The 67,099-nt window shown below is 36.3% G+C and overlaps 5 protein-coding genes across 10 annotated transcripts in view; 4 read left to right on the forward strand and 1 right to left on the reverse strand.

Moving 5' to 3' along the window:
• Nucleotides 1–10,389: 10,389 nt before the first annotated feature.
• Nucleotides 10,390–31,009, reverse strand: LOC120332857 (DNA (cytosine-5)-methyltransferase 3A-like). Of its 4 annotated transcripts, XM_039400179.2 has the most exons (17): nt 30,913–31,009; nt 30,737–30,833; nt 30,405–30,542; nt 29,513–29,639; nt 29,207–29,305; nt 26,298–26,425; nt 25,352–25,459; nt 23,093–23,205; nt 21,030–21,084; nt 19,586–19,720; nt 19,081–19,159; nt 18,227–18,369; nt 17,732–17,825; nt 17,480–17,634; nt 16,462–16,547; nt 11,040–11,237; nt 10,390–10,982 (listed from the first exon to the last, which is right to left on the reverse strand). In XM_039400179.2, exons 1-17 carry the CDS (start codon nt 30,963–30,965, stop codon nt 10,838–10,840), a joined length of 1,953 nt encoding a protein of 650 aa, XP_039256113.2. In that variant the 5' UTR covers nt 30,966–31,009; the 3' UTR covers nt 10,390–10,837. The 4 variants fall into 4 exon arrangements, 3 of the variants coding, with proteins under 3 accessions (XP_039256113.2, XP_039256114.1, XP_039256115.2); XR_013479935.1 differs by lacking the exon at nt 10,390–10,982 and having other exon boundaries at nt 11,108–11,237; nt 15,944–16,547; XM_039400180.2 differs by lacking the exons at nt 21,030–21,084; nt 23,093–23,205.
• Nucleotides 31,010–35,418: 4,409 nt separating this feature from the next.
• On the forward strand, nt 35,419–41,524 carry LOC120332626 (solute carrier family 2, facilitated glucose transporter member 5-like). The gene is made up of 10 exons (XM_039399920.2): nt 35,419–35,540; nt 35,973–36,101; nt 38,103–38,370; nt 38,659–38,780; nt 39,314–39,484; nt 39,688–39,794; nt 39,878–40,049; nt 40,422–40,585; nt 40,831–40,972; nt 41,215–41,524. The coding sequence occupies exons 1-10, from the start codon at nt 35,523–35,525 to the stop codon at nt 41,398–41,400; spliced, it is 1,479 nt and encodes a 492-aa protein (XP_039255854.2). The 5' UTR covers nt 35,419–35,522; the 3' UTR covers nt 41,401–41,524.
• Nucleotides 41,525–48,457: 6,933 nt separating this feature from the next.
• Nucleotides 48,458–59,631, forward strand: LOC120332969 (uncharacterized). Its single transcript, XM_078119636.1, has 7 exons — nt 48,458–48,587; nt 49,381–49,522; nt 53,630–53,726; nt 54,431–54,721; nt 55,524–55,665; nt 58,624–58,757; nt 59,218–59,631. The coding sequence occupies exons 4-7, from the start codon at nt 54,464–54,466 to the stop codon at nt 59,455–59,457; spliced, it is 774 nt and encodes a 257-aa protein (XP_077975762.1). The 5' UTR covers nt 48,458–48,587; nt 49,381–49,522; nt 53,630–53,726; nt 54,431–54,463; the 3' UTR covers nt 59,458–59,631.
• A 2,757-nt stretch (nt 59,632–62,388) lies between these two features.
• On the forward strand, nt 62,389–63,915 carry LOC120332871 (uncharacterized). Its single transcript, XM_039400200.2, has 4 exons — nt 62,389–62,643; nt 62,964–63,073; nt 63,429–63,629; nt 63,796–63,915. The coding sequence occupies exons 1-4, from the start codon at nt 62,466–62,468 to the stop codon at nt 63,817–63,819; spliced, it is 513 nt and encodes a 170-aa protein (XP_039256134.1). The 5' UTR covers nt 62,389–62,465; the 3' UTR covers nt 63,820–63,915.
• A 2,253-nt stretch (nt 63,916–66,168) lies between these two features.
• The window catches only part of LOC120332473 (corticotropin-releasing factor receptor 2-like), a 15,691-nt gene continuing 14,760 nt past the window's right edge, over nt 66,169–67,099 (forward strand). For 2 of the 3 annotated variants that reach the window (XM_039399725.2, XM_039399724.2), the window contains exon 1: nt 66,169–66,426. Coding sequence is in view for 2 of the 3 variants with exons in the window: in XM_039399724.2 (XP_039255658.2) it covers nt 66,340–66,426 (87 nt within the window). In the remaining variant the exon portion in view is untranslated. The remainder of the gene's footprint in view (nt 66,427–67,099) is intronic. The other variant, XM_039399723.2, reaches the window with a different exon arrangement.

The following is a 67,099-nucleotide window of genomic DNA, read 5'->3' on the forward strand; positions in this document are numbered from 1 at the left end:
TGGGTCATGAAATGTCAGTGATGCCGGGCAAAATTTGTTGAATAATTGCGAACCCGCCATTCCCCTCTCATTAATGGCCGTGAAACTACACATCAAAATAATCACATCACATAAAAACAATTCAGATAACACGGGCGATTGCACGAAGCATTGGTGATAATATCTCAGCTTAAAAGCTTTCCTTCGTTTATTGGACACGGAGTGGGCCGTAGTTATCGTGTAGGGATAGCCGCCCGATACTGCTACTAGGAAGTTACAGCATACGATTTTCCCAAAATTGATAAATAAAAAAAAATTGTTTCGCCTTCAATGTCTGCATATTTGAGAATAGCTCTCTTGTTTTCAAACATAATCAAGTCGCTTGTTTTGAAATTGCTTCTGATCGATGCGAATTGATGTTCATCCAAACGCTTCAAAATTCTGGAAGTTACATTTCTATTTCAGCCAATCCCGTCCCTCGCCATTGGTCTCGCACTTCGCGAACAAAAGTGAAATTGAAGTAAATGAATAAATAAGTTGTGAACAAAAGTGAAATTGAAGTGAATGAATAAATAAGTTGTGTTCATGCGTTTATGTTACGATTCCTAAAAAATTGTCGCAAGTTGGATAAACAAGTTGATTTATTCAGAAGGTTAGAAAAAAAATAAGTTATACCTTAACCCGTACCTTTTCCCGCTTTTTGAAAAATAATTGTTATAATAGTAGGTAAAACAATAGTCTTTTCAGAGAATGCTTTTCTATTGCGCAGAGTAATCAATCCATGACTGATGTCAGAATGTAAAATATTTTACTAGATTAATTTAATTGTGTTTGGAAAGCCGCGGTTTTGTCGACTTACCATTACTGTTTCGTTGCTTAATTGCTGTCTGCTCAAAATAGAAACTCGTATATATACAACTGATCTTCGTTTATTGAGAACAGCGGCACAATTTGAACAATACAACTCAAACATCATAAACAAACGTCAACAAGTTAACACAACTATATATCGACTGGTGAGCCAGACGAATAGATGAGATGCATGGCGCCGCAACAATTAAGAGTTGTCGCGCTACTCATCATTGAGTAATCACATACGTCACATCTTCCCGTCAAATAAGAAATAGCATATTAATTAATACAAATAGCATTAATAAATAAGCAATTAAATAAAACATTATCAATCAATACCCAATCTATCAGGTTTTTTAACAGTGCGTGTAGATCTGCGAAGTGAGGGGTTAATCTACGTTCTATTTGATCAGATACACTATAGGATTAACTGAAACACTGCTATCGGGACGAATATTATCATTAATAATTGGGTCATGGTGTGTTTTCATATCACCAATTCCCTATTGTTATAGAAAGATTTGTATGGTTCATAAATATCACAATCGTAATCATAATACTTTGTGGAGGGTTGAACTCATCAAGTTCACTTGTATGCCTCAAATGCCTTCGATAAAGACCAATCACCATCTTCAGTTGATCTGATATCAACTTGTCGTTCAATTCTTTCTTTGCGCCATCTTTCCCCACGGCCCGGCTTCATTCTGACCAACTGACCAGGGTACAATTTCATCAGCTCCCTCGTTCCTCTGTTGTAATAGATTTTGATGTTGGAAGCAGAGTTCTTGCGCATTTTCCAAATAACCTTTGTGCTGGTGAACCTGGTATTCCTTCACTCTGCGTATTACGCAAATCGAGCAATGCAAGAAATACATCACTCTTACTCTCAAATAGCGCTTATCATTAAACTCTTCATTTGTTTAACGGCGGACTCTGCTTTGTCGTTGCTTTGGCTATATGTAGGAGAGCTTGTAACATGCCGATATTCATGATCTTCAGCAAATTTTCTAAATTCATCGCTACTATATTGAGGAGCGTTGTTAGAAATCAATTTGCTAAGCCGTGTTTAGCCATGTGTTGTTTCAGTGCTTTGATAACTTCTGCAGATGTAGTCGCATGAAGTCAACTTCGCAAAAATTGGAGTAAAAATCAACCGTTACAAGATAGTTTCTGCCCTGCAGTTCAAATAAATCGGACGCAATAATTTGTCATGGTCGGGAAGGAATCTCATGGTGAATTATCGGCTCTCTTTGTTGATTGGGTTGAAACACTCGGACAAGTAGTGCACGACGAGAAATAATCATGTAGGTCAATGGCCATTTTTGGCCAGAACAGAACCTTTCTTGCTCTACGAATGCAAGCCTGTATCCCTATGTGACTTGCGTGTATGCGCTGCAGAACATATTGTTCGGCAGATTCTGGTACCACAATGCGACATTTTTTCAAAATTAGCCCATTTTGAACAGTGAGATCTTCTCTAAAAATGAAATATTCTCGCATGGACCGTGGAGGCTGTTTCTTGGTAATCGGCCATTCATCTTCAATGATGGCTCTGAGAGTTTGCATTGTCGGATCTTTCTCTGTAGATTTTTTGCAAAACATGCATTGTTTTGTCCAACACTGGAATATCTTTCAACATATCAATTTCATTAGCCAGTGACAGATAAAATATATCACCTTTGCCAATCGTGTTGGTACTTTTGTCGATATATGCTCGGCTCAAAGTATCGGCAATGAACATATTTGCACTTTTTTTGTAATTTACCACTAAGTCATATTTTGTAATTGAAGAAGCATTCCTTGTAGACGTTTTGGTGCATCTACTAATGGCTTTTTAGTGATAGTTTTGTGATCAGAGTCAACTCGTACAGCCCTTCCATGCACATAGTAAATTTTTCCATGCCAAACAAAATTGCCAAAAGTTCTTTTTCTATTTGAGCATAATTGCACTCAGTAGATGTCAGAGCACGTGAAGAATAAGCAACAGGGTGGTCATTTTCAATCAAGTAAGCTCCCAAGCCATTCGAGAAAGCATCACATTGCAGGACAATAAGACTTTCTCATAATATTGCAAAATAGGCGATTTCATCGAAAGCATCACATTGCAGGACAATAAGACTTTCTCATCATAATATTGCAAAATAGGCGATTTCACCAGTCTCTTTCATTGTATTGAAACATGTACCGTGTACTTTGCCCCATTTGAACTCATTATCTTTTCCAAGAAGTTTTCTAATAGGTGCACTAATTTGAGATAATTTCGCAGCAAATCGCTGTAGAAAATTTGTAGTAGCCAAAATTCTTTGCACCCCTTGTTTTTCAGTCGGGTGAGGCATATCTCTGAAACCTTCCAATTTTGCCAAGTCTGATTTTAACCAGTCTTTGCTGATAACGTGACCCAAGTGAGCACCTTCTGTTTTCACATATATATTGTAATTTATCTTTATTCAATTTAATACCCTTCTCTCACATCTTTGTGAAAGATCATAAAATATTTTCTTGTTATCGAGCGTTGCCTCTTCTATAGTATCACCCACACCATATATCAAGATATCATCGGTAACTGGCATAACCCCACTTAAACCACTAAGAGCAAAATTCAGACTGCGCAACATTCTTCAGGGGACGGCTTACTTCCGAATGCCATTCTTTGCCACCTATACCGCCCCCATGGAGTACCAAATGTTGTTAGATAACTACATTTAACATCGAGTTCAATATGCCAAAACCCATTTTTAACATCGGCAGTGGTGAATACTTTTGCCTTGTGCAAGTGAGGCAATACAGCATCAATAGTAGGCATTGGATGATTGTTTCGTTTAAGTGCCTTATCCAAAGGCTTTGGGTCAAGACATAAACGAATATTTTCAGATGTCTTTGATACTACAATTAAATTTGAAATAAATTGCGTATGACAATCATACAGGGGATATAATACCCTCATTTACTAATCTGACCAGTTCATTCATAACCTTGCTTTGAATTGATAATGGTACTTTTCGCACTGGCATTTAAACTGGAGTACCAGTATTATCAATTCTCAGTTTTAATTTTTTTTCAAGTTTGCCCGTGCCAGTACATCAGCAAACTCGGCAAAAATTTGGCTGAGCGACACCTTGGAAATTTTTTCAAAATTACATGAAATGGAAATGGCATAAAAGATATATTGACAGTAACTAAATTCAGTTCCTGAATTGCCCCAAATCCCAGTAAGGGTACTGAAGGTTTTTTTATAACCATAAAATCTAAAAAATTAACGTCTTGTTGTACAGTGATAAATTAGCGGATGTATGTACTAGTTTGATTATATTATAGTCGTTTCTGCATTTAATATGATGATTTTCCGGAATAACATTAACGATAAATTGGTACTGCTATTGGTATAATTATTTTCACACATAACAATGTCCTTTTTAGAATAAATATCAACACATTCAGCATTTGGGCACTCGGTCCCATGGTTATATTTAGTTCTCAGTCGCCATTTTACACGGCAAAGTGATTTGTCATATTGCATCTGTTGCAAGCTTTACCCTATGCTGGGCAATAATTTCTACCATAAATGTGCTTTCTACCACAAAATTTACACTCACGAATATTGAGTTTACTCTTATTAGCACTTTCAGTCCCAAGTCTCAATCGGGTCTTCTTTGTTTGATTGCCTTCAGTTGCGTTGACATTCTCCATCGATGACTTCATTGTTTCCAGGCGACTCATTGTAGTAAACTCATGAGCTTGACAGCGATCAATACACTTTGCAAGAGTTAAATCTCGTAACGATTTTCGTTTCGGGTCATTATCAGGTACTCCATCAATTCTTCGGTCTCGTATCAGACTATCTTCCAGCGCTCCAAATTTACAGGTTTTTGCCAAAGATCTCAGACTTGACATAAATGTGTCAAAATGTTCACCAGGCAATTGCCCTCTTTGAAAAAAACATATCTTTCGTAGCTTTCATTTATTTAGCCAATACAGACCAGTTCAAGCTTTTCTAGACCTTTGTTGATATCTTTCTTGTCTTTTTCAGAATCAAATTTAAATTCATCATATATATATATTTATTTCAACTGCATCAGCGCCAATTATAGTCAATAAATTTGCAGTACGCAGAATGTTGGGTTCTTCATCTAACTTGCAGGCAATTTCATAGTAGTCTCATGACCTTTTAAATATCTTCCAATTTTGAAGTAAACTGCCACTTTTCACATTCAATGGCGCTGGAGTAGGAAGATTCATTTTCTTTCTGAAGTCCGCAGATGAGCAATTTTATGTAGGCGTAATTCTTATCCTCGCTATTCCACAAAGAGTAGAACCACTTCTGACATGTTTCGTTGCTTAAATGCTATCTGCTCAGAATAGAAACTCGAATACAACTGAACTCCGTCTATTGAGAACAGCGGCACAACTTAAACAATACAGCTTCAACAGCGATCATAAACAAACGTATACAAGTTAACACAACTATATATCGACTGGTGAGCCAGACGAATAAATGAGATAGATGCATTGCGACGCAACAATTAAGAGTTGTCGCGCTACTCATCATTTGAGTAATCACATTACGTCGCAATCACTACGGCAAAGATTGCTAATAACACCGCTTAAGCTAGTCCTTGGCCCTATCAGGCCTACTAAAACAAAGGAACACTACATACTGGCGTTCCGGAATAACAAACTTTTCTTGCACTCGTTGCGAGAACTATAATTCAGCCTCCCCGGGGAAAATATACCACGTCCACGGATCGTGTGTCTCATTTGCTCACTCAATTTTAATTTTTCCGTACAGGGTAAATCCAATTTTCGGCGTGTAGATAGTGGCAAAGCTGATCCCCCTGATGGCGAGGTTGTTGTGGAGATTCCGATTACCACGGCTAAAACCTCGGTTCCACTTATAAACATTGGCACAAATATCCTTTTTCTTTGCCTACTGCCTGAGTGTCCTCAGAGAGCTCACCGCTACAGCAAATTGACAGCGCTGTATAGACATTTCCTGAATGTGTACCGGCTTCCGCGAGCAAAACCTTCTCGCTGGATCCGGTGTGCGGCGAGTGTGTGTGTGTGTGATAGGGGTCGTATGGTGCTTACAGCTCAATCAAAGCTTTTTGCACCAGGTCGTGATAGGCTATTTATTTATCTAGGGGAAATTATTTAAAATAATTTCTTTGTTGCTATTAAATGGGTCTACCAGTAGATTCGACAAATTTTAGCACATGAAATAAAATTTTACAATCTGTTAGTAAATATTGAAGCCGAAATGGTACATCATATTCGGCACATCATTTTAGTAAATTGGATCGTTGATTGTTGAAACGTCTGCAGAACAGAATTAAATGAGCAACGGTTTCTTTCACGTGACAAAAAGAGCATAGTCCGTCTTGATGACATCCCAGTTTTTGTAAATGGCTATTTAATCGACAATGTCCCGTCTGTAAACGAAAGAGCATTATTTCGTACTTCCGTTGTAAGTTTGAATATTGAATTATGGGTAGTTCTGGGTGAAACATCTTAAAATGGTTTGTATCTTCACTTTGTATATATTCGGTATCCCATTTGCGATGACAAACATCAGACAACAAAGATTTAGCTTCATTTTCTTCAATGTCCATACAAGCAGCAGAGTTTGGAGAAATGGTAGCTTGCTTTGCTAGTAAATCAACACGTTCGTTTCCCGGAATGTCCTTATGCCCGGGGATCCATAAAAAGGTGACTCGTTTCCCCATAGCGATAGTTTGGAAATATGAAGATTTGATGTCAACGACGAATTCATTAGAGGAATCCGTGCAGGCTTCAATAGATTGTAATGCACTTTGGCAATCTGATAAGATAACGGTTTCGTATGCATTGCACTGATCGTTGACCCATTTCAGCGATTGCAGGATTGCATTTAGTTCCGCATTATATGAAGAGCTCAGTGTGCGGCGAGTGTTCTATGTGGAAACGCAGGAATAAAAAAACTCATTTTTGTAATAGCCCTTCGGGTTGCTTGCCGCCCGGGGCGCTCTCGAGCAATCGAGTCCCGGACCCCTCTCCGATTGTCGCCTGTTCCAATCTTAGGGTTGTTGTCGGTCGAATCGGGCCCTTCAGCTCGATCATCGAGTTCTCCTGATTTTCTCTTCCCGGAACAATCTGCTTCCAACATTTTTTTATCTTTTGCCGCAATCTTATCTTTTCCGAGCTCCCATCCTATTTCTCCTGCTTCCTCATCTTTACCTATTTCCCTAATTTACATTTCTCACATTCTAAAAATACCATCCCACCTTTATTCTGTCCAAATTCAAAAACTTATTCACTTATATCTGTCACTTTCTATTCTTCTTCTTCCTCCTTCCTCTTTATCTTCGCCCCGACGAAACCCATTGAAGCTGGCGACACCAAAACCTCTTCCCCGCAAAATAAAACCTCTTACCTTTTCTATGACCGTAAAGACTCCTTCCCTCGGCCAAATCCGATCTCCAATAAAAAGATTTCCGTCTAAACCCGCCTCCAGGCCCATGCGCCGTTATGTTAATAGGGACTCCAAAAAGCAGTCGTTGTTGACATGGCTTCGTATGGCATGGGACGAAGCTGCTCTCCGACCGAACCTGATCTACATTCATTCACTGTAGTTACTTCAAAGCCCTAAACGAGTAATTGAAGTCCGCGAGTCGGCTAAAAATTCCGATCCTGTTGGCCTGGATATTAACAGACTAGGTCATTAAAGATCTGATGTTGTCGTATCTATGGTCTCGGATCCGACCTCGCCTATTCTCGTGGTTGGGTCTGAGCCCATGGTTTCCCATATTCCGAACCCTCTTGTGGTTGAAAAATTATTAATCTAGCCATTCCTACTCCCACGTTAACCATGAAACATCAGAACTCGATTGATATCTGCGCCGGACAATCGCCAGAGTTCATCTTCCCAGGAGAGCGCGGTTCCTTTGGGTATTTTAAACCCGGAGGACCTGCGTCAAACACTTCCCGCTTGGTGTATGAATTTGTCTGAATGTATCACCACACGACCTTGATGGACAGTTTGAACTCTGGTCTATCCGTGCCTCTGTTTTCCAAACTTCCGGGCGGCGGCCCTCAAACCGGTATTCACGTTCAGCCCAGAAACGGGCCAAACCAAATCGATTCAACGGCGAGCGTGGGTATCGGCCGGGGTTCGGTCTTCAGTTGAAGGCGGCTTTCTGGAGAAATCAGAAAAGCACGGTTAGGTCAATCATTGAGAATTTTCTTGTTGGTCTGCGGTGCTGTATTTCATCCTCGATACTAGAGGGGAAATATCACACTGATGTCGGGAACTGGAGTCGCAGACAATTCTGCTCTGTGTACGTCGTTGCGACAACAGCTGGAGACGCAACTCTGAATATGTGAAAAGTTTGCAAATAGTTCAGAATGCAATTCAAACCATCCAAATGCTGTGTTATTGCCTTGGATCATTCGAGAGGCACGATGGTCGTGGACAGTGAGGGTTTCCTTCTCAATGGTAGCGAGGTTGCTGTTCTCAGTCGGGGTGGGATACCAAATCGTCTAAAAGAATGGGTTTCTGAACCAATTTTAATTTAAATGCGAAGGCTCTTTGCTTCAGAGCTGACTCTGTTCCAAAAACTGTTGGTGCTGAAGACGTTCGTTCTACCAAGACTCTTCTTCCAACTTCGGATTCGGTATTTCCGTCGGCGCAATCTCGAGCGGCTAGATGCCAACATCCGTCGTCTGATAGAAACCGTTTTCCGGTTACCAATCACAAACTGTCAGCCGTTTTTTCCACGGCTGCGGTCTGGGCGTCCCGAATGTTGCCCGTGAAGCTGACATATTTCGGGTTACCAAAGCGTTCAAAACCTTGAACTCCCTTAAACACATGATCCGTTCGATTTCTCGTGCTCGGCTGGGCGAGACTGTGGTAAAGATTTACCGAGCCCAGGAGGCGACGCAGGCTCAGACAATCGTAAAAACTCCTTTGAGCCAGATGGGCGATGCATCAGCCCGTGTGGTGATCTTTGGGGCCAACTGCACCCTATGAGTCGCCGTATTAGCTTTTGCTGGGGGATCTCTTAGGAGGGGAATTCCCCGATAACCACTGACAGTGTCCTGATCGAGAGAGGCAAGACGATAACTCGGGTGTTGAACCTTGTGTTCAACAACCGTTGGTTGAGTCGGTGGGGCGAGCTGCGGGATCACGGAAAGACAGTTATCTGTCATTTCCGGTGTAGTTGCTCAAACAACTTTCTCTCCTCTCGCTCAGTTTGAGATTTTGTGGGTTTTAAAGCTCGATTAAATTTTCTACCTCTGCAATTCGTTAGAAAGCGGTTTTCGACATATGCGGAACCCTGGGTGACTAAATGTGGTTACGCAAACGAGACTCTTCCTTATGTGCTCAATCACTGCCGTCCGGTGATGAATATCATCAGGAAGCGGCATGATTTGGTGCAGAAGGAGATATCTTGGCTCATTTACCCTCAGCCAGGTTTTTTAGACGCGATGTCGACGTAGTTTTATGAGAGCACTTCGCCAGAACAATTGAGATGCTGCAGACCAATTTAATTTTCGGGGAAATCGATACGTCTCGGCCGGGTCGTAGTACTTGTACTCGATGTGGTGTACCCATTCGACAACGGTGACGCTGCCAGGGATGATGCGGCTCGTCGAAAGCACTCTAAGTATGAAGAGTTGTGTCGCTCCATAGCTCTTGACACTGGCAAGATAGTGGAGTTCCACGCATTCGTGGTTGGCTCCCTTGGCGGTTATGCCTTGGGGAACCAGACTGCTTTTCGTGTATTGGGTGTGACCGGGGGTGCAGCTGAGCGATCTCCCGTAACCTCGTTGGGAACTCAATCTGGGGGTCCCATCGAGTCTGGAAGGTCTGATGTGAACTTCCTGACAGTGTCGGCTAATCTGAATTCACCCTGTTTTTTTCTTCCTCCTTGGTATTTGGGTGTGACTTGCGTGTGTGTTCCGTAATTATATTGGTCATATTCGCCCGGTTGATTCCTATTAATGGTTTCACTAGGTCGTTTGAGCCCGTCGCTCATTAAATTAAGTCCATTGATTCTGTGACTAAAAATTTTGTTTGTATTTTATTCTATTCTCTATCACTTGCCTACACAAACTCACATAGATGCCATATAAATATTAGTTTATATTGCCCTAATTATATCAGTTTTAATTTGTAGTTATTGCAACACTTTTCCACTGGAATTTATTAGATTTGTTATTTTCATTTAATCTGAAACGCTATCAAATTTTCCACTTTCATTGTTTCAGAATTTTGCCCAGGTTGATAAGAAATAATACGAGCGGGTTGGCTCAGTTACATCAGCCGTGCTTTTTCTTTATATTCAATTCTTTATTTATGTTAAAATGGTATTTGTAGTTATTTTATAAATATCGTTTTTGCCGCCCCCCCTGCAAGGGGAAGGCCATGGTTACTGGCTAATGTACCAATGATAATTTAATAAAAGTATATAAAAACAAAATTCGGTAATAGCCATCCCTGAGCCCGGAAGCAGTTGCTTATCCAGTGCTAACCTCTCTCCCGTTTAGACAAAACACATTTTTATACAATAACAATATATTGAAATGAAAAGGGATGGGTAATAACAAAACTACATTTATGAATAACGCCAATTACGTTAATATAAAATGAATAAAACCCCTTATATAAAGAAAGAACAACAACACGTGGACAACAGACAGAATAATACTGTTGGGATTCGGGGTACTATTGAAAAATGCATTCATTCCATCATGAAATTCATTCAAAATTATTCAGGACAAAATGAACTCGCAAATTATACATTTATCACAGAAAATTTTATGCGATGAAGAAATGATCAAAAATCGACCTGTGTTGGCATACGGATGGCGAATGCTGGAATCAAAAGTGTTCAATCGATTACGCCCGATTAATTAAATTTCATAAAGACGTGATTAGTGAGTTCATTATGAAAATTATGGAAAATGTAGCGAATGATTTAGAAATGAAGGCACGAAACTAATAGCTTAAAATACACTTGATTGACATGACTTATGTTTTCGTAAGGAACTGATCTCTCAGGGGTGTGAGCAAGTGCTTGATAACTGGAACACTCCAAGATTTTCCAAGAACTTTTTGTCTTTTACTGCTGGACAAATTGAATTTGTCTGTGTAATGGTCAGGTAATCCAAATATCCTAAAAGTATATCATGTTATTAAATTTCAATATGAAAAAAAAATCAGGGTAGCTAACCTTTCAATTTCTGTAACCCAGAGAATATCTTTTTGTCCTTCTGATGAATCCATGATTTGGCAGTTCTGCAGCGATGCTTTGTTGGACACCGTCCCTGACTGGGTAGTTATGGTTCCAATTTTTGAAGTCAATGCGATTCTTCCAGGCTCCATGCACTCTTGAAGTGTAAGTCTGTCATCAGATGCTGGAAGCAAAGGCCTTTGAAATAAAACATTAAAAATTATCATACAAGATTTAACAATAGTCTCACGAAAATGCCCAAAGACTTGAATATAACAAAACTTTAATTCTTTGAACTAAATACCATACAACGTTTCTAAATTACAAAATATTCTAGTCGAGGATTTCGAATTGACTGAAAAATAGATGCAGTCGAATCTGTCTATATTAAAACAATAATCTGGGCTACAAAACTGAATTTGTTTCTGATAAGTTCTATTACAATAAAACTTTCAACAGGGTGGTGAAGTATTTTTGAAAAATGTTTCTTGAATTATCCTGCGCAACAATTCGGATCTTTTATGGAAATATAATTTCACCATTACGGCATTCGTTTTAGAGGAAATTATGAAAAGGTAAAACTAAACACTAGGCTTGCACGTAATTGACAAAAATCAATTCCGTAATTACGGCCAAATCGATTACGTAATGACCCCGTAATTGCGATATTTTTTCACACATTTAAACCTATCATAACAACCAATTGAATCCAATTCATTTTCGATTGGGACATCGAGTTTGGGTTTTCATATTCCTGGCAGTACTACACGCCGGCGACAGATGTTAAGACAAGAGTGAATTCAAAATAATTTTATTCTGATTTTTATCTTTTGTGCCAGCTTTGATTTCCTTTATCACCTTTGCAAATTAACCGTCCCAATTTTATGCGATCAATTTTATCATTACCGACACTGGTATACGGATATTTATGAAACCATAGTTGACTTTTTTAAAATCGTATTAAAAAAAATGTCGGGTTTCCAATTTATCAATGCTAGACGAGCGTATTCTCTCGTTTGATTATACTTGCGCTTGCCTCGCGACGAAGACTTGTTATTGCACCGCTTTTAACATTATTCGACTTTACTACCTAGTCAGCATTTTATAATAATTATTGATGCCGACTTATTGACGTTATTCCGATTACCATGCTTCATTTTACATTAAATCATTTCGCGGCCTAAATATTGTAACATTATTTGCGACAAATTTAGATTAAATATTAATTTTTTGCGCATAATTTAAATACCATACTTTTATGACATGGCTTTTCCGAAAATACAAAGTTATTGTGACATTTATTTTGCACTCACGAAAAAATTAACTTATTTTTCTAACTCAAGTCAACGATCCTATCGGCCAAGATTGACACAAATTTGGTCGAGTGTCGGTGGTATTCAAGAATCAAAATAAGTTGCCGCATTTGGTGAAGACAGTTTATCATATTTGGCCGAAATATTGCGAGGCATTGTGGAAAATATATTGAGCAAGGACAAGTCCGGACTGATATAAAACGATAAAACCGGTAACAGAACATCAAGATTTTGTAATTGAAAATGGTTCTCGCACAGAATAAACACACTGGCTCATACTTGATATTTGATAGTAGTTAAATTGAGAATATTGAACTGTTAAAAACAAAAAAAACGATCGTCGAAATTCTTAAATCTCGTTGCCTTGGTTAAATATAATCCAATGATCAGGACATTTTTAATTAAATACTGCACAAAGATAGTTATACATTAAACATTTAGGCTACAATTTAGCTTTTTTTAAATTTTATTCATGCATTGTGGTGGAGAAATCCCACTATTTAAATACGGGTAACTATAAAATTAGAAAAGGATTCTGGATTCGATTTAAGTATTATAAAACAGTGGTTCCTAACCGCCGGTCCGCGGACCGTCAACGGTCCGCAAAGGATTTTTACCGGATCGCGGGAAATCCCGTCATATTGTTGTTTCTCTGCCGTCTCAATCGCTTAACCGATGCCGAAAAGACGAAGTTGCGTTGGTTCATTACGCAATTTCTCTTCCGTTGTCATATTGCTGTTTGATAAGCGCGACATTAATTATCACGGTGACGTATTGGCAAGAGAGAGAAAAGTGAGAAAAATGGCTGCAAATACCGAAGCTCTAACTTCTTCTACTTTTTAAACTTTCACTTTTTACAATCGACCGAATTGACTGCTTTGAAGAGAGCTCGTTTCAATCGCGAAAGCGCTCGACCAATAATTACGACTTTACGTAATTCGCAATTTCCCTTCCGTAACTCGAAATAATTCCGTAATTCTGTAAATTACGTGCAAGCCTACTAAACACCAATCGGACTAAGCAATACATAAGAGTATTTGCAAGGAAATCAATACATTTTGCTTATATATCTATATAAGACACAGCATTCTATAACTCATTATCTCACAGGCCAACATCGAGTTTCTCGCGTAAGTTTATCATCATATTATCTGCTCTATAAACTTTATTAATAATGAATGCTTATTTTACTTCCATACATTATCATTTGCTTGTTCGATTTTGTAATTAATTGTGTTATGTGGCGTTTCAATTTATTTTAAATTCGGAACAGTTAGGAATGCTTGAAGAAGTGGTGATCAACTTAATTAATGTGGCTCAAAAATATACCACGGAATGATATTTATTATTATATATATATATTACCAATCGCCGAATGTGTATGTGAAATGTCGATTGTTATCCAATGGGAGAGGGGCGAATTTTCTTTTTAGGCTATAAAAATAACAGAAAAGGAATTTAACTTTGTTGCCGAAAAGCGGTTACTTGATGTTTTTCATGACGCAACCACTATCAATAATACCAATCATGACTCATTGAAAAGAGCCACGCCGCAACAAGCGCCATATTTTTTTATTTGAAGAATCGATGCTTACCGTTTAGAGAACTTGCACTTTCTTTCCGTGATTTCGTTAAGTTAACGACAGCACAGTTCAATTATTGAAATGAACGTTAGGTGTTAAATTAGCGGACCAATGAACTTAAATTTGCAGTTATTATATATATATATATTTCTTTGGGAGGTTTGTTTTAATGTTGAATAGAAAATTATTATTAAAGTAATAAATCTGGGAAAAAGTCGCCAACAAAGTACCATAAGGCTAAGATTCACTGCGTTCATATACAGTATAGCCTACTGTCAATATTATATATATATGCATATATATATATACTGTTTTCTGTATTCCGTAGATATATCATTAATTTCCCCAAAACTTTCAAAATTAAGCTATAATATAGACACAATATGGAACTATTCGCGTGGCGTTATTGCAAACGGTATGGTAGTCTATGTCGTCGAGTGGCAAATATTTCAGAGAATTTTCCGGTGTTCTGCGTGGAGACAATTTCATAATATTCGCAATCTGGGGGTCCGGCACATTTGATGAACTACGCAAAAAGTGGGGTTGGCGGACACGTATCTTTAAAAAAAACTTTCGAATCAGTGGGAATGACAATACCCGATGGGTTTTGCATACATGTTCAAGCATTTAATGAATGAACAAGAGCACAGCGAAATTGTCAAATATCCACGTTATTATGATGGGGTATTGGATCAAGCCGTTGTCAACCTGTGGGTACGTAACTCGCCGGCGTCCACTACTCTAGCTCAGACCAGTCACAATTTGATGGGCACTGTCTTTAACGATCTTTTTTTATAGTGCACAGATCGTGTATTATTAATAGAAATAAAATCAATACGAAGAAGATGTTTGAGCGATTTCTATCTAATGAAATCGAAGATTCTCCGGCATTTTTACAATGTTTTAAGTAAATGCCACCACAATCAAAACTGTGTACACCAGTTTTTCTACCATCTCATGAAAAATCGCAATTCATATATACTAGCCAGAGTTTAAAAGCAAAACCAGTCAATAAATAGTCTTGTAGGTTTATTATGTCTATCCCGCATCCGCAATTGTTGCCTGAAGAATTTGTGACGTCCCATGTGCGCTATTGTTGACTAAATAAAATCTGAATGCGGATTTTGGATAATCGACTATAAACGAGATAATCGTGTTCATCCATGATAAAAATTGATAATTTAATTACAGGGTAAATCTTGTACATCAAGTATGAGATCAGACCAATGCTTGGTCATGGATGACACAGAAAGCCAGCCGTGGTCACACGAAATTTATCATTTATAATATATAACCAACCACTACGTGTAAACACATGAATCCTACGCAATGCAATCAGACATTTAGCATTGTGTTCCTAAGCTTGGCGTAATAAGCCAACAGTCGTCAGAAAGATCATTTCGGTACAAAGTATGGTGGAATATCTTCGGAAAAATCTCAAGAATTATTCACGCTTGTTTTCTGTATACAACCGAGGTTTTCGGTACGGTTTAATCACATAGCAAACAGACCACTAACGTATGTTCTGTCTGGCCCTATAGGTTTACAAATTTATCCCGGGCCAAAGAAAGACGTTGAGATACGTCTGCCTATTAATAAGACGAAATTGTCCTTTCCTGAATATCTCCTGGTTGAATAGTGCGGTGGCAGGCATGTACACTATAATAAGCATAACTTTATTACTTATCGTTTTTAGTCGGTAAGTATGTTGATAGGTATTTGTCTGTCTGTTAGATGCACGCGATATCTCACGAAAACGAGATGAATTTGCTCCAGATTTTTCATGTGCATTCATCATATCTCGGACCAGAAGCCTATTGATTTTGGGCGAATTATGTCGTATAATTAGCGAGTTATTAATTAATTAGTGATGGGACACAAGGTGTCACTATGGAGTAAGAGCGCGCAGAAAAAAACAATGAACACACAAAACATAAACAATGAACGCACAGACGAATGGGAAGGTCAGGAAAACTGGCAAGAATTTAAGATGTTAACTGTTTCTAACTTTGTTTATCTAGTTGTTTCCGCGTTCAGTAACAGAGTTGTTATCTTCGGCACCGTTTCAGAGCCGCAACACGTCCATCCCACACCGCGTCCAGCCTCCTGTCTCTTGGAGTCACAGTAACAGACTAAAAGCAGCTACAATCATGAGCATCACTTTGCACTTATAATTGTATATCGGCAGGTCTCTGATAAATTCTTGAAAATTACTTATGTGACATCATAAGAGAAATCTTTCGATTCCTGCTACATAGGCCTCTTTACGTTGAGAATAGAAATGCAGGGTTAAAGGTATCATACATAATAGCATGTCAAAACCGAACTCCTGACCTTACATCCAATATCTGTTAGTCAAATGTTTTTCGAATAAACATGGAATTAAATTATAATCTAGTTCCTTTTCATTTCTGTTTTATTTTTTGGTGACAACATGTAGGATAATTGGGAGTTATTGTCATAAACCTACCCTCAAATGCACTACTATTTGCACAGACTCACTACTGAAAACATAAAAAATCAAACCTGTCCATCTTAGGAATGTTCCCCCAAAACAATCTAGGTCTTTGAGCTGGGGATACCTTCTTTGCATCTAGCAATACTGGAGTTTTCTAAAATAATCAAGAGATTGTTAAATACGAACTAACATTGTAAAATATTGCAGTAGCAATGCAAATTCTAAAATGGAAAAAATTTTATTAGGAATAAGGGTTCCTTCGATTCAAGTTTACTAAATCAAGTAGGCCTATTACTTGGATATAATTAATCGCATTGCAGTATTACTTTTAAAATCTTATATTATGGACTTGCTTTCAGTATTATTAGTATTGAAGATAGTTGGTGTGCAAAATCAGCATGTCGTTCAAGTCACTGGGAAATTACAAGACTTATTCCAGTAAGGATTTGTCATATATATGCCGCTAATGAATAAGTAGTATACTTTTTCACCACACTGAATATACAGACTGAAAAATGGCATTCCGGTGATATGAATATACCAATATTGGCTATCCAGTCGCGACACCTCAATACAACAGTAAAAGGAAAATGCCAAAAAGTATTTGCTCATTTTTGTATAGTGCGACTTTCGAGAGCATATCTGAGATGTGGCAAGTATACACATGGTTGGACTGGTGACCGTACATTTGCACCCATGTGTATATCTGCGGGTTCAATCTATATGCGGGTGCAAAAACCCATGGGTTAGGGTTAGTATGGGTTCAAATATCCATAAATTATAGTACACCCTACTCCGGTACAGTGACAAGGTGTTGTGGTACAGGAGACAAGTTGTCTGCTATAAGTCAGAACATATTTAATTACATGGAGACCCCAATTGTTAACACCTAGAGAATTTAAATGTGATAGGCAAGGACATTGCTTGACTAGCCTATTGTGGTAACATTATTCACGTCCTAGACATCCCAACTCCATGACCTAAAACTTTCAAGTTATATATGTCATTGTGAGCCATGGTTGGTCAGATAATTAAGCTGATATAACTATATATGTCTGAAATTATACTATTTTGGGTTGCTGCTACCTGCAATAGTCTTGATATTGTATCTTTTGAATTTCGATCCATGTGCACAACATTTTCGAATAACCAATAAAAAGGTTTCTGGTGCACAGAAGCTTGCAACATACATGTATTTAGTATTCTCCAGAATTCGAAAAATAGGTGACCGGAACCCTTTTCTGCAAACCAGCATTTAGTTCATGACAGTAATTATAAGAATGATAATTGACTCTATTCACAACCCATATCACAAATTGCAAGTTCACATATCATTACCTGACCAAAGTCCTTTTCTAGCAGGATTCACAATGGACAAATCATTGCATGGACTTCCTCCAATTAGCAAATCAAACGGCCCCCATTCCAACAGCTTAAATAAATTTTATAATTTATATTGCAATATCAACTATATCTAGTTCATAACAATAAAACTCAAACATATGACCATGCCGGGATAATTGAAGTCAACTAAAATGAGGCTATCAAGTATCAACTATGAAAATTGCCAATTTCCAATAAATATCAAACAGCTATTCTCAAAGCATGGCAAAGGCTTCAATTATTGTAGCTATGAAATTATGCAACATTAGCAAAAATAATGGCTATTTGAAATTATTCATAATTTGCGGTAGTCCTTCTCTTTTTGACATTTGTATATTTGCCTCATTTATGCAGATTTTGCCAAATTTTAACCACGGTAATTCAAGATAATTTGTGATCTGAAACACTACATTCAAAAGGTTGCTATTCCCTGCTCAAAGAAAACTCGACCTCTTTGTTGTTGATGTTTACGATGTCACCAATATGCAGAATTTCAGGATGATGAGCTCGGGATATGTATATTGCATTTTGATCAATCTCGGATGCATAGTATTCATCTATGCTAAAATTCAACTCTTTCAGAGCAACCATTCCTAATAAAAGGAAGATAACAAATTCCATAAGTTAATTGAATATGCCCAACTATATAGCAACAATGCTTTTCAACTGCTCATTAGGTCTCCTTGAGATTTGCGAGTTCTGTAGGATGAGAGTTTCTCTTTAAGTGGACTGTGTCAATTTCCCAATATTTATTTGTGTAAAACAGTGATTTAATTCAGTATTTCTTGAATGAGGGTTCTATAATGATAGAAAGGTTGAAAAGCACTGTTCTAGAATAGGACAAAGATTCATGTTGAAGCTTTGAGAGGATTGATACAAAATCCGCAGGCATTTACAGGTATTGATAACATTGTATGAAGTCATCCAATTTTTAATAACATGTCAAGACAACACGTCAAGTTAGGTATGACAATTTTATATTATTATTATCTAAATTTAGAGCTGACTTGATGATGTATGACCTCATTATTACCTTGTTACATCCTACATATCACATTGATATGACATTGAGCAAATAAATTGCCACCAGTATAATATGAAATAAGTGATATCCTGCGAATATCTTAGTTTTTATTTACGAGTAAATATAAACTCTACTTATTGAATCCAAATCCTATTTTTGGAAATATATCTATCGGAACGAATAAAGTAGCGAAGTTTTACCTTCTGCCTAAATACCCTTCCAGTTGTTAATATGAAAATTGCATTCAAAATTTGTCAAAGAAGAGCTATCACACACTCACCGGTTGAAATTCCATCAAACAACGACAAAACTTTAATTTTCTTTTTTGATCCATTCTGTAGTGCGTAGCTAGGTAATATCTGCAAGTTAACAAACTTAGTTGACTGGGTACCTAAAACTTTAAACAACAAGATTTTCGGTTGTTCAATTCAGGTGATTTGAATTCAAGATACACTAATTCAAAAAACAATGTATTTGGTGTTGCTAAGAGGGGATTGAGAGAAAATAGTATGTCAACCAGTACTTTGGAACAATATTGACCCAATGATCATGGTTAAAAAAGAATAACCTGAATTATTAGGACCTATAAATATTGGCAATTTTGGTTGTACATGTAATTCAATTAACTATAGAAAAACAAAAAATGAAATATTCAGTCAAAAATATAAAAAATGGGAAGACAGGTTTTGACAGAAAGTGCGACTCATCCAAAATCACTGCAGTTGAATGTATTAGAATATTAAAGTTACCAATGGTCTCAAAAACTACAAATGTAATCAACTCACTGTAGCGTACACAATATCATCACATTTATTCGAAATTTCATCCATCATTAATTTCCAGTTTGCATGTCTGACAAGGAGGCCGTGCTGAGAAGCTTCTCTGCACAAGTAGCATTGCCAACATTTTTGAAGAAGATCCTAGAGCATATGATAATATTTAATGTTCATTCAAATTATCGTTTTTCGATTGCAAATACAAATTATTGTTTCAAATATATCATAGTATTGACCCTGTTTGTGATAATAAAATCTCTCTTTAAAGGAAAAAGTTGCAAGATTGGGTATAAGATTTGAAAAACAGTTTGATTGGTTTAAATTTAGTTATATTTTGTAGGAAAAGCGAACGAATAGTCATATGAATTGCTTTGAACTAAAAAACAAAAAGCAACTGTAGTGCACATGATCATTCCCTGCAGGCTTTAGGAAAGTATCTGCTGTCAACAGGGGTTCCGCGGAACCTAGGGTTCCGTAATACATGCAGTGGGGTTCCGTGAGTTTATAGGGTTCCTCAGGGGTTCCGCGTTTTTCTTTTTCAGGGGAAATCATTTCTTGCTTCAGCATGTTGATGCATCATTATAAATATTCTTAGACCACCGTGTCTCCTTCAAACTCCCAAGTAGGCCAATTCGTTAAACAGGAGATTTAGTCACAGTGCAGTTAATAGACAAAACAGTCGTTAAACAGGAGATTTAGTCACAGTGCAGTTAATAGACAAAACAGAATATTTCCGGTTGTTGCGTCACTTTAGTCATTGTTATGCAACTAACAAGAACGCTATTGTTGCACCATAGTTACATGATGTTCAAAGTTTGTAGATATTGATTGGGTTTCTACAAAACCAACTACTTTTTCAGTTTTCTATGCTTTTGCGTCGGTGGATCCGTATGCATATAATGCAAGGATGCTGTAGCAAGAGTGGAGATAACTATCCTGAGTAATTCAATAAATAGTCTTGCTGCACACTAACACAAATATATTTCTGTAACGTTTCGTCTGACCAAGGTCAAACTTCCTTAGACATGCATATTTCAACTAAAGCAAGAATAGCAATTATTCTTGCTTTAGTTGAAATATGCATGTCTAAGGAAGTTTGACCTTGGTCAGACGAAACGTTACAGAAATATATTTGTGTTAGTGTACAGCGAGACTATTTATTTAATTACTCAGGATATGTAGATATTGCTCGAGACTAGAGAGAGTATATAATACAAAATAAAGTTGTTGTTCAGCTTTTCGTGTTACGAGTATTTTGTGTTTTTTTAATTCTGTTAATTGGGGGTTCCATAAAAAACGAAAAATTATATCAGGGGTTCCACAATAACAAAAAGGTTGAAGAGCACTGGTGTAGGGTAATCAGTGGTGACTTATCAGATTCCTACCGAAAGTGGGAGAAACTCAAGTATGATGAAATATTTTGACAGAAACATAATTACAGAATTAACATCACCTTTTTGAGAGCTTGAGGACCAACCATTCCAGTTATGCAATCCTTACAAAAGCACCTATAAGTATATAAATACTTTAAATTCTCTTGCCAAAATTGTGTACGGTAAGTATTAGGGATGGGACGAGTCCGGCATTACAGAGATTCGACGAATCCGAGTAATAGGTCAAGGACTCGAATCAAATCCTCCGAGTTCGTCACAATGTAAAAGTAGAAAACACGTTTTTGACCATACTACAGCATCGCGCGCTTACAAACATACGTCGTAGCTCATATTTTTTTCCTTAATGGTTCAGCAGATAGCTGTTGAATCAATTTAAAAATATATTTTTCTTCTTTTTTGGCGGCCATAATACAACTGTAAACGCGGGTCAACTGGATTTCCAGCCCACCACCTTGCATAAATTCTGGGCGGCTATTTAGAAATTTTTACATGTCAATATGAAAAATGAAAAGCTTTTGAAATGCTTTCCCATAGTTCCAGATATTCCTAGTCTCAAATTTACTCTGCCGCGTGCGCAAATGATAGAGAGATGCCACTCGTTGTCAATACAATGTAGTAGGCCTAGTTCATGTAAACGTTCTAAAACGCTCCATGCTTTCCATTGCTCCCTTTTTAGAGAAAGGATTGCCCATAATAAACTCGATTTATGTGAGATTCCCCCTTGGGTTGCTCCTGCACATGTTTCATATTTATTTACGCGAATCGAAAACTCGAAAATATTAAGCTAACGCATATTTTATTGTGTACCACATGTATACCAGAAAGATAGATAATTTGAAGGCGACTGGCGCATCATTGTTATAAGCTATCAATAATTTTTAACTTGCGTTATATTATCTGGATATCTGTCGTCGTTTTTATTAGGTGTGTTTATAATACACACAAGTGACATTGTTACATGTCTAACCTTGAATTTCAACTAGCTAAGGTATGTAGTGAGATTTATAGGGGTAAAAGTACAAACATAGGCGTAAATTAGTAAAAACAGAATTGATTATAGACTCAGTAAAAACGACGTGGACTCGAAATCGAATCCGAGTCCAAAAAATGCCTGGATTCGACTCGAATCCGAGTCCGAATCCCAGCCCATCCCTAGTAAGTATCTTATTATCCTTATCATAAAATAAGAAAAGTAAAGTGAACATGTTTACAAATTCAGTTTTATTACAAAGCATATCCATGCAGATAAAACAGTTTAACTCGTTGAACTCTGACGTCTCTGAGCGAAGTTACTCGCTCACCCTGAAGGTTCGCGGCGCCGTATTGGTAGAATAATAAAATAATTCTAAATATTGGCTATTTTGCACGCTTATAACTTTTTATCAAATTTAGGTAGCACGTTGTGTGACATTTCAATCGAAAGGAAATTTTATCGTGCATTCAGAATGTATTTTCCCTTTTGAAATACATTTTGTCAAAAACAATAAAATTGACTCTAATCTAACAGTGATTTTTCTGCATGTAAGTGAGTTATGGCTCCAAATTTTGTTATTTTGGTACAAAATATACTGCCAATAATTGATGTTCATAAAGAGTTCTTCATAAGCTTTTTGTTGATATTCGAATTATTATCGTGGCTGCCGTATAATTTATTTATTTCAATTGTGTATCATTGTGTCGGATGAACAACTTTGATAAGCGGCCATGGCTCACTGATTTCGCAGCTACGCAGAAGCCGATCACGTGACTAAAGTCATGAAGATGTTGATACGTACGTTCGAAACGTATTGCGTGGAAAAATGCGCAAGATAACTTTCACGACGACGTTCTCAGCGGGGCATCGGTCGCCGAGTTTTGATATGATATTAACCCGATATGATTGAAGCACCGACGTCGAGTAACGCATGCAGTATTGGTGAAGTGAAGGGAAGTTTATATCGTCATATAAAATTTCCGTGGAAAATGTTTTATTCGTCCATCAGTATTTGTTCAAATATCAATCAACAGCCGGTAAACCGGCTTGCTGGGGCACAGAGCGTACTCAAACAAGCCGGTAAACCGGCTTGCCGGGTTCAAGAGGTTAATCCTATGTTGAACCACATTTCAATTATTTAAATCATACTTGGTGCAATCAGGTTCATCACATAAAAGAACTTCTTTTCCCCCACTACAAACACAGCAATATGGTGAACATCCATAATGGTCTGGAGAATACATACATTCAGTGTAGTCAATCTGCCATGCATATAACATAAATACACAGAAAATAAATTTTCAACTATAGTATCATTGCAATTTGAATCATTTTTTTCTGGAATTTTATTTTAAACTTACAAAACTACTATTGTAAAATAATTAGTATTCCCACAAGAATTGGTCTTAAAAGTTACACAAATAGTCATAATCAACTTTCATTCAACCAAAAAGACATTCTTTGTGGCATTTGCATGAGAGAAATTGCTACTTAATATAACAATTTATGATTTATAAAATTTAGAAAGTAAGACAGTTTATTTGGTTAAAATTTGATTGACACACAACATTTTGTCATCTTAGTCATATGCATTCAATTTACAAATATTTTCGCATGTTATCGCTATTGAGATCAATGCTTTTTTACTTAACAGAATCAGTAAAGATGGTTAATTCAGAGTGATATTACTATTCAAATTGAATTCACTCTATAGTACTGAATTATATTCTATATTTATTTACAGTGGTTTAAAAAATAGAATTCTCCCGCCACACTGCTAGATTAAAATTTTTAAAAAGCAAAATCATGAGCATTGGACAAAATTTATATAATCACCAAATACTAATATTGTAAATGAACACACCTGTTAAATATATACTTTGATAGTGCTCATTGGGGTACAAAAAAAAACTGGCAATACTTATGAATTAGCAGTTATTATTATTATTGGAAGACTGGACTAGATCGCACACATTCAAATTTTTAACATTCTGTATGAACAGTGGTGCATCATTCAAAAATTATTGCTTGTTGAAATAAGGTAATCGTAAAATCGCAGGTAGAGTATCCACCACTATCAATAATTGATATTAGTACAGTGACACCTCGGAAATCGAACGACCCGATAGTCAAACAAATCAGTAGTCGACTAAAATCTATGATCTGCAATCGGTCACAGTACTACCGGTACGACAATCTTCATGACTAAACGGAAGCGGAACCAGCACAAGGTGCGCAATTTATGTTGACGCCATCGCACACAAAAAACAAATCCTGTGGAGACCATAGAAATTTGCTCCAATGTAGAGTAACTGATACAATTTTTTTATATTTTCATCTTCATTATGTACACATTTTCTGTTGTTTGGGTTTGTGTATTTTGTAAATGGAAGAATGTAAAATAGTTACCATTGTTTCTTATGGCAAGGAAGTTTTGGTATTCAAACAAATCTCTAGTCGAACACCAATCCTGAACGAATTATGTTCGACTACCGAGGTATCACTCAATGTATATGGTGAATTGAAAATGGAGCGAAAAATGCAAGCATGCAATATACCAATAGTTCCTAACCTTTTTTCAAGCAACACAAATTTAAAAAAAAAAATTTAGTAAAATCTCGCGACCCAGGGACATGTTCAAATACTAAACGACATGTAGTAGGTGCTTTCATGTCACAAATGAAAGGACTATAATATAAAACAATCATTTAACATAACCTTTATTTTCCCAGGAATTATCTCAAGTGAGAAAGCTGCTTTTTTGCCATCAGCGAGTTTTTGAGATAATAATAAACAATGAAATTCGTTAGAAAATAAAATCAGTAATTTTCAGGTTTTTGGTAAAAAAACAAGCAACCCAAGAAGATTCTTAGGCTACCTATAGGTTGGGAAGCATAGCAATAGACTTTACAGTTTCCATTTTTACCATTTGGTATCTATCTATGTCTCTCGAGTCAAAATAATAAACAAAGTAGTCGAATCATGAAAATCATCACACAGTGCTAAAGAGGCATGAAACGAGTTATTTTGGAATACCGGTACTAAAGTATTCAAATCATCCGGATTCAATATTCTGAATTGGCCATCCCTAGCAAAGATTGGCATTTTGCGTTTTGAGTGTGACCTCATGACATTTTGCGTTTCCAATGTGACCCAGTACGTTATCTACCGGTAATTAAAATTGTTCGGACTGGTATATTGTTTACAAATAACCCATGTTTGATTATTATAGTACTTGATGATTTATAGTACTTACCTCAATAATTTAATTCTCTTCTAGGTTACTCTGAACTTCGAATAAATTTTTGGGACATGAGCCGCAATGGCTTTCATTCCGACTTCCAGACGATTATTTTGTATTATACAAGAAATACTATCTTGTAAAATTACATAAACATGAAAACAAACCTCGCAAGCATTGCATAATCCACCTTCAAAACATGGATGACTGGCTTTCACATCTTGATCTCCACATCCCAAACAAATATCCTGGATTTTCAGCCTACCCTCTTTCACCTAGCATGAAAAAAAAACTATTACTGGTAACTTATGCTTCTACATGGAGACAGATTCTGTCTGTCAAGAAAAAATATAGTAGACAATGTTCAAAATGTATAAATATCTTAATATTACAGCGATAAACTGTAATGTAAAAGCTACAATTCAACAAAATCATACTGTCATTCATTGACTATTGGTATTATATTATGTGACTACTGCCCCAATGCATGCATATAGCTTCCAAAAATTACTACCAATCTAGTTGCATTTCTGTCTATATGTAGGCTTACCATATTTCTGGAGCAAAAAACCGGGATGGTGCGGATTGGACAAGCCAACCTTGGTTCAATACCAGAGGCTTAGTTTAAACGTTTTAAATACCATTGTCGGTAGATTATGGGCATCAAAAATAGCTGTAAATCGTATTAAAATATCCTCTATTGGTCTTTGCTTCAAATAATGAAAATCGTTCAACTCATTAGAAAACTTACTTTGTTTCCGGCATTTCGATGATTCAACGACAGTACAGTTGGGTGTTAAATTAATGCATGGTTCACAGTTCATATCATAACTATGACATAACAATTTTTCTCTCACTCTTAACTGTGAAGTGAGACGCAAATCAGTGGTAAATCGGCTGCCTCCGTAAAAAGAAAGTATTGAATAGAAAAAATATTTATGACTGTCATACTGAAAACCAGGACTGTCCCGGCTAAACCGGGACGTATGGTAATCCTATCTATATGTAATTAGTTTTTTAATGATTGCTCAATATCAAAATATCATACGAAATCTGTCTGATTTCACTCCAACCGTAGAGGAATTAGTTCCTAACATGATCAGTTTTGCTTACATGACACAACATCATATTTCGCTGTTGAAGAAGTTCTGATTCTACGGATTGTGATGATTGTTCATGAGATGCTTTTTTAGTTCTATCTTCGTTTTTGTTTTGTGTCATAACTTCTGTGCAGTTAATAACTATGAAGCAAAAACAAAAGGACAAACGATGATTATTTTGAAAATTTAAATGATATACATGATCTACAATCTACATAAACAGTGAATGCTATATTGACAAATAAAATACATTAAATTCCATAATTTCACAACTACTTTTGTTTTATTGCTAACTAAAAATTTGCAATATAAAAATAATGTTAATTTTCCTCACTACTGTACATTATTCGTAACAATATTCAATTATTAAATTTTCATGCTATACCTTAGATTCAATTCCAAAACGAAAACAATAAATGGCAATTTAAAATATACCAATTGATATTACAAGCAATACGTCAGATTTTGTTCAAATGGTCTATACAAAATTCCTATATAAAATCAGTTGATATAAATAAATTTTGACTTTAGAGAGCCTAGTGCAAGGTGGTCCAAGGATGTCCGCTTCGGGTGCCACAAAATTAGCATGGTTCACAGGTCACAATAGTACCAAAAGTAATTAAACAGTGCAATACAAAACAAACACTTTTATTGTGCAAACACATCGATCATTATTTGTCATTCATCAATATAAAACATGCGAAGACCATGAAAAACTCTCTAAAACATGTAAAAAGTCGTTGTATATCTACATTGAGTTTAAGATTTAAAACCGGAGTAAGAGCTTTTGCGAATTTAATTGCTTTCGAACACCGATAAGATTCTTAGAGCAAAATCCCTTAACTTTGGAAAATAATCAATGCTCTACATCAGGGGTCGGGAACCTTTTTGGTCAAGAGAGCCCTAAAATATACATATTTTCAATTGCATTTCCGTGCGAGCCATATAACATTTCTTCACTTAATCAGGCCTGAAACGTTTACTCAAAGTCAACACATTCCATGTCAATATACATTTAATGTGACTTCTGATGCTGCATGTTGTCGCTGCGGGCCTTGAACGGTTGCTCACATGCAGCCCAAGTTGAAATCTACGATACTCATCACCCTTTTTCGTTTAGGCATCTCCGTAGTATTTTAAAACTCTATCGCTTTGTGATGTCACAATATATGTTCCAGAATCCCCATGTTTTGTCACAATGCCTGTCTGGTAATTCTCTTAAATAACATAGACATGCGCTGGGCCCGCGTTGTCAAACGTATTGGGAATTTTTTGCCAAATTTGGCCATAAAATAGTTTGAAGTCTAGTAACAATAGTAAGCTTAATCTTAGAATAATAGATTTTTCTGGGAGCCATATGCCGTCACCAAAAGAGCCATATATGGCTCGCGAGCCATGGGTTCCCGACCCCTGCTCTACATGATATGTAATTCTACAAGGTCGTTTTGGATTATATTCTTTTGTCACCGGCACAACTTGCCAACATATCAAGCGTGCATTCTGGAATTTTCTCTCCCATATCCAGTTAAAAATCTGCTTGAATTGGTCACCTTTTTTTTTCAAACTCATGTTTACAAAATAATTTACAAATACCTCCATATTGATTGATTTTCAAATGTGAGGTACAGGAAGATAATTACTAAATTTTCTGACATACAGGCATAATTTTTTGTAATACTGTTTAGGCTGTTTGAAAAAAAAAAACAGGCGACAGGATTTATAATGTTAGGCCACAACACATTAATTGTGACATTAGTGATGTAACATTATGTCAATAGATTCTTATTGCTATTTTCATGACAAGACAACACCAAATGTGATTACCCTCCAGCAAATGCGACGTGGGCCACAGATAATGAGGTTGCGGGGCACATGGGGCCTGTGGGCCTGGGTGTGGACCACCCTGGCCTATTGTATCACAAACCTACGACAATAGAGATTCAAAGCGATAAAAGACTGAAGTTCATAATATATTTAGTTATGCCATAAGTAGCTTGATTTTTCGTTCGCTTAGTTTCTAAGATATGGAGTAACAATCATTATTGAAAAAATTGAAAATTCAAAGTACTCAAAAAATCCTGCAAGTCTGAAAGCAAAAATGCTTCCACAAATTAAGAACTCACTACTTATTTTTCACAAACCAAATAATGGTAAATTTAACCATTTTTCAAATGAAATTTATCAACAACAACAAAACATAAATGCATTATCTCATTGGAGTTAGCATTACATATGGGCTTTTTCAATAATGATGTTGGATGTAAGACACAATTTAAAACTGTGATCAGAATGGAACACAGACAAAGTTCAAATTGAGCTGGTTGAAAAATATTAATCAACAGTATCAGTAAGAATAGCAATTTAGTAACAAGACTAAATTTTTAATAGTTTAGCTTAATCAAATAAGTTGAAATGAAAATACTTGAATGAATCAAAGACTTATTAAGTATTGTGAGTATTAGGTACCATGAGTTTTGAAATGGATTTCAAATTGTTCAGGTGTTTTCCATTGTGAGAACCCTTTTACCGCAATACTTATACCTAACGAAAACTTCCTAAGCTTTCAATGTTTTGACAAATGTAATACATAAGTAGTCAAGTTTCTGTTTCTTATTTACCAAAAAAATAACTCCCAGGTCCCGATTTTTATGTTACTTTTTGAAATAACATTATTGAGGGTACAATATTAAGTTAGAAGCGAAACATTTGGAATTTAAGATGATTCAAATATTTGTCCGATTCTATGATTCAACTTTGAACCAACCGTAGGACTTTTTGGTGCAGTAGTTATGGTCTTGACACACTGATCGGAGGCTAATGGATTTGTGTCCAAAATTCAATAAAAATGGGTGTTTTCTGCAGTACATACATACCTTCATATTGGTAGAAGTGACACAAAATAAAATTAGGAAATAAACTCACTGTCAGTCTTTATTTTTGGCATAAATGCAAGATATCCACCAGGCAAGAAATCTCTCAAAGCCCATTCAACCATTTCTGTATCGTTTTCGAATTTTTTGCCTGTAAACAGCATTTTTAAAACAATTCATCCAAGTTAGGATTGCCATTTGAAACATATCATGTAATTAATAATTGATTAAAATGCTGGTAATGACCATAGCAAGCATTGATTCAATCCAAAATGGCTTAACATGGGATCAGGGAAGAACTCATCATACTCATATAGTTAATAACACTGATCCGAGTCAAATACTAGATAAATTGAACCTGATCTTTGTGCAGCTTCATGCAACGCTTCAGTAACAGCTGATTTGTATGCAATGCTGTTTTTAATTTTCTTCTCGTTGTAGAATTTGCTAAATTCATGGAAGGCAGCGATATTATCAACATGGGTCTGTTAGAAATAGTAAGTGTTGTTACCACTCATTTTATTTAATAGTCCATATTTTGACAATGAAATAGGTTACAGTAACACTTATGTACAAATTTGCTTAAAAAAGATGTACCGTAAATGGAAAAAAATTCATCATTCTTTGGTAAAAATTTACTACAGAATTTTCCTAACGAAGTCTAACCTCTAAATGCCAATTTAAAATTGTTTTCGGGCTGAGCATTTTCAAATACCAAGCAATTTTGATGTATAATCTGATTTTTTGAAATTACTGAACTGATCATTGATCTTCCATTTATAGAATGAATATGATATATGCAAATATGATATCAAAAAATGCTAAATTATAGATTAGAAATTTTAATATTCCATCAAGATGCATTAATGAAATGAGAAGTAATCGCGTCTATAGTGTGTATGTAATAAGAGCTATGATACATAAAACCTTGCACAAAACTGTAAAAAACAGCAACAGGATGAAGACTAATTGTGTGCCATATGCAACGTTTATTTCGTCTATCGAAAACAACAGCTTTAGTGCAAATAGACAACCAATTTATAAAATATCTACGCATATCATAAAATACAACTAAATATACACTAAAACAGACATGGATAAAACTAAAAATTGAAGAAACTTATTCAATATGAATTAGAGATAACATCAAAGTACAGAGTTTTATATCATTGTGTTCAACAACTATTGAAAAAGTGCAGTAAGCTGTGGTCATTTGCTATTAACTAGGCCGCAAATAAAGGGATACGTACCTCAGAATACTTGTGGTCACCAAACCAGTGAACCCATCTTGTAGGTTCATCAGGTAAATCTAATGGACCACTCAATTCTTTCCTGTCTGCAATTCTTCCAGGCCACCAACCAATTCCTTTGAATTTGGCCCAAACAAGCTAAAGTCATAACGAAATTATTCACTTTACCAAAAGCTGTATACTAGAAGTCAATCATACATATAGAGCTAGAGAGTTAAGTTGCACATAGCTGACTTCTTTGGGTACGGCAAATCCTAAATGAAGCATATTGAACACGAATAAAACAAATATACTCATATCCTAAATAATAATGAGTGAGGCAGAAATAATACCAAATTCTCATGAAGAATAATTCTTCTCAGTGGCTTGACTTCTTTATTCACATGTGGTACTTTAACATCTTTCGCTTTTTCATCCTTTTTCAACTTTCTAAAAAAATTGAATATGCAATGTACGGTAATAAAATATGGTGAACATTTTGATATAGAAAGAGCATGTGAAAATTTACTTCATTGTATCTTCAATTTTGAAAAAGTCTGGCTTGTTCCGGTTTCTTTTCATGGTCCAATTTTTGTTGAATCTTTACTAGGTTATGTAAGAATACTGGTAAAAACAAAGCAACATATTAAAAGTTGGCTTCAAGTGAGTGATGATGAACTGATGTTATCAGTGTTTTTTGTGAATACCTTTTTTTCCATTAAATACTGTAACAGCAATTTAAAAAAAAAAAAATTGAAACTTGAAGGTATTATGCCAAGTGGACATAACCTCTGAAAAGCAAAGTGTTTGGACTGAAAAGAAAATAGCATAAAATAGGCATAGCTCACTAATGCAACTGATGTTAATGTTATCAGAATATATGGATAATATCTATTTTTCATTTCCTTGGAATATAACTCAAACATTAATGGTAAAATATTATTGGTAATCTTCAATGGCCAAGTAAGATACACAAAGAGAACATTTCCACCACATTTCTGGATTAAACTTAGTAAATAAACTTGTAGAGGTATGATCAATTGTGTATTCAAATGTGAGAATTGAATTCTATTTGAAAAGCGTCTCATAATAAAATGTCATACAAATTTTATGTAATCGTTGATATGCTGATACTATAAAATAGGATAATATTACTGAATCAGTATATATTATAATTTTCTTATTGCACAGATGTTTCATATACTTGCAAAGAACGGTTTTGCCAACGGGTAGCGGGTGGAAATTTCTCGTCGCCTAAACTCCATACAGCAGAGCAAGCTAATTGCCTAACAACCTGTTAACTAACAGACATGTGCCTATCCAAGGGGCATAGCCAGGATTCTCGAAATGGGGGGTTCAGCCGATACCGGTAACTACGGTATTGCGTAAAATATTCAGTCTATCGCCGTTGCGAGAATTTAAAATGTTTTCCCATATCAATTTAATTGTGTTATCAAAACTCGCCTTTGCGTTGACTTGCGTTAAAATAAAAGCACTACTTCTCTAAAATACTACCGTACGCAATATGTGGGTATCATATACGCCTGATTATAGCAAGATTGGATTCGGGTTTTTGCGACCTTGGGATTTGTCAACTTATACAATACAATTTTATTTCGATCTTTCGTCTACAACACAAATAAAAAGAACACAGACAAGGTCAACTGAAAGATCGGGAAAACAGGCAAAACCTATATAAAGGTTTATAACGAACGCGGTAACCAGCGATTGTGCCCATTCACCCACATTCACACACGTGAAACACACCAAGACAATCATACTAGAATAAATTAATGAACAGTTTACATGATCACGAGAAAATAAATTTCACGGGCAAAGCTTACTTGTAATGTTGTAAATAATTTTGATGAGTGAAAGTCGTGAAGAATACAAAAACATTTAGAAGTTATGTGACGGTGCCTGTGCCGAAATGCGAATACCAATAATAACAATTAATTGATTAGCTGCTGTTTTTTGTAAACAAACAAAACTAAAAAGTAAACAACAAACATAAAAACACGAAAACTAGTTTCGGGCGTTGCTTTGGTTCGAATTCGTAGAAATTGGAGTAAATGTTTTTATTCTTTGCAACGTCCAACATTCCGGAGCTTCCATCTTGTTGTGTTGAACATCGATTGTTCCTATGAATTGTTTCTCTCGCATGAATTTACTGACCAATCCAGTGTCGGCAGCTAAGTCGATTATTTCTGTTTCCTCGAAGTCCCTTAGATTCAATCACTTGTTACAAGTGATCAACGCAATTCTTATCAAAGCAGCTCCAATGTATAAAATATATAAAAGCTAGTCTGTATTCAATCCTGTTTGTCCGGTTTTCCAAGTTTTAGTCCAAATATTTTTTACTCCAGTACTCCACCGTGTAATACCACGTCCGCACCCGACGGCGGTCTCTGATCCTGATCCTGATCCTGAACTTTGAGCTATTCTTTTAGCACTGATTGCAACTTGAGGTTATTTTTGAAATATCGCCGTTAGAAAAATCCCAAGGTCTGCTTTAAAATCCCTAGGAGTACAATTCGCAATCGCGCCACGGGCATATTTAAAATGGCTGGCTTTATTCATTTAATTGTGTCCAGTGTAACTCGCTGTTGTCGACTAAAAATATAAAAGCATTCCCACTCCAAACTACTCCGCGACGATAACAATGTGTGACAATGTGTGCGATTATTTCTTGCTTCGATTCGTATTTCGCGATAAAACAGCAAATTTTTCGAAGGCAACCCAACCTAATGTGTGGCGTAGGACAGCATCTTTAATCTGTTGTGGGCCTCCTAAAACAAAACTTATGGTGTTTCCCTTCGTTTTATTTTTAGTATTTTGCAATGCCGCTTTTCAATCTAAAAATTTCTCGTCGCCGACGATAATAATATAACAACTCGTTTTTCACAACCCACAATTCCTTGCCAGAACCAAAAAGTAATTATCGTTGTCCTCGTGGAACAAGACATGCACAGGTTGATGGAAATTTGTGATTTAGGAAGAATAAATATCGTAAAGGTATTTACGGCCCAAATAGCACGTCGCGCTGACGAGAACAAACGGCATTTTTAACAAAATGCAATCTCATGCATTATTAGCGACATTTCAGTCTTCCAAAAATCAAAAGAAGCTGCGTCCGTGGTCTATCCCACTAGATTACTAGAACAATAAGACGCAGGGCCGACTGCAGCCATGATAAACAAATACCACTAATTTATTTATCCTCCAATGAATGCAATAAATAGTATCTTATTTAGTAATTAATTTAGTGAAAATTGAAGACCGTGGCATTGATGAGCTGGAAAAATCGTAACAACCGGTACGCACTTAATTCGCAAAATGCAATATATTTACAACACGGCGCGTAAGTTTACAGAATGTTTGACTGAATGAGGTAGAGTCAAAGAACTGCAATCAAATGAGAAAAAATTATTCGAAATATGTCTGTGTAGAATTACAAGAAAATTTACGGCAATTCAATACAAAGGTTTTTTTAGAAAAGTGTAGGATGAATTTCCATGGGGTCAAACAAAGATCGGGGAAATGTCTATTACACGTTACTTCTGTACTAATTATTTGCGTGATGTGATGTAAAAAGAATTACGAATTAAAATGTAACAAAACATAAATTAATCACTAGTTTAACCACCAGAGAAACTGGACTTTTCGCACCATAAATTTATTTTAACAACCGGACCGTTGTGAAACGATTGCGGTAATCGAACAAACGCCGATCACGAAATAGTCACTTATCAACAGTCAACAGTATAACTATTAAACGTAGGGTGGGTGGGTCACGTGATAGCTGGTCGTATACAGCTTCATGCATTGTCATGCTTCCCTTTACTTCTACTATAATACCATTCCTGTACCAATACGAAGACCTCTGGTCTCAAAACAACATTTTTTTTCTTGAATTGCGGAACCCAACGTACAAAGATTACCGCTATATATGACCACAGTCCAAACGTTGTATTAGAATATTTAGAATATATAGTTTATTGCAATGAATTAGAACAACTAAATCGATCTGGTGCTTTAAATAGCTCATATTAAGATAGTATATAGTACTGGATATGATAGTGTTGACCACAAGTACAAACTCGCCGTTGCAGCATCGATTATTGGACAAGGAGTGGACTACGATTTATGAAAAGAGTTGTACCTGTTTGCAGACTTGAAACCCTTGAGGATTGGTAAACTTCTCTGAGATCTTTTATACAAAGCCCCCGTAACTAATGCAAAAATGCGAGATTTGAGTATAACACCCCCTCCACGTTTTAAAATAACGAATTAGTTATTATCTAGTTGGGGTTAGAAAAGGTTTAAATATTAGGCAGGGGAAGTCTTTTTGGCGGGGACTTTGTACAAAAGATCCCTTCTCTGTATCATATGGGTCTGCATAGATGGTTAACGGGTGCTGCGCTTTGCATCAATGTGTGAATTTACGTTCATATAAACTACGCGTATATTCATACAATGTTTATTCCGGTATCAACATTACCTTTCGATTTGGCACAGTCTCAAAATGGTACCAACAATCTACAGGCTCAGGTAATTCGAAAAATGTTTCGAAAATAAGATGCAAGCTTTTCGTTTGAATTCATGTCAGAACAAAAAAAAGTATTTTAAAGTCATTGGCGAAACTGCAATAGTTGAACGCACATTGTAAAGTGTTGTACTGTGGAATAATATTCTTCTATTGTTGATATTCTCTGATTTAGAAAATTTTTCAAATAAAATATAGAAAATAAATTATTACAGGGATAATATATTTTCAAACCTAAAAACAGAAACGACAAAGCGCCGTGGTAGGAAAATAGGAGAGCTATCTGTCGTCACTTCGAACATAGAAACGTCAAGATACGTAAAGCATCAGACTCTCACTTATTGGAATGAAATAATTAGGTGTAATGAAGCAATATCGCTAAATCCGTATTGACACAATACGCATGAAGCCACACAATAGTGCCGTTTCTTGAATCGACATCGAAGATTCAATAAAATAATTGTTCTTTCTAGTATGGTAAATACTAGTCGCACGTATAAGTTGCGTGACATTATAGCATTGTAAAGTCAAAGCTAGCCCCAAGTGTTTATTTCGTTTGGCATGATTCAGCGCATTCACCGTTACATCTTACAATGGAACCGGCAATATCAGTGAGTATTCGGTTTTGTTGCATATTTTGCTAACGGGGTATTGGTGAAGGTTTTCCTAAGTTTCTAAAAATCTGTGTTTCACTAAAACCACACTAATTTAATACAATTTCTTCTTTTAATGAATTAATGAAGTTTTTAATGCGAATAATGAATAATGTTTGGAATAACTAGAAAGCGTAATTTTCATATTGGATATGCTTCAAGAGATATCAGATTCAATACTCAAATTACTAAAGGTTATTCACCAGCTAGGCGCAGGAGTGATACGATAACCACCAAACCCCTTTTTTAACATCCTTGGAACGGAGTATTAAAGTTTCGGAATCGGATACCAATTTATCAACCTTCTAATAAACTGATGGGATTTGGATCTCCAATGCAGTATCAAGGTAGTTTACAGTAAATATAATGGCAGTATTTACGTTTTCACAGAACTCATGGTACGCTTCATTTGTGATCAACCTTTCTATCTTCAGTATTGGGCTTTCTACTACATATTCACTTGCGTGCTTGAACCCGTTGGTGCCAGTTATTCGGAAAATTTACAATGAGACTTATCACGTAAGTTATATTCGTAGTAAAGTATTTTCCATCCCAACCTGAATCAAGTTACGTGTATAATGCAAATAAAGTAAAAATGATTGTTTTCAGCCATCCTACGCCACATGGTAACGAAGACTAGAATAAACTCCTTATGTGCTCACGTATTTTATTTAGAGTAAGCATCATAGTCTATTTACATTACAATTCGTTCTTTGTATATGTACTATATATCAAAGATTCCTAAAGTGGGTTCAACCGAACCCTGGTGTTCCCTAACGAAACGTAAAGTAGCTTACTAGTTTTTATATATTTAATTTTTTGGTATTAGATAGTTTGTGTTTTTGGCGTCGTCGACACAACCAGGATGTCGATACTAAATACTTTTTTACTGAGCTTTATTCTACCCAAGACTCTGGGATAGGGGTCGTATTTGACGATTTCGTCGTTATTGAAGTAAGGGTCGTATTTTTATACTCGCTGGAGTCTTGTTTTCAAATAGCTCCGATTCGAAGTCGTTTTTTTCAAATGGCGTACTGGAGTCGAAGACGAGAAACTGAAGTTTGTCCTTTTTATAGCCGTCTTGCAAGCGGAGCAAGCAGTCCTTGATTATTAATTGCTCACAATTTTACATACCGGTGCCTATAATAGCCCACTCATAGACAGATTGGCGAAGTAGTGGATGACCAGCGGCCTATTCCAAAAAGATGATTAAAATTTCTCTCTATTCAAATATACATAAAATAGCATTAAACTTGGGACACATGCAGGATAGAGACTACGCAATCGATGGCGTCTCAATTGGGTTATGAATTTAGAACGTTTATACGTAGAAAAGTGGGAATCATTCCCCGCCTCGCTTCAGACGCGCATACTTAGAAAATTTTCGTCAGTTCAAAGTTCAAACAGTATCACATCGAAAAAAACTTGATGCAGTCCATCGAGGCTAAGAAGAAAATCGTCCTCCAACTCACTGTTCGTATGATTCCTTCACCTTTCTCACCTGCAACACGCGCATTGTGCTAATTCGCGTCAATTCCGAAGTTCAGACGGTTTCATCTAAAACGTGAACGATACTATTTCAAAATCGTTTCAAAACATTCAGCGCGTCGGAAAATGAGTGAAAAACTATGATAAGATATGGTTTGTTGACGACGGAAGGTTTTTTGTCTGATATATGATATGGTTTAGATTGTGAAAGAAGTAAACTTAATTCGTTTTGGAACAAAAGTCAAGTCCCAAAACAAAAGTCACGATGGCGTTTAGGTTGCTTAGGGAACCCGATGAAACTTACGAATCTCACTTTTTGAGCCTTGAGGTTAATCATGTGTCCTTAAAACCCAGATCACTAATCAAAATCATCTATCTTGTTGCTCCGGAGTGTGTTCTTTGCTGAACCAAAAAAAATAACAATAACCTGAAAGATATATTGGTTTTTGCCGGATTCGGGGTGTGGAAAACTGAATAGATCCTGGCCCCCCTCTACGCCACCCAAATATTTGATTAAAAGGCATTTAATTTTTTAAACTAACTGAGGGTTCCATGTTAACTTGAGTATTTTTGCAGGGCTCGAATGACAAATATGCATATGAAATGAACCTCCAATTAATGTTTCCAGATCAATAAATTTGATTAAAAAAAAGGCTTGCCTTATAAAATTGATAAATTATTCAAGTACTTTGTACCAAAAAATTCAACCAAATTGGATCGTATCCAAAGTTTTGTATATAGGCTCTGCCTGTTTTCATCCATAGCCCTGTGGGAGCGAACCCAAAAATGTTACTGTAGAACCAAAATCTGCACAGTAAATGTGTAGAAAATCAGGATTACAAGATACTTGAAAACTTTTGACGATTGTCTGTCACTGAGTTTACGGTGAGGTTCACTGCACTGATATATCGACGTTAGCAGAGTTCGCCCCCTATTGAAATAACGCACTTGGTGGCCATATTTGAAAATTATATTTAGACACCTTTCTGTGATTAGTAGTACTTTATGTAAAATTCGTATTAATGTTTACAGACCCGACACCAAGAAGATATTCCTGAGGACACGTGGACATTACTATTAACTTTGACAATGTCGATGCTTGTAGTCGGAGCTTTCTGTGGATCCTTAACCTTCAAATTTGTACTAAGCCATTTGACGCGTAAACAAATCATGGTTATCTCTCATATATGTAACATAACTGGATATGCAACTGTTGCAATTGGAGCAGGGATTTGGGGGTCGTACGAAGCTTTCATCGTTGGTCGTTTTATCAGTGGCATTTCGACTGGACTTGGTTTGAGTACGTAATTATTGAACATATAAAGTCTAACCTTATCATCTAAAGTCCTATTCATCAGAGTTGTAAAAGAATTAGGATTCTAGAGAATCCAAACAACTAATCAGCTTAAAAATAGTATGCATTCGAAGTGATGAAAATAAACCCCAAACCTCATATGACACAGTATATCATAATTATTTATATATTTTTTTTTTGTGTGCCTTTTAAGCAAATTTGTCGTTTTCTGATCTTTAACCTGGAGCTCAGTCCTATTTATACCCTGTTCTAAATAGTTCTTAACTTTATCAGGTTTGATTCCTCTTGTGGCAAACGAGTTATGTGTCTCACATCGACAGCAATTTTATGGAGGAGTTCTTGGTACAAGTTTTCAACTTGGTTCACCAATTGCTGTATTAATCGCCTGGCCAGAGGTAATATCACTTAACTTTCTTGCTCATGTCAGCATCGATATGTCACACATTTAATCAAATGTTAAGATTTCCAGTATTTTATACATTTGTCACATTAGTAATGGAGGTTCCGTAAGTTTGTTGTAATCTCGTGCAGATATATATATACTTGTGGTTGTCTCCAAAACGTCGTTTTCAATATGTATCATACTTGCCCCAATTGTAAGAATCATACTTGATATGAATACACTAACTTTCTACTGAAATGTGTATCTATCATTATCATAGCATTGAATTCCACTTTGTATGCTGCTTTAACAATTTACATTCCATAATATACATATACCCTGACTCAAAATAGAGAGACAGGTAAGAGGACAATTGTGAGGCCATCTATACTTTCAACCTCCAATTATCGTAATCTGGTTTGAATCTAATGTTATGAGACTATCTATTTGTTTATTGTCATTTTTTTATTGTTATCTTCTAAATGTGGCACCAAACAAATCCAAGTCCAAGAGTATTAAGTGTTACTTTATATTTTTATATCGAAGGTTTTAGGAACCGATGAATTGTGGATAGGTGTCATGTTGTTTGGAATGGTCTATTCAGCATTGTATTTAGTGTTTGCTTACTGGCTCACCGATACACCCTTGCAAATCTTAACAAGAGAAGGCGAGGAAAACGCGATGAAGATTCTAAGAAAGCTGCGGAAAGGGGACGGGGTATTATGATACGTTCTATTTTCGTGATATATTATATTTAATTTTTTTTTTAAATGTAAAATAAACTGGTTTACATCTCAGTGCGACAAACGAAAAACGTCTCATTAAATGCAAATTGCTTATCTGCATTTTGTAACAAAAGTTGAGTCATAGAGAAACAGTGAATACGATCAGAAAAATATGTTTTTTCGAACTTTTTTTAGTTCGAAATTAAAGCGGAGATGCACCTCCTCGTAAAAGATGTAGCAAAGAAAGGTGAAGCCAGTGCTATTGCTACCTTTGTGGAAGTGATGAAAAATTCCCAATACAGGTAAAGATAAATGCATATATACATATAAATGTATATTGTCGAAAAAACTAATGTTCGAATTATGTATTTATTTTGTCGTTTAGAAAGCATTTTATTGGAGTTGTTATACTATTTTCTTTTGTGATGGCCTGTGGATTGAACAACATTCTGTTTTATTCTAATTCAATATTTCTAAATGCTGGACTGGATGATATTGTCGTGACACCTGCAACTCTAGGAGTGCTGGCATTAGGACCCATATTTTCTGTGATTGGGGTGAGTTTTCTGAATACTTTTGATAGGCAGCTAACAACATTATGAGGATAAATTACTGATTTATGTTATAGAAAGAATTGAATAATTTTATCATAAAACCCACACGTCCGCTTAGTTTTTTGAAAATTTTGCCTCAGTTTCAAGTGCAATCCACATAGCAATCACGTTGTGGCGCATCGGCAAGCATCAATACTGATGCATTAAGAAATATTTCATTTTTTAATTCAATATTTTTGAGTGGCGCCACTTAGTTCTGATCTTAGTAGTAGCAATATATAAAGCCTGTAAAATATAATTTCACATGTCATAAATGTCCGGATGTTTAGCTGTAAACTGAAATATAATCTGAAATAAAATATTTTTACCACATAGATATATATTGTGAACTGTGGAGTCGAACCCAAATATCTTCTTATCATCGGAAGCCTCATTGCTGTTGTTGGAGATGCGTTCCTTACTGCATGTCTCGCGACATCTGACACAGTGCCTGGAATGTCAATTGCTGCGATCGCCGCCGTTTGTATCTTTTATATCGGGTAAATGTATACGTAAAAACATAATTTTCTAGTTTTGTAAAAATATCACTCGATGTTGCATGTAATTCACATGCAACATCAATCTACTGGGCTTCGTACTATGTTGAAATTTTCGTGACAGAGTTCAATGCTACTAAACCAACAGTTGTTCTTATCCTAGATTATGATAAGCTATTTGGAAATCAAAACTTGTTAAACCTTCCAATGAAACTGTTTGTATTCAATTTTTCGATAAATCATTACAGGTTTACGTTTATTAACTTAATTTGCTACATGATGAGCGGTGCTATAGCAATAGACAAAACGAGACCTGTTTGTACCAATGTAGGAGCGGCATCTCTGTGGTTTTTCGCTTGGTTTGTTGGATTCATGTCACCATATTTTGAGGTAAATCGCTCAGCATACGTCACTTTATTTGTCTAACTAAGATATTTTCAAGATGGGGAAGAAGCATATCAAATCGTAGCACATCCTTTCTATATTTTGATACTGCAATTTATTTCAAGGGAAATTCAGATTTTATTCGCAAACGCAATGTAGAAATTTTTAAATGTAGATTCCATATTGTTTAGCAAAATACCCCCTTTCCTTTGAACTATTTTTTATGTTACTGTCAATTACTATTACAGATATGGATCGGACCGTACGCATTCTTAGTGTGGATGGGATTCACCATCATTATACTGATTTATATTATATTCTTTGTGCCAACTATCGGAGGGAAAACATCGGATGAGATTCAAGAATATTACAAAGGCCGTAAACCAACAGATTTTTACGAAGAAAAATTTACATCTGTGCAGACCGCACTATAAATAATAAAGGCGATATGCAAATCATGTTCTCAAAAAACTGGATTATCGTAATTTTAATTTATAGATGATTTTTCTGTTTTAGTAATTATCAAACACTAAAGGCTTTTATTTTACGAGCCCGACACTTTGCACCAATAATCAGTATTAAACATTGAATCACAATTTGTGTCCATTCTTTTTTATATTTTATTGAATGTAATAAGATCGGGATGAAAGAATAAGGGGCACACTGCAGTTTCACCACCGATTCCTTTTATCTCGGTAGCAGCCTATAGTAAAGAATAGGGGTGGCCAACACATCGTCTGATGTTGAGAAAATTTGATGACATACCTCAAAAAATTGCCTTCAACCAGTTTCATGCAGGGCATGTTGTGGGTTTTGAAACAGGAATAATACAGTACTGCGCGCGCACAAAATACGATATAGGGAAAGGTTGAGACACTTTGTTTTCTTATGAATATTTTGAGCCGTTTATTCTGCACATTTATTTCACTTTGCGGGACTAATGCAGAGAGGGGTAGATTGAGTTTTCAAGAACTAAGAAATTCCCTTGCGACACACATCTTACCATCAAAATGCTTTGAAAAACGTTTGTCAAGTGTCCCCACTGTACCCAACTTGTGGGGCAAATTCGGACAGGCCCTGGGGCACAATGGGGCCTTCCGTTAAATTCAACGAAGTATACCCTTAAAATTAAGCATTAGCATTTGAAAAAAGAAGAGAATTCAAAATTGGAGATTTTTTATTTTTGAAATTAATGTCCAATCAAAATAATTCAGATTTTTTTCCAAAAAATTCTGTAAACAAATTAAATGACTCTGAATTTTAGATTATTTTTTATTTTTGAATATATTCCATATTGGTCCATGGGCCGAAAGATATTATGATATTACACAAAACCTAATACATCTCTAGCCCTCCAAGCACTTAATGGATCAAACACTACCGAGTTGTGCCCGGTGGAGCATGTCCCACTAAATTCCGGTCCATTGTTCCCCGTAAAAAACAAAAATATATTCTGACTGTCCCACAGCGAGATTAGGAAGGCACATCCACTTGCCAACGTTATGGATATTTTACAGTAGACTGAAGCTGAAAAACATCGGACGGTGGTTTGTCATGTTGGAAAGACTAAGGTAGATAAAAGAAAAAAAATGGAATGATGAAATTTTAGTTTCAACCCCCGAAAACCAATTTCACCTCATAGCTTGCGTCGCCCTACACGGCCATTGTCCGTTTGCGAGAACGTTGTAACTCACCGAAGGCCGGATTCAAACATCGAACCTCAGACCGGATTCCGTATATAGTACGAGTGTGAGAGCTGATTCTCCACTGTGCCCCATGTTCGACCGTGGCCCACCTTCCCCTATACACAGGGATTCTATACCGTCCTTATTTCTAAGGTTTGTCCTTATTTTTGGCTTATTTTAGCCTGCGTCCTTATTTTTGGCTTGCGCGTCCTTATTTTGTCTTATTTCGACTCTATAAATGAAGCTTTGTGTGGCTTGTCTTATCGCCAAAGCTTTATTGTGGCATCATAAAAGCAACACAATCTTATTTGGAACACAAAGAAGCAAGGCACAGATAGGCATGAAGCATTGTAAGTGTGGCGATCCTTGGGTTTTGTCGTGGTGGTGGTTATTTTAGCATAAATTTAAAAATGAGCAAACGTAGGAACGTTTTTCCTGAGTACGGGAAAGAATTGTGTCCCACTTGTCCCAACGGGTCAAGTGGGAAACGTAGTACAAGTGGGACACGTGGTACAGTGGCACACGTGGTGCAAGTGGGACAAGTGGTACGAGTGGGACAAGTGGGACACGTAGGACAAGTGGGACACGACATTTTGGAGACACCGCTAAATTTCTATGTATAACTATAGAATTGTACGTTTTCATCTTACGCTGAGTATCCCATACAACAACGAATGTGGATATAACGTCATTTTCTTGACTTATTGTGTCGATTTTCACTTTACTTGGGGCATTAGAATCACTATCGCCCCCCTTCCTCTTCACTCCAGAAGAGGTTGGCGATTCATCGCCGTTCATCTTTTAACACAAAACAGCTTTATCCGTGATAAACGGTCACACTCAAAAGAAAATTTGTACTGAATTTCAGTCAATTGCACTTATCATACAGCAAAATATACAGATCGGATATAAAGAAACGATCTCACCGTATTAATGTAGTGTTGTATCCAGTTCAATCCACGTAACAGAAGATAGTTGGTATCCAGGTTTATGCTCACGAAGACGTCCGCACTGCCCGACGTCGCGTTGTCGAGTGTGTGAAAATAAAGCGGTTATATCTTAATTAAAATAATTTATGTGATATGCCCAAAAAACGTCGGAAAACTTTACTTCGACTCTTTAAATGTTTTTAACCCAAATATAACATTCTTATTTTGTACAGTTGTTTCTATTTGTAGCTTTGTAGTTGAAATATATTGTTATTCGACGTAATATTCGTCAGATTGTAAAATCTACAAAAAAATGCAAATGTTTAAAAAATAGCTTCCCGCATGAAGTGATATATATAAATTATTTTTATATTTCGACTTCTGGAAAGTTTCATTTTGTTCAGCGAATCAGGATTAAATTTGAAATTGATTGCTCATTCACATTCATCATAAAAATACACATTTCATGCTTATCATAGTCTACGGACTTCTTGAGACAAAGTATAGCATTCTCTTGAAGCAGGCCATACATGTTATCTTAAGAAAGAAACAAACATGAAATAATGTGATTGATGAATATATGGAAATAACGGACCACGACTATATCAAACACTGCAGAATGTCGAAATTATAAATGAGAGTGCTTATTTGAATTTCATGCAACACAAATCATGCTTGAGTTAATTTGAGGCCCGTAGTAGCCTACATAGGAAATATCAGCAAATTAGTTAATATTTTGCTAAAATCCATTTTTGTTAGAATCATGTAAAATATAAATTTAAAACAATATTTTGGGTTTGCCCGATTGAGGTCTTATATTAGAGAGGAATATTGCAATGTAACAAAAAATAATGGACAAAAAAAACTCGAACAATGCGCATGCCATGCAAGGGTAAAGTGTGTAGATGGGATGAGAGAGAACCCCAATGCGCCATCTTGGTACGAATACTTCGGGAGCACCTTTTTGTTAAAAACAATTATTTCATAACTACATGGGTTAGTTTTGAATACATAGTAACATTGAATCTTCTTAAAATGTGAGGAATTCAATTTTAGTAGAATAAATAGTAGTTGATTTCACTTTTGAACAAGGCCATCTAAGACCGTCCACTGGTATCTAACAATGTGTAACGTGTTTTCTTTTGGAAGAACCGGAACCTTTCAGGTGCAGCATTGACTTTGGCCAAATTAATATATCCTTGTGGAGATAGAAGATATGCGTATGTGAAACCGAGATGTGCACCTTCATGTTATGCCAACATATTTGAGTCAAACATTTTGATCACTAGTACATCACACACCATTTCCTGCGTGCTTTGGTTGTACGTAGTAACGCGCACATTTTTGCGCACATGCATCAAATTCCACTTGTTTATTGAGCTTTATGATTTTAACGAGCTTTTGTGCATGATTTCATTCCATAGAATTTCTATGCTGTTCTAAAGAATACTAGTTTTAGCTTTTTCATTCATTCAAACCGCGTGTTGGAAGTAAGTTTTGCAACATTGCGTGTTGGTTTTAAACTGGTTTATGTACATCCATCACTTGACATCCTTAAATCGGCCAGTAAATCTTTAATACAAAAAGATCAGTATCATCTGCAATAAAAACAGCAGTACCTATACTCAAATGACAGTTGGGGGGTGGATACTTAGAGTATTTGCTCCGTCGTGTGCCTCTTACATTCTCACCAGTTTACATGAGTGCCAATTGGTATCGAAGCTCAGCCAGAGACAAAACGTTTCGGACGGCGGTTGGCGTGACGAAATATTTCCAAATATATTTTCTACAATAATATTATTTGATTGCCTATTACGGAACGTTACGCCTGATTAAGGCTATCACGAAAACAAGAATGAGAAAATTGCTACATTTTATAGTATATCCCTGGGAAAGAATGTAGTTTATTCTTATGTTCCATGCTAATGCTTTTCAAGCTACCAAAGACTCTCAACACTTTTGCTTCTTCTCTTCTATAAAAATACATTGTTATTATATATTCGCATTTCCATCTGTTTGTTCGTGCTCACAGATAGCCGATCAGTGGCCTCCAAGGAGGCCGGGGTCCCCTTTTAAGAAATTCTGTCATGAACTGAAAGAGGCGACCTTGCTTCTTTTGCCTGTTGTCATGCTGTCGCTCGAATTCAGCTACAACAAAATATTCACGAAAACGGGTTTTGAATTTTATGATTTCATTAATATTTTCGACAATGAATGATGTACGGGTGGTAAAGTGCCAAGTTATTCCAACAACATCATGATCATATTTCGCAACTTACAACCAATATTTTGTATGTAACTTTGTTTGACAAAGCCCCAAGAGATCTAACTATACAAATATCAAAAATGTGAGGCCAAAAAAGTTACCCTACAACATAGTCAAATGGACGACCCTGGCTTAGATGGACTAGTCCTTTTAGTAATGGTTTCAGAAATTTGAAGGAAAGTTTATTCTTACCGTGGTATAAGTGTCTATACTTAGTACGTCTTAGCAAGAAAATCTCCTAGAGTTAAAGCAATATAATTATAATGTGGGGTGATACCATTTGCTGCATTTCCCAATTATGGCAGCATCCGAAAACTTATTGGCCTTTCGAATGATCATTAAAAAAGAAAAATATATTTGGAGAAGTGATTGAATAAATATTAGAACTTCATCTGTCATTGTTTTCAAGAAGTATATTGGATTATAGAAACGTTGGTAAGTATCAAACTGCGTTGTTTCATAGATGGGAGGTTATTTTTTTTTATAAAAGTTTTGTAAAAAAACAGATGCAAACGTTCAACCAAACTCAGAGAGATTTGAAGATAAATGGAGAGATCACTGACCAAATTAGAACTATGCCACAGGGGCATGGCGAGATATACGAATTTGAAGAAAAATCCACTCCGAGATAATCGAATTTTCCGATCGGCTTCCAACCGTATCGAAGTCACTGCTTTATTGTTATTTCAGATTTCTGTAGTCGTCTTAGTTTATAAAATTTAGTTTTCAAAACTTCATTGTAAGCGGAAAAGAACATACATCAATGTAGCATCAATTTCCCGTGTGGCATACTGTGGTCAACATGCTGCGACTCCTTTTGGTGTATGCACCTTCGAAAAGAAAATCGCCGTGACAACACAAATCGTTAGATGTGACCAATTGGATTGCAATGTCAAAAGGCCTTATTGCATTGCCAATAGATCGGTATAGTCATACTAATTCACTTATGGCGAAATTAAATTTAAATCCGGTTTTATCATTAATTTTTATCACCGAAATGATAGTTTGTTCTTATGCATTAATTCGTAACCTGGCGGGTCACCGAAAAAAATATGGTGGGTCACTCTGTGACCGGTGGGTCAGCGGTTCTCCATCTCTGGCCTAGGGAAATGATGCACGTACCGGTATCTTCAGCGTATAGGTTACCGTATATTGGGCCGTGAGACAAGACGCCTCAAAATGAGTTTCGTAGCGCATATCTGGTAGCCCTAACTATATAAATTCTTCAGTTTTGTATGAAAATGATCATACTTAACGAATTAAAGCTTGCTCCCACTAACAAAAGTTGCTCATTTTGCATGGAAAAGTCAAGAAACTCAAATTAATACAGTATGTACATAACATAGTGAACAGAAATATTACAATCAGTCTTTTTTTAATTTATGTGTTTGTGTATTTGAAACAAAGGCAATATTATTTATAGAAACAGGACTTCCGACACTAACAGATGTCTTAGAAAACACAAATAAAAAATATTTAAATTAACTTCAATATCTAATTCACTTTCTTCTGAATTGCTTTCGAAATCCTCATTCTCGAAAATCGACTTTTTCTCTACAAGTGTACTGTTTTTTGCAGTTGATACAAAAACAAAATACTGTGCAATTTAGGTTGTTTTTGGCACACGTGAATAAATTATTTTGATATTTTTCTTACACTTGCAGTCTGCCAACTCAAGAACAAATTTGGGGGCTGGAAGTAGATCGATCAATTTACCAGCAAAATGCCATCATCAAGAAATCACTCACCCATGCCATGACCAATAGGTGGGGGAATAATTGGCTTTGGTTCTAGGCAACAGTGATGAATTCCTGCCCGGAAATTTGCCGCCAGAAATGCTTCTTCAGTGAATCATTGTTGGGCGGAAGAGTATAATCCATATGTTTGTCAGTTTTGGAAAGACGTGCCCTGGTATCATTTACATTCTTCATAACCTCTTTATACAGTGAACAAACAAATTCCTAAGCTTTATTTATTAATGTCTCGTAATCCTAAGTTTAGGATAGCCTATGATTTACGTATTTATCCCAGAGGAAACCGATAAGGCGTCCTAATTATATAGCAAACAACGGCCTAACGTCCGGTTACCGTCCATGTCGGGTCTGGGATTAGTTGACCAGAACCCACGCAGGGTAATGAGAGGTGCGGTGGCGAGCGTAATCCGAACGCTTAGCACAATGCGCCACACCGACGAGTCGAGTTTAGAGCTTTTGTAACAAAGCCCCGCACTAATGAAAAAATGTGGGATTTGGAAAAACCACCCCCGCCAACTTTTAAAACAAAAAAATGGGCAATTATCCAGTTTGGGAACGGGTTAGGAATGCTTTGAATTTTCAGTGTAATCAGTATTCCTTACCATAACTGCGAGGGATAACCACTAATTTCAAGCAATGGCGAGGTCTGGGCTTTGTATAAAAATTGCCTCAGTTTTTAATTATTTACAATAAATTTTATTTTTCAGAATACCGTTTACAGTTGTATTTATAACTTAACAATGAAAATCCTTATCTGTGGGTTTGCTAAAACCGGGACAAAAACACTTGACGAAGCTCTTCGCCAACTTGGGTACAGAGTTTCTGACTATTATCACTCCTGTTTTGTACTGGGAAAAGATTTTGGAAGGAAATGGAAATGCATTGGCGAACGATTTGAAAAGAATGTACCAACATTACGATGCGACTAGCGATCTTCCCATGGCACTTTACTGGAGAGAGTTCCTAGATGCATTTCCAGATTTGAAAGTAATTTGCATAATTTCATTTTATATATCAATCAGGACAATACTAGAATACCACTCAACTATTTTCGCGAATTGTGATTGAATTTGTGTTTCGGCTTTACTAATACGCTATTTTGAATCGAATAGTATAAATCGCCACCATCATGTTTTTCTCCACCAAAGGAAGAGATGAATAACTCAATTCTACTGGAGCCATATTTGTAAAATGCTATTCTGACCTATGGCTCTTTTTTCTAGTTAATTATCGATGTAACATGTTTTTTGTTGTGCAGGAACATTCATCGAGCTGTCTAAGTGATGGATTCTATGTTTTCAGTAATTTATGTATATATGTGGAGGACATTACAATAAAAAGTCACATATAATTACATATCTTTCAAGTATTCGAGATTAGAAATAAATCAGTAGGTATTCAAAAATTCCCAGTCCAACCTACTAATATGGTGAAAGAAGCACTATAAATTACCAATATTTTACCAAATGATTTCAAATATCCAATAACTTCAATATCGAATATAATTTATTCATCAAGACTAGTGAAACCTTACAAACCATAAGGCTTGCTTCAAATCATGAGCCTTATAGGCGGCGTCCGATAAATTGATCAGGAAGAGCTTTATGCTTTTGCCTGGACTCCAAGCTTTGGTGTTTTTGCTTAATATAAAAACGTGTCATTTGAGGTTTTCTCTGTACTAAATATAATAATCCAATCTGAGCAATTTATTGATACTACGCCTTATATAGTTCATCAAACATTATTACGCAATATATTATTTTTTTCTGCCTCTTTTCAGCTTATATTCATGGATCGAAACGAAGAGAAATGGCTGGAAAGTTGGAAAAATCAGATCAAGTGTGATAACGAAAACGGTGTCTCATTTATTTTGAAGGTTTTCTCGCCGACAGCGAGGCGTTACATAACATTTTTCGAAAAAGGTTAGAATTTGAAATAAAACAAACATGCCTGGATTTTTTCAAGCAAATATATATATATATATATATACAAAATAAATTTTGAAAAGTCTTCGATTCAAAGATATGCTCAAATACTAAACGACATGTAGTACTTTTTTGAAACTATAGAAGACCATAGAGGTCTTTCACTGATCACTTGACTCTTTTTTATCGCTTTCGTTGGGAAACTCAACAACGGCGCTTGTCGTTAATGAATTCGAATGAATCTGCTCAATAATACCGATAGACTATAATTGTATAATCTGAGAATGTACGCTGGCGTAATGATTAAAATGATATGTTAATGGACGATACCAGTACGGATATTTCCAAATTAGATGAATGTTTTGCTGCGGAACTACGGATTTTGTAAACAGATTGTCGAGATAAGGTACGGTATACGAATTGCAGTGGTAACGTACCTTACCCTGTGCGTGTCGTTAGCGACATCGGCAGGCCATCGGAACAATAAGTTATTTTACAATCCGTACCACTTAATCCTCCATAATTCATAAACTGGTGAAGCCTTAGCAAATTTAGTGGGGATGTTTTAACGAGTTTGCCGAGGAGGCCGACGAGACACACAGCGTTCAAACCGATAACCGGTCATTGCAGAACGCTGTCGTTATAACTCTGCAATATTGCTTAGGTAGGTGGTACATAGTGCTGGAATAATTTGGTATGCCGGTCGAGCTGGTGCAGATTTCAATATTTCACATCGGCTGTTATGCTTTTTCTTTTTGCTCATAAACTAATAGATTCAACTCAAACTGAACGGTATTATCATCAACGACGCGAGGCTAACGATAAAATCCGCGATAAATACTACATAATGATTCCATTACATTTTAACTCACGACGATTGCACCTGCATATTATTGCACCCTACATACTATTGTGCTGTCACCCTACATAATATATAAGAGCAATTTTCCAAGCTATAAATTGCCAGAAATGCAAAACTTTCCCGTTATGATCGAAACTAAGGAATGAAACAATTAATTACGATACAATTTTCTGTTAGATTTATTGTCATGACCGCCCGTCCTATCTACTAAACTATGTTGAAATATACCATAATTGTATAATATTTTCAATCAAAAACATCCTCGACGGCACTGCAAGTCGGCGCTAATTCAAATTTTTCCATGTCGGCTGTAATTTGCAGCAGTACAGACTTCGACTACAATAAAGCAGTGGTTCTCAAACAGTGGAGATTTACGGGGGTCGCCTAATTTCTGTCAAACATGCGCACGCAAGTGAATAAGATTTATAAGTTGGAAAGTGAAATTTGTTCTGGTTTGCAGGTACCGTAAAAGTTCCAACTTAGGATTTTTCAGCAATAATTCGACCATTTATTGTCCAAACGGCGCCAAAATTGCTCAATAACACTTTTATGTGGTAATTAACCTTTCCAGATGGTCGGCAGGTATCGGTATTAGTATATAAGTGTAATTGAGTGACAGTGTACAATCGCCAATAATATTTTCTTTTTCATAGCTTTTTTTATCATGCTACATCCCATCAGTGGACCCGCTAGTACGCGAATCGGATTTTTGGCTAGGCTAGGGAAAATTATGTTGGTTTGTTATTTTGTGCTAGTATAGTCGCTTGGTTTTCGAATATGCAAAACAAAGTTGCTTTATTTGGCGATTGGCTCTTAACTAGGCGTTTGACAAGTTTGGTATTGATTGCCAGGCGGTGTCTTGGCTGAGAAATTACACTTTGGGTTCGATCAGTTGCGAAAGAGCTTTGTTAATTCGCGCACGTGTCCGAATTCTACGAGTAGGCTACGTCTTTTGTCCACATCGCCTCCATATAAAAGTGAACATTTTCGTATTGCAATATTACGTATTTAGACGTTTCATACATAATTTCGAAGCGTTCCGAGCAGTCAAACACAAAACCGCAACAAGTTCTAACATAATGAAAGGCACCTAAAAGATATGATTTTGCACACGTTTTTCCATATTTTAATTTCATGCTTTATTTAATTTTCGACCTATTAATAAATGGAACAATCTGTAATATGTTAACATTGAACGGACACTGCTGGAATATGCTAAATAAGATTTCTAAATTTATGTATAATTAGAAGCAACCTTACTACTTGCGAAGTATCGATCGCTTCCTTACAATCTACCACATTTTATCAAGTCCGTCTTGTTTTCGCCAAAGAGCCGTTTTTATTCTGATCTAAGAGATTTTAACACCTTGGTTTTCATACGGTGTCATGTCTTTTCAAAACTTCTGATGTTTCCCCGTTTTCCCGGCGCAATGTCGGTTTGTTCGTATATTTTTCTTGGCCAATGTTCAACGTCCACTTGCAGTCGATATATAGACAATAAAATTGTTCTCATTGAGGCAATTGAAACTGATATATATATATACTGAATTTTGAAGTTGCTGAACGTTTCTAGTTGTGGGGTCACGAGTATTTGTAGGCTTTGATTTTATGAAAATTGGGGTCGCGAAAAAAATGTTTGGGAACCACTGCGATAAAGCACAAAATAATCGAAAAAAGTTTTCAATCAAAACGTGGACGGCGGCGCTGGGATGTGCGTGCAATATTCTTATAAACACTAATACGATAAACGGAAGTCGCGTTATTCGAATTGGACCCGGGTTGGCTTATAGTGCAATCAACTCACCCCTCTCATCAGTATCACACTGGCGCTTGTCCATGAAATCCCATGGGTAGGGAACATCACATCAACCTTTCTTGCCAGTTTCACATAATGTGAACCCTCAATGAACGGACTGAATGATAGATTATATGTTTTCAGTAATTTATGCGTCTGAAGGACCCATTACAATAAAAATTACACATCTTTCATATATTTTTAGATTCGATTAGAAAAATTATTCGGTTCGACTCTGAAATTATTAGGTATTAGAAATTATTAGGTATTAGAATTGTAAAAAAACAGATGCAAACGTTCAACCAAACTCAGAGAGATTTGAAAATAAATGGAAAGATCACTGACCGGATTAGAACTATGCCACAGGGGCATGGCGAGATATACGAATTTGGAAATAAAATCCACTCCGAGATAATCGAATTTTTCGATCGGCTTTCAGCCGTATCGAAGTCACTGCTTTATTATTATTTCATAATTCTGTAGTCGTCTTAGTTTATAAAATTTAGTTTTCAAAACTTCATTGTAAGCGGAAAAGAACATACATCAATGTAGCATCAATTTCCCGTGTGGCATACTGTGGTCAACATGCTGCGACTCCTTTTGGTGTATGCACCTTCGAAAAGAAAATCGTCGTGACAACACAAATCGTTAGATGTGACCAATTGGATTGCAATGTCAAATAGCCATATTGCATTGCCAATAGAACGGTATAGTCATACTAATTCACTTATAGCGAAATTAAATTTAAATCCGGTTTTATCATTAATTTTTATCACCGAAATGATAGTTTGTTCTTATGCATTAATTCGTAACCTGGCGGGTCACCGAACAAAATATGGTGGGTCACTCTGTGATCGGTGGGTCAGCGGTTCTCCATCTCTTGCCTAGGGAAATGATGCACGTACCGGTATCTTCAGCGTATAGGTTACCGTATTGGGCCGTGAGACAAGACGCCTAAAAATGAGTTTCGTAGCGCACATCCGGTAGCCCTAACTATATAAATTCTTCAGTTTTGTATGAAAATGATCATACTGAACAAATTAAAGCTTGCTCCCACTAACAAAAGTTGCTAATTTATATGGAAAAGTCAAGAAACTCAAATTAATACAGTATGTACATAACATAGTGAACAGAAATATTACAAACAGTCTTTTTTCAGTTTATGTGTTTGTGTATTTGAAACAAAGGCAATATTATTTATAGAAATAGGACTTTCGACACTAACAGATGTCTTAGAAAACACAAATAAATGATATTTAAAAAATTAACTTCAATATCTAATTCACTTTCTTCTGAATTGCTTTCGAAATCCTCATTTTCGAAAATCGACTTTTTCTCTACAAGTGTACTGTTTTTTGCATTCGATACGAAAACAAAATACTGTGCAATTTAGATTGTTTTTGGCACACGTGAATAAATTATTTTGATATTTTTCTTACACTTGCAGTTTGCCAACTCAAGAACAAATTTGGGGGCTGGAAATAGATCGATCAATTTACCAGCAAAATGCCATCATCAAGAAATCACTCACCCATGGCCAATAGGTGGGGGAATAATTGGCTTTGGTTCTAGGCAACAGTGATGAATTCCTGTCTGGTAATTTGCCCTCAGAACATGCTTCTTCAGTGAATCATTGTTGGGTGGAAGAGTATAATTCATATGTTTGCCAGTGTTAAAAAGACGTGCCCTGGTATCATTCACATTCTTCATATATCTCCATACAGTGAACAAACAAATTCCTAAGCTTTATTAATGTCTCGTTAACCTCAGTTTAGGAGAGCATATAATTTACGTATATTTATCCCGGCTATCCCGGGGGAGAGGAAACCGATAAGGCGTCCTAATCATATGGCGAACCACGGCCCAACGCCCGGTCACCGTTCATGTCGGGTATGGGATTAGTTGACCAGAACCCACGCAGGGTAATGAGAGGTGCGGTGGCGAGCGTAATCCGAACGCTTAGCACAACGCGCCACATCGCCGAGCCGAGTTTAGAGCTTTTGTAGCAAACCCCCGCACCAATGAAAAAATGTGGGATTTGGAAAAACCACCCCCGCCAACTTTCAAAAACAAAAAAATGGGCAATTATCCAGTTTTTGAACGGGTTAGGAATGCTTTGAATTTTCAGTGTAATCGGTATTCCTTTCCATAACTGCGAGGGATAACTAATTTCAAGCGATGGCGAGGCCTGGGCTTTGTATAAAAAATGCCTCAGTTTCTAATTATTTACAATATATTTAATTTTTAGAATACCTTTTACAGTTGTATTTATACCTTAACAATGAAAATCCTTATCTGTGGGTTCTCTAAAACCGGGACAAAAACACTTGACGAAGCTCTTCGCCAACTTGGGTACAGAGTTTCTGACTATTATCACTCCTGTTTTGTACTGGGAAAGGACTGGGAAAAGATTTTGGAAGGAAATGGAAATGCATTGGCGAACGATTTGAAAAGAATGTATCAACATTACGATGCGACTAGCGATCTTCCCATGGCACTTTACTGGAGAGAGTTCCTGGATGCATTTCCAGATTTGAAAGTAATTTGCATAATTTTATTTTATATATCAATCAGGACAATACTTGAATATCACTCAACTATTTTCGCGATTTGTGATTGAAATTATGTTTTGGCTTTACTAATACGTAGAGTGGTTATTTTGAATCGAATGGTGAAAAATCGTCGCCATCATGTTTTTCTCCACCAAAGGAAGAGATGAATCACTCAATTCTATTGGAGCCATATTTGTAAAATGCTATTCTGACATATGGCTCTCTTGTCTAGTTAGTTATCGATGTAACATGTTTTTTTTTTTTGTGCAGGAACACTCATCGAACTTTCTAAGTGATGGATTCTATGTTTTCAGTAATTTATGTATGTGGAGGACATTACAATAAAAAGTCACATATAATTACATATCTTTCAAGTATTCGAGATTCGAAATAAATCATTAGGTATTCAAAAATTCCCAGTCCACCCTACTGATATGGTGAAAGAAGCACTATAAATTATTTCGACCAAATGATTTCAAATGTCCAATAACTTCAATATCGAATATAATTTATTCATCAAGACTGTAGTGAAACCTTACAAACCATAAGGCGTGCTTCAAATCATGAGCCTTATAGGTGGCGTCCGATAAATTGATCAGGAAGAGCTTTATGCTTTTGCCTGGACTCCAAGCTTTTACTGGTGTTTTTGCTTAATATAAAAACGTGTCATTTGAGATTCTCTCTGTACTAAATATAATAATCCAATCTGAGCAATTTATTGATACTACGCCTTATATAGTTCATCAAACATTATTACGCAATATATTATTTTTTTCTGCCTCTTTTCAGCTTATATTCATGGATCGAAACGAAGAGAAATGGCTGGAAAGTTGGAAAAATCAGATCAAGTGTGATAACGAAAACGGTGTCTCATTTATTTTGAAGGTTTTCTCGCCGACAGCGAGGCGTTACATAACATTTTTCGAAAAAGGTTAGAATTTGAAATAAAACAAACATGTCTGGATTTTTTCAAGCAAATATATATATATATATACAAAATAAATTTTGTAAAGTCTTCGATTCAAAGATATGCTCAAATACTAAACGACATGTAGTACTTATTGATACTATAGAAGACCATAGAGGACTTTCACTGATCACTTGACTTTTTTTTATCGCTTTCGTTGGGAAACTCGACAACGGCGCTTGTCGTTAATGAATTCGAATGAATCTGCTCAATAATACCGATAGACTATAATTGTATAATCTGAGAATGTACGCTGGCGTAACGATTAAAATGATATGTTAATGGACGATACCAGTACGGATATTTCCAAATTAGATGAATGTTTTGCTGCGGAACTACGGATTTTGTAAACAGATTGTCGAGATACGGTACGGTATACGAATTGCAGTGGTAACGTGCCTTACCCTGTGCGTGTCGTTAGCGACATCGGCAGGCCATCGGAATAATAAGTTTTTTTACAATCCGTACCACTTATTCCTCCATAATTCATAAACTGGTGAAGCCTTAGCAAATTTAGTGGGGATGTTTTAACAAGTTTGCCGAGGAGGCCGACGAGACACACAGCGTTCAAATCGATAACCGGTCATTGCAGAACGCTGTCGCTATAACTCTGCGCAATATTTCTTAGGTAGGTGGTACATAGTGCTGGAATACTTTGGTATGCCGGTCGAGCTGGCGCAGATTTCAATATTTCACATCGGCTGTTATGCTTTTATTTTTGCTCATAAATTAATAGATCCAACTCAAACTGAACGGTATTATCATCAACGACGCGAGGCTAACGATAAAATCCGCGATAAATACTACATAATGATTCCATTACATTTTACCCCACGACGATTGCACCTGCATATTTTTGCACCCTACATACTATTAGGCTGTCACCCTACATAATATATAAGAGCAATTTTCTAAGCTATAAATTGCCAGAAATGCAAAACTTTCTCGTTATGATCGAAACTAAAAAATGAAACAATTAATTACGATACAATTTTCTGTTAGATTTAATGTCATGACCGCCCGTCCTATCTACTAAACTATGTTGAAATATACTATAATTGTAAAATATTTTCAATCAAAAACATCCTCGACGGCACTGCAAGTCGGCGCTAATTCAAATTTTTCCATGTCGGCTGTAATTTGCAGCAGTACAGACTTCGATTACAATAAAGCAGTGGTTCTCAAACAGTGGAGATTTTCGGGGGTCGCCTAATTTCTGTCAAACATGCGCACGCAAGTGAATAAGATTTATAAGTTGGAAAGTGAAATTTGTTCTGGTTGGCAGGTACCGTAAAATTTGCAACTTAGGATTTTTCAGCAATAATTCGACCATTTATTGTCCAAACGGCGCCAAAATTGCTCAATAACACTTTTATGTGGTAATTAACCTTTCCAGATGGTCGGCAGGTATCGGTATTAGTATATAAGTGTAATTTAGTGACAGTGTACGAGCGCCAATAATATTTTCTTTTTCATAGTTTTTTTTATCATGCTACATGATGTACATCCCATCAGTGGACCCGCTAGTACGCGAATCGGATTTTTGGCCAGACTAGGGAAAATTATGTTGGTTTGTTATTTTGTGCTAGTATAGTCGCTTGGTTATCGAATATGCAAAACAAAGTTGCTTTATTTGGCGATTGGCTCTTAACTAGGCGTTTGACAAGTTTGGTATTGATTGCCAGGCGGTGTCTTGGCTGAGAAATTACACTTTGGGTTCGATCAGTTGCGAAAGCGCTTTGTTAATTCGCGCACGTGTCCGAATTCTACGAGTAGGCTACGTCTTTTGTCCACATCCCCTCCATATAAAAGTGAACATTTTCGTATTGCAATATTACGTATTTAGACGTTTCATACATAATTTCGAAGCGTTCCGAGCAGTCAAACACAAAACCGCAACAAGTTCTAACATAATGAAAGGCACCTAAAAGATATGATTTTGCACACGTTTTTCCATATTTTAATTTCATGCTTTATTTCATTTTCAACTTATTAATTAATGGAACAATCTGTAATATGTTAACATTGAACGGACACTGCTGGAATATGCTAAATAAGATTTCTAAATTTATGTATAATTAGAAGCAACCTTACTACTTGCGAAGTATCGATCGCTTCCTTACAATCTACCACATTTTATCAAGTCCGTCTTGTTTTCGCCAAAGAGCCGTTTTTATTCTGATCTAAGAGATTTTAACACCTTGGTTTTCATACGATGTCATGTGTTTTCAAATCTTCTGATGTTTCCCCGTTTTCCCGGCGCAATGTCGGTTTGTTCGTATATTTTTCTTGGCCAATGTTCAACGTCCACTTGCAGTCGATATATAGACAATAAAATTGTTCTCATTGAGGCAATTGAAACTGATATATATATACTGAATTTTGAAGTTGCTGAACGTTTCTAGTTGTGGGGTCACGAGTATTTGTAGGCTTTGATTTTATGAAAATTGGGGTCGCGAAAAAAATGTTTGGGAACCACTGCGATAAAGCACAAAATAATCGAAAAAAGTTTTCAATCAAAACGTGGACGGGGGCGCTGGGATGTGCGTGCAATATTCTTATAAACACTAATACGATAAACGGAAGTCGCGTTATTCGAATTGGACCCGGGTTGGCTTATAGTGCAATCAACTCACCCCTCTCATCAGTATCACACTGGCGCTTGTCCATGAAATCCCATGGGTAGGGAACATCACATTAACCTTACTTGCCAGTTTCACATAATGTGAACCCTCAATGAACGGACTGAATGATAGATTATATGTTTTCAGTAATTTATGCGTCTGAAGGACCCATTACAATAAAAATTACACATCTTTCAAATATTCGAGTTTCGATTAGAAAAATTATTCGGTTCGACTCTGAAATTATTAGGTATTAGAAATTGCCGAGACCTAATGGTGACATGACGTAAATTTCAAGTATTAAGATATCACGTTGATCCGTCAAAAAAATCAACTTGGTTGGATTTTCTCTCGCCAAATAAACAATACTGGATGGTTGACGACGAACGAATACTGGAGACTTTCAGGAATCACAACCAAGATATTCTTCAGGTATAAACAGCCCATTTGGTAGTTTACTTCGTTTCCATGACCTGTACACAGGGGAAGGCAATGAGGTCAGTCACCCAGAGTAGCCCACTGTCGGGGGCAGAGGATCTAAGCTGTAAGCGTTATTACATCTGTTTTTCTCCGTGCGTTTTTATTTAAGTGAAAGCAGACAGACATTACATTTATAGTCATGGTGGGCCAGCAATGGGTGACTGCTCTTTCCCGCCGCCAATGAGCTTTCCTGTGTGATTTGGCGCAATAATACAAACATTTTACACTTACTTGACCTTTAGTTTATTCATTTTCATCTATAAAAGCATCTTTAATTTGTTATCTCCCGAATTATTTTTGAAGTTAGTTATAAGGGGCATCATTATCAGAAACTGGGCAGCAGAAAAGTTTGCAAGCTCTTCTGGATGTTTTTAGTTCAATTTCATACTTATCTTGTTGCACAAATTTTCAGAATGCACCCAAGGATAGACTTCTCATCTTCAATTTGAAAGACGGATGGCATCCTTTATGCAAATTCTTGGGTCATGATGAACCAGCTGTGCCGTTTCCACACAGGAATAAAAGGGGAAACATTTCGGAACATGTGGCTACAACGGATCCCAATTTCCATTCAATGTATACTGAAATGTATATCTCAATAACAGCAGTATTTTTAGCAGTTTCAGCAGCATTGCTGCTATTTTTTAGGTAAAAACTAAATAGAACAACTAATATTAGTACAATTATGGCATTGGAGATAGTATAGCGAAAGGCAAAGCAAAAATGAATGAAGATCACCGGTATTCTTTTCAGACTTTGATTTTGTGAAAATGGAGATTTCCCAAAAATCCGTTTGTGTTGTTCTTTTGATATTACAGTTTGTATTTTATGTAAGCAATTAATACAAACTCATTTTTAATATCTTTTTAGTGACCAAAAAAGGATTTTTTTTTCAATTTCAAAAAATCGTCTAAAGGCGATTTCACAAATAGGCCCCCATATGTAATACTAACTAAGGCTGGGCATTTCGAATCGAATAGTAAATTATTCAAATCGGCCCAGAGCAGAATTTTGAATCGCCGCCATCTTGTTTTTTTTCCAACAATGTTCGAGGTGAATTTCCCCATTTTTTTATTGAAACCATATTTTTTCAACGCAATTCTGACATATAAACTATTTTCTGTAGTGATTTATTGATAAAAACGTGTTTTTATAGTGTGTGAACGCTCAGTAATCTGTCTGAGTGATGTATTCTATGTTTTCAATGATTCATTTGTTGACAGGACCAATTACAATAAAAAAAGTCGCATACAATTACTTATCTCTCATTGACTTCCAAGTTTTCGAGAGTTTATTTGAAAAAAGTATTCGATTAGATTCTGAAATCATCGGGTATTCGAAAATGCCTAACCCTAGTAGTAACTAGTAACACATCTTTCACTTATTGTACTGTGATTAGTGTTTATAATTCAATTATGCCATGATAATGTACCAAAAAGGCGAATTTTGAATGCACCATTGACATCAATATTGGTAGGGCTAGTTGTTGGATCCCAGTTAGAGTGTCACCGCCGAAGATCTTCATAGTTGAGAAAAAAACTCAATGAATTCCGACACTTCCAACATCAGTTTGATGGGCAGTTCCAAGTGCAGAAGAATGTCAAAGTATTTCCAAATTATATTTGAAACAACATGAGTGTTTTCGACAAATAAAAATACCACTGAATACTGACTAATACTCATATATACTGCATGTTATCTGATGTAATACAGTCTTGCAGACTTTCTACTCTTAATCTCGATAAATCGCACAGTCTGAAATGCCCTAGCCTACAACTTGATACATGATTTATCACCTCCCAATCGCTTTCTTTCAACCCCTGCATAACTTATCATTGCTGCCTAGGTTCCTGTTGACATTATGAATTCAGAGAAAATGACATCAGTAAAATTGGTTACTTTCTCCTCTTTCTCACAAACGTTCATTGCACAAACGGTCATTATTTTCTGAATCAAATATGCTGTTGAAGCGAACTAACTTCTTTCTAACAAGAAAAAGACTTTCAATTATGTTGATGTTTAATCCATAACAAAGCAATGTTAACGACAAGCGAACAGAAAACAGAATGACAAGTTATCGTAAGAAAAGCACGTAAGTAATCATGCGTGACAAAAACATAAACAAAACAATTGTGACTCATAACGGCTATTAGTTAAGTAGTTCGCCACACTATCCCCCCCCCCCCCCCCCCCCAGACGGAATGAGTTATAAAAATCTAGTGGGTTTACGAGTTTTTCTACCAAATTTGGTCCTGTAATAATAACCGGTTGTAGGTTCGGATGAACGATCGTCTGTAGAACGCTGATTGTTCGTTGTGTGCGTATTCTTTTCTCAAAAGTATGCTTTTGAGGTCGGGGTCACCATTTGAAGCGAACTAACTTCTTTCTAACAAGAAAAAGACTTTCAATTATGTTGATGTTTAATCCATAACAAAGCAATGTTAACGACAAGCAAACAGAAAACAGAATGACAAGTTATCGTAAGAAAAGCACGTAAGTAATCATGCGTGACAAAAACATAAACAAAACAATTGTGACTCATAACGGCTATTAGTTAAGTGGTTCGCCACACTGTACCTTATATTGCAGTATAAGTCCGCTGAATACTCGAGAATCGTCCCTAAATCAATCATGAACCCTCCATACAAGCATGAAAAACCGTATCGTTGTTTGGGGAATACTGGTATCTTTCTAGACCTAGCCTTCCTTGAAAGTACCGCACCTTACCTATTTAACAACGTTATGTGAGCTAGTGCTAAACTAAAATTGCTATTCATGGTAAGAATCTACAAGTGTTTAATAGACGATGGAAAGTTTATCCAACTCAACGCAAGACCGCGCAGTACAAACAGAGATTCATCCGACCGCCTGCAGCTGGTCAAATTTTAATTGTTACGTCATGCAGAAATCTGCGTTCATTGGCCAATGTTGTCGGAAAAGCAGAAAATATAGGACAGTTGTTAGCACATATATCTTGTAGTAAGAGCGTCTTTTTCGTAAAAAGTGCAACTTTTGGAAATGGAACAAGATATTATCTATTACTAAACTTCTATAAAAAATTTTAAAATTATTTCAAAGTAGTTCCCTTATGTGCACTACGAAACTGAAAGCTAAACCACCTCAACTCGAGGCCTACATGATTGAGAATGGTATGGAATATTCACAATTAATTGCACATATATTCGTTGCTTCAAATGGCATGCAATATATATAGGGCAAGGAGGACCCGTTCTAAATACAAAAATGATTATGCATCTAAATTCACATTTGCGCGTGTATATTTGCGTTGCATACTTTTCTTGAGTTTTTTTGAGGTCTGGCAACACTAACCGATCTTTGCCAGCCCTTAATCAAAAAAGACTATTTATGGGGTAACAACAGTTCATTTTCGAAAAGATACGTCAATTTTCTTCACTAAATCAGAATACCTTCCCCATTATTCAACCACCTTTGCTTTTGCGTGATTGCTTTCACTTCATTTTGTGTGAATTAATAATTAGGCAATTAGGGTATACAAGAAGCGATTTGGCAACAGTATAAGTTATGCGATTGTTGATAAACATACATTGTGACGTCAGAGACAATTGTAACCATTGAATCTGACTGAGTCGAACCGTTACTCCTGCGTTTTGGGTTAAAAGTAACTTGTTATTTTTAAGCATGTTGCTTAGAGTCCTCTTTATCGTAGCATTCGTTGTTGTAAGTGTAGTTTCGGAAGATTTGTTTTGTTTCAGTTGCAAGGACACAGATACAGACGAAGAATGTAACCGTGGCCCGCGCCAACTGCAAAACTGCACTGCCGTGGGTGGATCTCGATGCAAGATAACAACGAAACTTGGTGAGTCAATGAAAATACCTCTGTCGTCTGATACCTAAGGTATATAGGACCCGGGCAATTATTTTAACAATAGCTGTAAAGTTACCGGCGAACATGAAATTACATTCTTGAACCCCTGGTCGAATGTAACGTTAGTGTTTCAGTCTGCACCTAGTGTTGGCAGTAGTTACTTCTTTGTAGCTCAAGAAGTGCAACAAGTATTCTGATAAGTGATATTTTATTTAAAATTTATTATTAGGATATTTATCTTTCTATCTTCCTATTGAATGACGAGTGTCACGTAATAAATAAATGTTGTTTGTTACTTGTTATATTGTCAGGTGGCGTTTTTGACAAAGGCTGCGCAACGGAAAATGATTGTCTTTCTTCTACATTCCTAACACAAATCGTGGGCACAGTTTGCTGTGATACATACCTTTGCAATGAAAATGTGAGTATAGCAAAGAAATAAAATCTTTATGGATTTATAGTAAATCAGTCAGGTAATATCTTTTTAGCGGTTCCATTACATTTGAACCCACGTACATTTGAACCCATGACAATTGCACCTGTATGCTATTGCACCTATGGAATTTTTTTTGTGTCACGGATAGTTAAACCCATACTAACCCTAACCCATGGGTTTTAGCACCCGCATATAGATTGAACCCGTGGATATACGCATGGGTTCAAATGTACATGGGTTCAAATGTACGGTCACCCTTTTTAGCACCCACAAAAGTTATTTTTGCGTTTTTATATTTCACATTCAGCATAGCATTCAACTGATAAGATATTATTTGCAGACCACTTGGCCAGCTGCAGAAACTATAGCAATCAAAATCTTGGAAAACATAGTGGGAATGAAGCCAGCAAACTTTTTTGTCCAGATTACAACATATCAGTCATTGTATATAGTGCTTTACGCTCTTGCTCTAACTTACATAATCAGAAATGTTCCCAGAGATGGAAGGTCTAAATCACCCAAAGTCTCACCGGATACAGAAGTAAGAGTCATATTTGTATTGGTCTAGATGTATTCTTGTTACCTATATTCCAGCTCTGTCAAATAGAGTACGATATCATTACACTTTTATTTAGCCTAAAAAGGTTACTTATTATTCTTATTTTGATTTAAGATTTATTAATTTCAGTTTTGTTTTTTACTTTCAGGAGACGATTGAACTTCAGGAATGACTTGCGATATCTCAATCAAAAAGTCGATGCAAACTTCTCATATTGTTTGTTATTTTTGGTTAATTTTCACAAAAAATATATTACATAATATACTTATGTACTCTGAAGTAAGATCGCAAACCCAGCACACGGAATTGAGAATCTCATATCATAACTGCGTGGACACCCATTCTGAAAAGATCCTCAACCTCAAAAACGAAGTTTTTGATCAAATCTAATTATTTTCCGCAGTGATGAAACAATAGAAATAAATATACGACGTTCATTCCATTCAAAATCCCGGCACAATTCAATTATTTCATGATTTTGAACTAGGTGGACTGCATAGATATACGATACATCGGATAGATGGGGGTCTATACATGTCTCACACCCTATTTTCGAAGTTCATTCTATAATGTTAGCATAGCTTTCGCAAAAGACCGCATCAATCTATGAAAATAAAACCGGAAAGACAGCTCTAAGCGAACTCGTCAAAACATCAGTCTACATTTCTACTTGGTTATCTTTTACCATGTGTATGTAGGCCATAACTGTTTTGAAGCACTCGCGCGAGCTATGTAATGACTCTCCAAATTGCTTCTGGTTTGTTCCTATAAGGCAGGGGTCGGCAAACTGCGGCCGACTTTTAATGCATTAAAACAAAAATTGATCCTAATGCGTGTGGTAGCAAGTGCTGTACGGCGCTTGTTTTGTGATAAGTAGCGTCAGTTCTGTGTCATTTACTTGATGAACGTCCCATCGTTGGTTGTATTTAAAAGTTAATTTTTGAAATGCATAAAAAAATGTCTGGAAAACGGAGGGAAGTTTGCGACGAAGGTCGAACATTCCGAAGTGCTTGGACGAATTATTTTTTTCTTTTTTGCGTATTTCAATTCCAGTTTGCCTGATATGCACAGTCAACATCGCAGTTATTATGCGATTTCATGTCAATCGTCATCACAAAACGTGTCATTGCGAACACGAAATTGAACTCGGGGCTGCGCCCCTGCCATATGTACATCAGTGCATTGTGTACGTTCGAAAGCATATATTGCTGTGAGTAGCTTTATCTAAAATGTATTGCACCAAGAATAAATTTTGTACTCGCTCGTCAGATCGAAGTTGCCATTTGATTTCAACGCTTTGGCGTGACTCAGAAACAACATCACCCTTTACATAATATTGAGTATATATATAAACAATGCATTGTTTGAATATATATAGATATATATATATATATATTTATTAAAAAAAGGCCACATACACGTCTCATTGTGGAAGGCTTTAACACAGCAGTAGAAAGTGCCTCATAATTTGTAGTTTTATGCGGCGATTGTTCGTAGGCAAAAATAATGCGGTCTGCACGCTACCGGAAATGTGTAGCCTATATTTAGCCCGCAAGTACATAAAGTTTGCCGACCACTGCTATAAGGGTTCGATAAGCACAGTGTATCATCGATTTTAGATCGACGCCAACCTCGCATACTTTCTAATCATTTTCTTGCACCCTAAAATCGATATAGCTATATTTGGGATACAGATGCATACTCCGCGCACGTGTTCGAGAAACATGATTAAAATACACTCTGGGACAAGTAGGCACTTCTGTGTTCGATTGAAAATCAAAGCATGATTGCATTCATAATTTACTACATATATATATCATTCCACTCCAATAACTGTGGACTCATTGACTTTTAATGCGAACAGGATATATCGACACGATATGTGCGAGGGTTTGAACGATTTTGTATGAACGTATCATTATACACAATCGTATTACGCCAATTATTTAAATCTAAATAATTCCTCAGCAGTGTGTGTCTATGGGGACGCTGTTACACAGTATCAATGTGAGAGTTTAACACAAGACGAAGCATATGTTGATCTTAGACTAAGATTTTATGATTAATCACACTCAAAGCAGCTGTTACATAAACATGTTTGGCTCAATCGCAAAAATGAGCAATAACCGGGCCTCTTTTGGTATTGAACTTGGCGTTTTACTTGAGCATACTTTGGCTATTTTTACTATTTTTAGAACAGAATAAAATTAAGTTAGTATGAAGTAAAAATAAAATTTAAAAGGTATAATTTTACTTTTACCTGTAAATTGGTTAGTGCTAAGAGTAGCAAATCTCGTTCGACTGGTAACAAAAACGATTTGCACCTATTGAAATTAACCATTCGGCCACATTAGGTGTGAATTGACTTCAAATGGAATTCATGATAAACTTTTCGTCAATTTTGTTTATCATTGCTCTTACAACTCACGTGAGACTGTACTTTTTCTCGTTAAATGGAGTAATACCGTTTAGATCGCGGTGTTCCTGACATTCCTTCTTGTGTCGTCGTTTGTGCGCTCGTTCACTTCGCCGGTTTCGGGCGAGAGAAGCGATCACCGACGCTATATTTGCTCCGTGTGATTTTTCTTTGAACTTCGTGTTGGTAATCGTTGGATTAGGGTCACAGTGCCTATTGGTCAAACAACTGACATGCGATTTTTTGCTTCGATACAGTTTATCTAATTAGGTTCAAATGTGTGATACTTTTGGTCCGATAAGAATCTGTTCAATGGCGGTCGAGGATATGAAGAAATACATGCTGCTGGTTTTTATTTGGCAGGTAAGAATTTTATTATTTGTCACAGCTGATGTGTGTACATTATGCTGATTTTTTTTTTCTGAAAGTTTGCGTAACGAGAAAGTGATAATCTGTGCAATCATTCGGATTCATCATCATCATTGATTTCGTTCCATCACTAACTAGGCAATTGTTATTTTACTATAGTAAAATCATCCAGAATGCTCCATGCTCCTACTGATTTGGATTTCTGATAATTGTAGATGATTTTTCCTATTTTTGTTTGAGTCATTTATGTTTAATGGCAATCATCGGCTTTGGAAGAGATACAGTCGAGTTCAAATTGAGAAAACACACGCGTGTATTGATTGTTTTTAATTATTCAACTCGTTTTGGCAAATTGGAGTATTTAAATACCTCGAATTACAAAATATACGGCGCGATTCAATCGGTTTATTGATTTTAATTGAAATTACTACTTAACTTAAGCTTGATATGGCTAGAACCTCAGGCTTGGATTTTCAGACATCAAGTGTTTTTTTGAAAAGGTTACGTAGTTTCTCAATCGATCCATCGATTTTAATTAAAATTACTACTCAACTTAAGCTTGATATCGCTAAATAATAGCTATGAAAAGATACATTTTTAAACTGCAAACGAGATGATATTACTAATCGGACCAAGCTAAAGGCGCCTGCAACATAGAGGGATCTCA

This window comes from Styela clava, chromosome 13, assembly GCF_964204865.1.
Source record: "Styela clava chromosome 13, kaStyClav1.hap1.2, whole genome shotgun sequence".
Lineage (NCBI taxonomy): Eukaryota > Metazoa > Chordata > Ascidiacea > Stolidobranchia > Styelidae > Styela > Styela clava.

Bases quoted from the DNA above. Each gene is read 5' to 3' on its own strand.
- LOC120332626 (XM_039399920.2), top strand. The intron at 40,050-40,421 runs GTGAGTTTTCTG...TTTACCACATAG, and splicing joins CCATATTTTCTGTGATTGGG to ATATATATTGTGAACTGTGG. The intron at 40,586-40,830 runs GTAAATGTATAC...AAATCATTACAG, and splicing joins GTTTGTATCTTTTATATCGG to GTTTACGTTTATTAACTTAA.
- LOC120332969 (XM_078119636.1), top strand. From the start codon at position 54,464: ATGAAAATCCTTATCTGTGGGTTCTCTAAAACCGGGACAAAAACACTT. The intron at 55,666-58,623 runs GTTAGAATTTGA...GTAAATTTCAAG, and splicing joins CATAACATTTTTCGAAAAAG to TATTAAGATATCACGTTGAT. The intron at 58,758-59,217 runs GTATAAACAGCC...ACAAATTTTCAG, and splicing joins ACAACCAAGATATTCTTCAG to AATGCACCCAAGGATAGACT.
- LOC120332857 (XM_039400179.2), bottom strand. From the start codon at position 30,965: ATGAAAAGAAACCGGAACAAGCCAGACTTTTTCAAAATTGAAGATACA. The intron at 25,460-26,297 runs GTAAGCAAAACT...TTTTCATGCTAG, and splicing joins GAAATATGATGTTGTGTCAT to GTGAAAGAGGGTAGGCTGAA. The intron at 17,635-17,731 runs GTAATGATATGT...GCTGGTTTGCAG, and splicing joins TAGAAAAGGACTTTGGTCAG to AAAAGGGTTCCGGTCACCTA.
- LOC120332871 (XM_039400200.2), top strand. From the start codon at position 62,466: ATGTTGCTTAGAGTCCTCTTTATCGTAGCATTCGTTGTTGTAAGTGTA. The intron at 63,074-63,428 runs GTGAGTATAGCA...TATTATTTGCAG, and splicing joins CATACCTTTGCAATGAAAAT to ACCACTTGGCCAGCTGCAGA. The intron at 63,630-63,795 runs GTAAGAGTCATA...TTTTACTTTCAG, and splicing joins AAGTCTCACCGGATACAGAA to GAGACGATTGAACTTCAGGA.